Below are 70,998 nucleotides of genomic sequence, written 5' to 3'. Positions count from 1 at the left end.
GTAGATGAGATATATCCCTCCTATATGACGGGAGTGACATCGATATTCTTGATAGAGTGAGACCACGAAGTGCATGGTCATGCTCAAATGAGTCAATATCAGATATTGAGCTCATTTGATTTAGTGAGTCTACTTGGAGATCAAGATTTAGATTGGTTATAGGATGACACGATCTATGCCTCACATTGATCAATCTAGATGTCTAGGATAGAAGGACACTTATCATATATTGTGAGGAGTCACAATTAGTAGTCACAAGGTGATGTTGGATCTCAACATTCTTGTAACTTGGGTAGTAATGATGTGTTGCTATATACCGCTCATTACTTATGCTCCTAAATGGGTTTAGGGGCATTGCCAACATTACAAGAACATATAGGGTCACACACTAAGAACAATTAGATGGAAATTAGGTTCATATGATGAACCAAGAGGATTAGATTCATGTGATGAATCAAATTGGATTAAGAGTAATCCTAATTGGGCTAATTGAGTTGGACTCAAGTTGATTCATGTGTTCAATGAGTCTAATTTAGATTATGACTCATTGAATCAATTTAATTAAATGAATTAGATTCATTATATTAAATTGGCTTGAATTAGATGGTTGGATTAGATCAACCATGAGAGAGATTAAGTCAAGTTTGACTTGACTTGAGAGGAAGAGGAAGAGTCAAGTTTGACTTGACTATTTGTCACCTCATTTGTGAGTTGGCATTAAGTGGCCAATAATGATGTTACATATCATCATGTTTAGCACATGTGTGTGTCACCTCATGGAGGTTACAAATCTCTTTAATGGCCACATTAAATGAGAATGGGGGTTTCAATTCCCATTATGGTCGGCCACTTATGGTGTTGAATGAGATTGAATTTTCATTCAAGGCATTTTTCATTCCATCTTCTTCCTTGCTCTCTCTTCTTGCTCTCCCTCTCCTCCTCTTGCCGTGACTGATCAAGGGTGATAGCACACCTTTGTTTAGTTTTTCTCCACCCATTTGTTCGTGTGGATACTTCTAGAGGATCGTACGCTTGACGATCTCGAGATCTGACACTTCCTTGGACGAGCGGGATTCGTAAAGGGCACGCATCAAGGGTAAAAGGTTTTCTCCTTGTAAATCTAGTTTAGAACTAAGTCTAAGAAACTCGTACTCGTAAACTTTTGTTTTATTTTACTTCGCACGGATCTGGTGACGGGGCTTTCGGGGTTTTCGCGACGAGAAAAAGCGATTTTTGCGGCCCAAAAAACCCAACAGTGGTATCATAGCCATGTGCGAAGTCTTGTACGAGTTTAGTTTACGTTTTTATGAAAAGTGTAGGTTCTGTAATTTTCTGTAAAATTAGGTTTTTATGGTTTTTTATGGGTATTTTTCTCGTAGAAGCGAAGCACAAGTGTTTAGACACTTGTAGGCTTCGGCTACCGAGAAGTTTTTTCCAAAACGGCAAGGTTTCGCCCCAAATCCTTTTGGGACAGTGGGCTAAGGCATTGTAGGATCGCTAAGGAACACTCGCGATGGTTAGATCGAGGGTAGGGGCGCTGCCCCTGGCCCCACAAGGGGATTCGTTCCGCGATTGCGCCCGAAAACCCGCTAAACGGAACCGCCGAAAATTTTACTCATAAAAATTGTAAAAAATATAGTAAAAATTACAGAAAATTATAGAAAATACATAATTTAGAATTATGTATCATTTGTGATAGTCATGGCCCAAAAAGACCCAATTTGATTGGTATATTTGTGTTGTAATTCATATTACGGCCTGCGCGCCGTCATTTATGTTGTGTGTGCTGTATATTTAATACGCGACCTGCGTGTCGTGCCTTTCTCCATTTATTCTTGTTGTAAATTAGTTTAGACTCAAATATAACTCGAGTTTCAAAATTGTAATGTACAAAATTGGAGCGGTGGAAGGTCCACTCGAGACGGAGTTACGAGGAGGGCGCGAGCAACACAAGGTGGTCAAAGGGAGGAGCTTGAGAAGCTGTTGACCTTAGGTTGATCATCCGATCTTCTCATTGGCTTGAGAAGATCGTAGTAGGGTCATGACTAATCACAAATAATTTAATTAATTGCTTGTGTGTATGTGATGCATAATTAGTAATTAAGTAGTGTCTAACGATTAGATTAGATCTAAATCGTGTACAAGATGCACCCTCTCGATTAGATTAGATCTCAATCGTGTCAACTCAAATGACTACCGTGCCGTGATACCTATCACTACCTCAATCACATGTGTTGTTGAATCTGCCAAAGCATAGCAACACATATTATCTTGGTAGGGTACGGAGGGACAATCTTGGTCCCGCTTATCAACGCATGGGCGAGTACAAACTCAATTAGATTAAGTATTCCTAGTTAACTCGGTTGGATGGAGTACAACTATAGGCATTCTTCCAATGGTTGGAAAGATAAGACATAAATCACATTTATATTAATTCTTGGGCGTATTAGCCAAAGCTAACTCAAGTTTTAATATAACTGCGGATAATGATCCTATAAACAAGAGTTGCATAGAGATGTAATTGGTAAATCGTTACCTACCGATCATACTAAATCTTGGGTGTATTAGCCAAAGCTAACTCAAAGGTTAGTATGATGTGGATCTTGTCCCACATGAATTATAGAATTCAGTGGGAGCATCATTTAGTTAAAGGCATAATTAAATGATTTAAAAGAATATGATATTTATTTTCTACATTTTTCTGTTGTAGATAACCATGACGTCGAATACGAACTCTTTCTCCCTGCGTTCTGTCCTTGAGAAGGACAAGCTCAACGGAGCAAATTTCCTGGACTGGTACAGGAACTTGAGAATAGTTCTCACCCAGGAACGTAAACTGTACATTCTAGAGCAGCCCATTCCGGAGGCTCCTCCTGCCAATGCCACGCGAGCAGACAAAGTTGCTTACAAGAAGCATCAAGATGACACATTAGATGTGTCCTGTCTAATGCTCGCGACCATGAACTCTGAGCTTCAGAAGCAACACGAGTTGATGGGTGCTTACGATATGATTGAATATCTTCGTCAACTGTATCAAGGACAAGCGAGGCACGAAAGATTTGAGATCTCAAGGGCACTATTTCAGTGCAAGATGTCAGATGGGGCTCCCGTAGGCCCATATGTACTCAAAATGATTGGGTACATAGAAAACCTATAGAGGTTGGGATTCCCGCTTGGCCAAGAGCTGGCCACTGACCTGATCTTGCAATCCTTGTCGGATAGTTATAGTTAATTCGTTCTAAACTACAACATGAATGAAATTGACAAGTCACTGCCCGAGCTGCTTAGCATGTTAAGAAGGTTAAGCCCTACTCTGTTCTGATGGTTCAGAAACACAAGGGCAAGGGCAAGCCCAAAGGCAAAGGAAAGTCCCAAGCCAAGGGCAAAGGCAAGGCACTGAAGCCTGAAGGAGGGGTCGCCAAGGATGCTACCTACTTCCACTGTGGTCAGACCGGGCACTGGAAGAGGAACTGCAAGGTGTACCTGGAAAATCTTAAGAAGAAGCGAAGTGAGACTTCCACTTCAGGTATATATGTTATAGAAGTCAATCTATCTATTTCTTCATCATGGGTATTAGATACCGGATGTGCTTCTCACATTTGTACTAATGTGCAGGCGCTGAGAAATAGCAGGGCATTGGCGAAGGGCGAGGTGGACCTACGAGTAGGCAATGGAGCACGGGTTACTTCTGTTGTTGTAGGAACTTATCATCTATCTCTGCCCTCTGGGCTTGTATTAGAATTAGATGAATGTTGTTATGTGCCTACTTTAACTAAGAACATAATTTCAGTTTCTTGTTTGGACAAGAAAGGTTTCTCTTTTATAATTAAGGACAAATGTTGTTCTGTTCATTTAAAATATATGTTCTATTGTAGTGCACCTCTGATGAACAGACTCTACATTCTAGACCTTGAAAGCCCTATCTATAACATAAATACCAAGAGGTTCAAGTCAAATGACATGAACCAAATCTATCTCTGACACTGTCGCTTAGGTCATATAAATGACAAGTGTTTATCCCAGTTCCATAAGGATGGTTTGCTGGACTCATTTGATTTTGAATCTTATGAGACGTGCGAGTCATGCCTACTAGGCAAGATGACTAAGACTCCATTTAGTGGGTACAGCGAAAGAGCGACTGATTTGTTAGGACTTATATATAGTGATGTATGTGGCCCTTTCAATGTCGCTGCTAGAGGCAGTTATAGGTACTTCATCGCATTTACTGATGACTTCAGTAGATATGGTTATGTATACTTGATGACACATAAGTCTGAATCCTTTGAAAATTTCAAAGAATTCAAGAATGAAGTACAGAACCAGCTTGGCAAGAGTATTAAGATACTTCGATCAAATCGAGGTGGAGAATACCTTAGCCATGAGTTTCGTGACTATCTAGCTGAGTGTGGGATTCTATCCCAACTCACTCCTCCTGGAACACCACAGTGTAATGGTGTATCCGAAAGGAGGAATCGTGCCCTATTAGATATGGTACGATCTATGATGAGTCACACAGATCTTCCAACATTCCTTTGGGGCTATGCTCTAGATACGGCAGCTTTTGTACTCAACCGAGTTCCATCCAAAGCCGTGATAAAGACACCATATAGGATATGGACTGGGAGAGATGCCCAGGTGTCTTTTATGAGGATTTGGGGTTGTGAGGCTTACGTTCGACGTCAAGTCTCGGACAAATTAGGACCCAAATCCGGCAAGTGCTACTTTATTGAATATCCCAAGGAAACTAAGGGATATTACTTCTACATTCCTAGTTAGCACAAGATAGTTGTGGCAAAGACTGGGGTCTTTCTAGAAAGGGATTTTGTTTCTAAAAAGACTAGTGGGAGTACGTTCGATCTTGAAGAAGTTCAAGATGCGGACTATAGCACTGAAACCTCGATGGAAGTTGAACTGGAACCACAAAGTGTTATGGATGATGTTATTCCACAAGGAGTTGAGGAACAACAACCAGTTCAAGTAGGCATACCTCTTCGCAGGTCTGATAGGGTACGTTGTCAGCCTGAGAGATACTCATTTATCTTGTCTGACCATGATGACGTTGTGCTCATAGAGGATGAGCCTACCACCTATCAGGAAGCTGTGATGAGACCAGATTCCGAGAAATGGCTAGAGGCCATGAGATCCGAAATGGAATCCATGTACACCAACCAAGTATGGACTTTGGTTGATCCACCTGAAGGGGTAAATCTCATTGGGTGTAAGTGGGTCTTTAAGAGAAAGACTGACATGGATGGACTTATCTATAAGGGTCGCTTGGTAGCTAAAGGTTTCAAGCAGATTCATGGTATTTACTATGATGAAACCTTTTCTCTAGTAGCGATGTTTAAGTCCATTCGGATCATGCTTGCTATTGCAGCATACCATGACTATGAGATATGACAGATGTATGTCAAAACCGCGTTTTTGAATGGAAACCTGCTTGAGGATGTGTACATGACACAACCTGAGGGTTTTGTAGATCCATAACATACTAGCAGAGTATGCAAGCTGCATAGGTCCATTTATGGACTAAAGCAAGCTTCTCGGAGCTGAAATCTTCGATTCGATGATGTAATCAAATAGTTTGGTTTCATCAAGAATGAAGATGAACCTTGTGTCTACAAGAAGGTTGTAGGGGATATAGTTATCTTCCTCATATTGTATGTGGATGACATACTACTCATTGGGAAAGACATCCCTTTGCTACAATCTGTCAAGACTTGGCTAGGGACTTGTTTCTCAATAAAGGACTTAGGTGAGACATCCCGCATTCTAGGCATACATATCTATATAGATAGATCTAAAAGGATGCTTGGCCTAAGTCAGAGTACATACATTGACAAGGTACTCCTTCGATTTGCCATGCAGAACTCCAAGAAGGGATTTCTGCCGATGTCACATGGCGTGAGTTTTTCGAAGACTCAAGGTCCCTCTTCTAGAGAGGAGAGAGACCGCATGGATCAGATCCCTTATGCCTCAGCCATAGGATCTATCATGTACACCATGCTATGTACTCGTCCTGATGTCTCGTATGCTTTGAGTATGACGAGCAGATACCAGTTGATCCAGGTGAAAGTCACCGGATAGCGGTCAAGAATATTCTTAAGTACTTAAGAAGGACTAAAGAATATTTCTTGATATATGGAGGCAATGATGAGCTAGCTGTAAAAGGTTACAGTGATGCCAGCTTTCAGACCGATCAGGATGATTATCGATCGCAGTCAGGGTTCGTGTTTTGCATTAATGGTGATGCTGTGAGCTGGAAGAGTTCGAAGCAGGACACAGTCGTTGATTCTACGACAGAGGCCGAGTACATTGCTGCATCAGAGGCAGCAAAGGAGGCAGTTTGGATCCGCAAGTTCATTACTGAATTTGGGGTGGTTCCTAGCATCGCTGACCCTATTGAGCTCTATTGTGACAACAATGGAGCTATAGCACAGGCGAAGGAACCTCGCTCACACCAGCGGACCAAACACATACTACGGCGCTTCCATCTCATTCGAGAGATTATCGAGAGAGGAAATGTGAAGATTTTCAGAGTACCCACAGAGGCTAACATCGCAGATCCCTTGACCAAGGCTTTGGCACAGAGGAAGCATGATGGTCACACTAGGTCATTGGGGCTTAGAGCATACACTGATTGGCACTAGTGCTAGTGGGAGATTGTTAGTTAGAACCCTAGAGCCAATCATTTGATGATTGTATTATGGACTTGTTGTATCATATTCTTATATAAATAAAGGCATTTATTTTTGGTTATTATACTTACTTGTATTGGTGCCAAATAAACTAAGTATAATAGCGTCCTTGAGTAGAAGGTTCTTACCTATATCAATCGATTAGTTGAATCGATAGTGAGATGATATAAGGAACACTACTCTTAATCATTCCTAGTCGAGTATTAACATTCAGGGACAATGTTAATGCAATAAGACTAGCATGTAGGTCAACTCGATGACTTGATTGTTAGAGTGTATACTAAAAGCCTAGCTTTTGGTATAAATATTTATCTAGAAATAAGAATCACATTGGTCAAATGACTACATTTATGATAAATGTAGTTGTTCAATTAATTTATATTGTAGATAACATGGTGTGTGGTGTCACACACAGAAGATCATGTTATCAGTACCTTATAAATTATATACAGTAGCTCACGACCAAGATGGAAAGGAACAAACCATTGGAAGGTCGTAGTGTAATTATGTATTAGTTTATCTTAACTATATAATTACACTAGTACACTTAAAGTGTATTGAGTAGGACCATTTGAGGTCGTTCCTTTTATACTGACTTAATAAAGGAACAAAGACCTCAGTTATTATGGAAGCGTGTGCTCTTAATCCTAATATAATAACAAGCACATATATTTGATATTTATTTCTTTAATTTATCAATGGGTGAGATTTAGTTCGATAAATCAATAAGCCCGATAAGTTGGGAAATGATATCACTTTTAGTGTGTGTTGTTGATTATAGAAGGAAACTGTGTCCTAGTGATCTAGGTTGAGAATGTCCCCAAGAGGAGCTCATAAGGATTGTCATGTTAAACCCTGCAGGTGAACTTAGTCCGACATGACGATGAAGTTGAGTGGTACTACTCTTGGAGCTAGATATTAATTAAGCGAGTTGTCAGTAACTTACTTAATTAGTGGACATTTGTTATCTTAAACACAGGGAGACTAACACACTCATGATCAGAAGGAGCCCAAAATGTAATTTGGGATTGGTGCGGTAGTTCAATAATAGTTCTTTAGTGGAATGAATTATTATTGATGAAATTAAGTTGTGTGTTCGGGGCGAACACGGGATGCTTATTTTCATCGGGAGACCAAAACAAATTCCTCCTCTCGGTCCCTATCGTAGCCTCTTAATTATAGAGTACTATACCCACCTATACCCACCTTCTTACCCATCCTATAGGGGCCGGCCAAGCTAGCTTGGAGACCAAGCTAGGGCCGGCCATGGGTATGTTCATGGGTGAATTTTTAAACTCTCTTTTAAATTATATTATCCACATAAGAAAAATTTTAAAATTTAAAATTTCTTTTTATTAACCAATCATGAAGGGATTAAAATTATTGGAGAAATTTTTATAAATTTCTAGAAACAAATTAGGAAGTTCTAATTTTTGTTTTAATTAAAACTCTCCTTGTTTTGGGGAGAAGAGTGGCCGGCCATTATAATTTGAAAAGAGAAAATTATTTTAATTAAATAAATTTTCCTTTTCAATGGCAAAAGAATTAAGGAAGTTTTTATTAAATTTTCCTTATTTGCCAAGACCAAGGATTATAAAAGAGGGGGTAGAGGAGGCTTCAAGGTGAACGACTCTATTCTATTTTTCCTCTCTTTGGTGTGGCTGGCCCTTTCTTTCCTCTCCTCTCCTTTGTGTGACCGAAACCTTCTCATGGTGGAGATAGCTTTGGTGGCGGATCTAAGAAGGAGAGAAAAGAAGCCTCTTTTCTAACATCCCTTGGAGCATGGTGGTGGTGGCCGAACCTCTTCATCCTAGGAGAAGTTTTGATGGCCGAAACTTGTAAGGAAGAAGAAGGTGCTTGGTGGTTCTCATTTCGGAAGATCGTTGCCCACACAACGTCCGAGGTTAGAAGAGGAATACGGTAGAAGATCAAGAGGTCTTTCTAAAAGGTATAACTAGTAATTTTTCTTTCCGCATCATACTAGTTATTTTTGGAAATAATACCAAATACAAGAGGCTTACGATTCTAGAATTTCGAATATGTTTTTCGATGTTGTGTTCTTTTGTTTTTTCTTTTCCTTGTGATTTGATTATTCTTTTCGGTTAATCTAAAGTTATTTTAGGAAATTAAATATTAGCTTTCTATAAAAGGTTTTGTCTAGTCGGTGGTGGTTGCTCCCATATCCAAGAAGGTCGTGTGCCTCGCCATGTCAGTACTGGGAACCAATTATGAAAATTAATATTTAATGGAATTAATAACTTAAGGTGATTTGGGTCGAACGTGTTAAGTTCCGCAGGAGATCCAAGTCAAAACCTAAAAGAACAAATAGATTAAGTTTTGGATCAAACGTGTTAAGTTCCGCAGGCGATCCAAAATTTAATTTAAAAGAACACATGGTAGCTAGGAAAAGGTTCAGACCTTTGTATAAAATTTTTATACAGTGGAACCTCTAGGTTTTCCGAGTAGCAACCAACAATTGGTATCAGAGCTAGGGTTTTGCCTCTGTGTATTTGGTATTAGTTTAATTATGCACATGTCATACATAATTTAGGCAGGTTAATAGTAGGATGTGCTAACTTTGTGGATGCAGGATCCAACTATTATGGCTTATAGTTATTATGTGTGTGATTGGACCCTTGAACATGTCAAGGGCATTTATTGTGTGTGTGCATGATTGTATTATAAAATACAGCAGGAGCTGTATTTAGTTTTATTAGGATTTTATTTTTGATCTAGTTACATGTACATTCCTTCGAGGAATATAGGATCAAAATGTAAAATTCTATTTATGTCGCGGATCGAATCTTGCACAGCGTGGAACCTTCTAAGGACCAGAGGCGCAACGGAACTAGGAGCAAGATGGATGCGACAGCTAGACCCGGTGGCAGTGGCCAAATATGGCAGCAGCTTGGGATGACAACACACGGAGGACAACAAGAGATAAAAGCCATAATAGTTGAAAATTAGATTTTCTATTTATTGCTTTTATATTGTGCTGTGTGTGCATGTTAGTTTACATATTTAGTAGGCTAGCATAGTTAAAATTTCTCATTAATAAATAACTAAGTGGGAGAGGGATTTTTAAGTAAATCCCATAGTCTCCATTACTGGTTTGTAAGTGATGCAAACAAGCTTGCGCGTTGGCTCTGAGTGTCTTCCTCCATAACGGATGAGCTTGTTTGTGGATCACTAGAACAGACTTCCATTTTTGGATGACTATAGGAAGTTAATTAAGAGCGTGTGATCTTCCCCAACGGAAGGGGCATAATCTTATTAATGGACTTAGTGTCAAGTAATGGTATACACTTAGACACATCTAATAGTATTCTCCCCATCGGAGTCACTGCTATTATTTGTGTGACCAAATGATACCAACTATTAATTTTATTTGTCAAAAAGTTAGGTTGACAAGATAATAAAATTAATGGGTTAAAACCCTCCTTTTACAAATGTTGAATTTGTATACGTCCACACTAACGTGGCATGCAAAATTCACGGTGTTTGAGGTGTTGGTGAATTTAAATAATATTATTGGAGGAATCAATATTTTTTTTAAATTCAAAAGTTTTTGACCAAATATTTGATCAAAGACAGATCAACTATTAATTTTATTCGTCATAAAGTAAAGTTGACGAGATAATAAAATTAATGAATAAAATCTCCTCTTCGATTTTGTATACGTCCACACTATCGTGGCATACAAATTCATGGGGATTTTTAAGGAGTTGATCTTGACCAAATATTTTTGTGATTCTTAGGATTTAAATATTTGTCAATCCCCTAGTAGTCATACTATAGAAAAGGCTTAGTAGTCTCAATTGTAATGATTGGAAAAAGGACTTGGACATTAAGGTAGATTGTCTTCTTAGAACTAAGAACAATATAGGTGTATTTAATTTATTAGTTGAAACATGTTTAGTGGTGTTATCTACCAGAACCTGGAGTGTAGATACAGATGCCATTAATCATGTCCGCAATTCATTGCAGGGTTCCAGGAAACCCGACAACTAAATGAAAATTAAAACACCGTCTACATGGGCACTACTGTAAAAATGGTAGCTGTGGCAGTGAGAGATGTTTATCTTTTGATAAGAATAAAACATGGATTTTTGAGTAATTGTCTTTACGCACCAAGTTTAGAAAGAACTAGTTTTCAGTTTCTAAACTATTCAAAGAACTTGATATTCTGCCTCTTTTTAAATAACAAAGTTGTTATTAAATAAAAAGAGGGAAGTTATCTATTCTGGTACGTTGGTTGGCAATTTATAAATCAAATAACTCTCACGATGCAACAAATGGAAATTAGTAACACATCTTCTAACTTTAAGAGAAAGTAACCTTCGAATATGAACCAATTATATCTTTGGCTTCTAAGGCTAGGTTATATTAACTTGAGTAGGATTCATTGGTAGCTGATAAACTTTTGGGTTCATTAGTAGTGGAAATCTTTCCAACCTACGAGTCTTACTTGGAAGGAAAAATAACCAAGAAGCTTTTAAGTCTAAGGGGTATGGAGTCAAAGATATATTGGAATTGGTTCATTCTGATTTGTGTGATCCTATGAGCATCCAGGCAAGAGGTTGTTTCAAATATTTCATCTATTTTATAGACAACTATTTGAGATACGGATATATTTACTTGATGTGCCGCAAGTCTAAGTGCTTTGATTAGTTCAAAGAGTACGAGGCTGATGTGGAGAAACGACAAAGTAAAAATATCAAGACACTACGGTAAGATCGTAGTGGCAAGTACCTCTTGGGAGAATTTAGGAGTCATTTATCAGAAGTAGGGATTGAATCCCAACTAACTGCACCTGGTACACCCCAACAGAATAGTGTAGGAAAAGGAAGGTATAGGACTCTTATGGAAATAAGTAGATTGATGAGTTATTAAGAATATTATCAAAATCATTTTAAGGATATACTCTGGAAACGGGAGTGAATATAGTACCTTCTAAACTCAGAACTCTCTACTCATAGAATTGTTGAATAGGCGTAAGCCTATTTGAAGCGTATTCGGATTCGGGTAGTCCAGCATATGAGAGACAATGATAAGTTGGACAGGAATTCACTTGTTTGTGGGTTATCCTAGTGAAATGAAAGTAGGTTTATAGTTTTAAAATCAGAAGGTCATTATCAATGACCGATTTTTAGAAAATGACTATGTAATAAACCATGTGCCCATAAGAAAATTTGTTCTTAAGGAAATAATAAAAGGCATGTCTAATCTAGTACCAACTGTACAAGATGAGATACCACAAGGAAACTGCAACACGTATCACAAATGATACACAATTGCAGAAAGTGCCTTGTCGTAGTGGGAGGGTTGCTAGGTAACCTAAAAAGATTCATGTTTTGGGAGAGTTTTTGGACTCGATCCCTGGAGGACATGAACCTGATCTCCGGACATATGACGAAACACTCCAAGATAAAGATGCAATATCTTGGCAAAAAGTAATGAATAACAGAATTAGAATATATGTATTCTAATAAAATCTGGAAGCTTATAGAACCACCAAATGGTATAAAAGCCTTTGGGTGTAAAAAGGTCTATATTAGGAAAAGAGGGATAGACAGGAAGGTAGAAACTTTCAAAGCAAGGCTAGATGAAAAAGGAAACTTTTTCACTGGTAGCCATGCTTAAGTCTATCCGGATTCTTTTATCTATTTGGCAAGTGGATGTCAAGATAGCATTCCTTAATGGAAGTCTTGAAGAAAACATCCATATAAAGCAACCAGAAGGGTTTATTGCAAAGGGCTAAGAGCATCTTGTGTGCAAGCTCAATCAGTCTATGGACTGAGGCAAAGCTTTAAGGTCTTGGAACATCCGGTTTATCAAAGTAATCCAGATCTATGGATTTAGTAACTGGATAAGTCTTGTGTATACAAAAGATGTGATGAAAACGTGGTGGTATTTCTTGTACTATACTTAGATAACATTTTTGGTAGTTGGAAATAATATCAAAATGTTGTCAGAAGTAAGGGTATGGTTGTCCAAACAATTCGATATAAAGGACTTGGGAGAATGTATATATTCTTGAGATCAAAGTAATAAGGGATCGCAAGAAAAGAATATTTTACTTATCTCAAGCTTCATACATCGAAAAAATCCTTGCTCGTTTTAAGCATACAAAACTCCAAGAAAGGTTTCTTACCTTTTCAGGATGGAGTAACTTTATCTAAAGATATGTCTCTGTAGACATCAAAGGAGATAAAGGAAATAAAGGCAGTTCTTTATGCTACGGCTGTTGGAAGCCTAATGTATGCTATGCACGAGATCAGAAATCTGTTTTGCCAAGGGCATAGTTAGCAGATATCAAAGTAACCCTGGACAAGGACAGTGGACTGCAGTAAAGCATATATTGTAGTACCTTAGAGGCACTAGAGATTATATGCTAGCTTACAAGGCAGTTAATTTAGTCCTTGTGGGTTGCATGGATTTTGACTTCCAATCAGATAGGGACAATAATAAGTCAACCTCGGGGTTTTGTGTTTACTTTAGAGAGGTAAAGTCATAACTATGGAAGAGTGATAAGCATAGGTGTTTTTCTGGACTCCACCATAGAAGCTTAGTATATGGCAAGCCTCTGAGGTAGCCATAAAAGCTGAATGACTCAATAACCTCAAGATAGACTTAGATATGATTTCTGGTTTGTCCAAAAATTATTACAATTTATTGTAATAATGTTGGTGCAGTAGTAAACTCGAAGAAACCATAAGTCTATAAGGCAAGCAAACACAATAGAGCGCAAGTACCACCCAATACGAGGAATCGTATAAACGAGGAGAAGTTGTTGCTGCCTAGATTGCATCAGATGATGACCTATAGATCCTTTCACTAAGGTCCTTAAGGCAAGAGCTTTTGATGGGCATGTTGAAGGGATGGGAATCAGATGTATGGCAGCAGATATGACAGCTTAGTCTTTTAGTATAAGTGGGAGATTGTTAGAGTGTATACTAAAAGCCTAGCTTTTGGTATAAACATTTATCTAGAAATAAGAATCACATTGGTCAAATGACTATATTTATGATAAATGTAGTTGTTCAATTAATTTATATTGTAGATAACATGGTGTGTGGTGTCACACACAGAAGATCATGTTATCAGTACCTTATAAATTATAAACAGTAGCTCACGACCAAGATGGAAAGGATTTAACAAACCATTGGAAGGTCGTAGTGTAATTAGGTATTAGTTTATCTTAACTATATAATTACACTAGTACACTTAAAGTGTATTGAGTAGGACCATTTGAGGTCGTTCCTTTTATACTGACTTAATAAAGGAACAAAGACCTCAGTTATTATGGAAGCGTGTGCTCTTAATCCTAATATAATAACAAGCACATATATTTGATATTTATTTCTTTAATTTATCAATGGGTGAGATTTAGTTCGATAAATCAATAAGCCCGATAAGTTGGGAAATGATATCACTTATAGTGTGTGTTGTTGATTATAGAAGGAAACTGTGTCCTAGTGATCTAGGTTGAGAATGTCCCCAAGAGGAGCTCATAAGAATTGTCATGTTAAACCCTGCAGGTGGACTTAGTCCGACATGACGATGAAGTTGAGTGGTACTACTCTTGGAGCTAGATATTAATTAAGCGAGTTGTCAGTAACTTACTTAATTAGTGGACATTTGTTATCTTAAACATAGGGAGACTAACACACTCATGATCAGAAGGAGCCCAAAATGTAATTTGGGATTGGTGCGGTAGTTCAATAATAGTTCTTTAGTGGAATGAATTATTATTGATGAAATTAAGTTGTGTGTTCGGGGCGAACACGGGATGCTTATTTTCATCGGGAGACCAAAACCAATTCCTCCTCTCGGTCCCTATCGTAGCCTCTTAATTATAGAGTACTATACCCACCTTCTTACCCATCCTATAGGGGCCGGCCAAGCTAGCTTGGAGACCAAGCTAGGGCCGGCCATGGGTATGTTCATGGGTGAATTCATGTGGCCGGCCCTATTAAATAAAAAGGAATTTTAAATTTTAAAATTTTTCTTATGTGGATAATATAATTTAAAAGAGAGTTTAAAAATTTAAATCCTTCCTTTTATAAGATTCTACAAAAGATTAAGAGAAGAGTTAAAATCTCTTTCCTTATTTGTAGATTAAAATGTTGATTTTAATTTTGGTAAAAACTTTCCTTTTAATTATATTCATGATTTAAAAAAAGTTTAAAAATTAAAAATTCTCTTTTATTAGTTTCTACAAAAGATTAAGAAAAGATTTAATATCTTTCCTTATTTGTAGATTGAAAGGAGATTTTAATTTTTAGAGATAACTTTTCTTTTTGGAAATTATCCACATGTTTAAAAGAAAGATTTTAATTTATAAAATTTCTTTTATTAACCAATCATGAAGGGATTAAAATTATTGGAGAAATTTTATAAATTTCTAGAAACAAATTAGGAAGTTTTAATTTTGTTTTAATTAAAACTCTCCTTGTTTTGGGGAAAGAGTGGCGGCCATTATAATTTGAAAGAGAAAATTATTTTAATTAAATAAATTTTCCTTTTCAATGGCAAAAGAATTAAGGAAGTTTTTATTAAATTTTCCTTATTTGCCAAGACCAAGGATTATAAAAGAGGGGGTAGAGGAGGCTTCATGGTGAACGACTCTATTCTATTTTTCCTCTCTTTTCTCCTTGGGTGTGGCCGGCCCTTTCTTTCCTCTCCTCTCCTTTGTGTGGCCGAAACCTTCTCATGGTGGAGATAGCTTTGGTGGCCGGATCTAAGAAGGAGAAGAAGGAGAGAAAAGAAGCCTCTTTTCTAGCATCCCTTGGAGCATGGTGGTGGTGGCCGAACCTCTTCATCCTAGGAGAAGTTTTGATGGCCGAAACTTGTAAGGAAGAAGAAGGTGCTTGGTGGTTCTCATTTCGGAAGATCGTTGCCCACACAACGTCCGAGGTTAGAAGAGGAATACGGTAGAAGATCAAGAGGTCTTTCTAAAAGGTATAACTAGTAATTTTTCTTTCCGCATCATACTAGTTATTTTTGGAAATAATATCAAATACAAGAGGCTTACGATTCTAGAATTTCGAATATGTTTTTCGATGTTGTGTTCTTTTGTTTTTTCTTTTCCTTGTGATTTGATTGTTCTTTTCGGTTAATCTAAAGTTATTTTAGGAAATTAAATATTAGCTTTCTATAAAAGATTTTGTCTAGTCGGTGGTGGTTGCTCCCATATCCAAGAAGGTCGTGTGCCTCGCCATGTCAGTACTGGGAACCAATTATGGAAATTAATATTTAATGGAATTAATAACTTAAGGTGATTTGGGTCGAACGTGTTAAGTTCCGCAGGAGATCCAAGTCAAAACCTAAAAGAACAAATAGATTAAGTTTTGGATCAAACGTGTTAAGTTCTGCAGGCGATCCAAAATTTAATTTAAAAGAACACAAGGTAGCTAGGAAAAGGTTCAGACCTTTGTACAAAATTTTTGTACAGTGGAACCTCTAGGTTTTCCGAGTAGCAACCAACATTGATCTCACAAGTCATGGATATAGAGATATCAAGTTGACACATGGGTATGCATTGGAGAATGTATACTGAATGTCCCGCCATGAGAAAGTATCATGGATCGTTATATGAGTGTCATATACTTTCTCATGTGGCTATTAGTATGACTACTAGTCCTTGGACCTGAAGTCACCATGGATCCCTACATAAGGAGTTATGTACTTTAGTTTCGTTAAACGTCACCCGTAACTGGGTGGACTATAAAGGCGATTACTAAGTATGTAACGAATTATGCAGATGGATGTGAGTGGTGTAGATGAGATCTATCCCTCCTATATAACGGGAGCGACATCGATATTCTTGATAGAGTAAGACCACGAAGTGCATGGTCATGCCCAAATGAGTCAATATGAGATATTGAGCTCATTTGATTTAGTGAGTCTACTTGGAGATCAAGATTTAGATTGGTCATAGGATGACACGATCTATGCCTCACATTGATCAATCTAGATGTCTAGGATAGAAGGACACTTATCATATATTGTGAGGAGTCACAATTAGTAGTCACAAGGTGATGTTGGATCTCAACATTCTTGTAACTTGGGTAGTAATGATGTGTTGCTATATACCGCTCATTACTTATGCTCCTAAATGGGTTTAGGGGCATTGCCAACATTACAAGAACCTATAGGGTCACACACTAAGGACAATTAGATGGAAATTAGGTTCATATGATGAACCAAGAGGATTAGATTCATGTGATGAATCAAATTGGATTAAGAGTAATCCTAATTGGGCTAATTGAGTTGGACTTAAGTTGATTCATGTGTTCAATGAGTCTAATTTAGATTATGACTCATTGAATCAATTTAATTAAATGAATTAGATTCATTATATTAAATTGGCTTGAATTAGATGGTTGGATTAGATCAACCATGAGAGAGATTAAGTCAAGTTTGACTTGACTTGAGAGGAAGAGGAAGAGTCAAGTTTGACTTGACTATTTGCCACCTCATTTGTGAGTTGGCATTAAGTGGCCAATAATAGTGTTACACATCATCATGTTTAGCACATGTGTGTGCCACCTCATGGAGGTTACAAATCTCTTTAATGGCCACATTAAATGAGAATGGGGGTTTCAATTCCCATTGTGGCCGGCCACTTATGGTGTTGAATGAGATTGAATTTTCATTTAAGGCATTTTTCATTCCATCTTCTTCCTTGCTCTCTCTTCTTGCTCTCCCTCTCCTCCTCTTGTCGTGACTGATCAAGGGTGCTAGCACACCTTTGTTTAGTTTTTCTCCACCCATTTGTTCGTGTGGATACTTCTAGAGGATCGTACGCTTGACGATCTCGAGATCCGGCACTTCCTTGGACAAGCGGGATTCGTAAAGGGCACACATCAAGGGTAAAAGGTTTTCTCCTTGTAAATCTAGTTTAGAACTAAGTCTAAGAAACTCGTACTCGTAAACTTTTGTTTTATTTCACTTCTTACGGATCCGGTGACGGGGCTTTCGAGGTTTTCGCGGCCCGGAAAACCCAACAGGATTTAAGTGTCGTTTGATTCTCTCCTAGAAATCAGAATGAGAATGAGTATCATAGTATTATAGAATGGAAATGAGTATGAGCTTGGGTATCATTCTTAAAAATAATATTTGGTTAGTTGAATATTTTCAATCGAAATGAATCTAAATTTTCTTTTTTACCCGTAGAGGAAAATAATAGAAAAAATTAGATGGGAGGGAAAGTTGAATGTGAGAGAAACATATGATGAGAGAGAATGATAAGAGAGAAAGTGTGATGAGAGAGAATGTATGGTGGAAAAAATAAAGAGAGGGAAAGTATGAGGAGAGAGTGCATGATAGTAGAGATTGAGAAAAGAAAAAATATGATGAGAGAGAAAGTGTGTTGAGAGAGAAAAATGATGGGAAAAATGAAGAGAGAGAAATTATGATGAGAGAAAATGAAAAATTAAGGAGAGAGAAGTATGATGAGAGAGAAAGTGGGTTGAGAGAGAAAGAGCGATGGAAAAATAAAGAGAGAGAAAGTGTGATGAGAGAAAAATGAGAGATTGAAAAGAGAGAAAGTATGATGAGAGAGAAAGTGTGCTGAGAGAGAAAGTGTGATTAGAGAAAATGAGGAGAGAGAATATGATGGGAGAGAATGAAAAGAGAGGAAGTGTGATGAGAGAAAATGAGGAGAGAATGGTAAGTGAGATTGAGGAGAGAGAAAGTATGATGAAAAAAATGAGGAGAGAGTGTGTAATGGGAGGAAAAGTGTGATGGAAGAAAATGAAGAGAAAGAAAATGAGGAGAGAGAGTGTATGTGATGGGAAAAAATATAGAGAGAAAATAATAAAGAATGTGTGATGAGAGAGAATGAAGAGAGAGGAAGTATGTTGAGAGAGAAAGTGTGATGATAGAATAAGGAGAGAGAAAATCTGATGAGAGAGAACAAGGAGAGAGAGTGTGAGATGAAAGAAAAATTAAACAACTATACTAAGGGTATTTTTATCCAAAACTTAATTCACATTCCTATTCCATCAAAACACAAAGGAGAGGATGAATTTATCCATACCCAAGTTTTTGGGTTTCATTCCAAAATCTTGATTCCATTCCCATCAACCAAACATAAAGTTTGGGAATGAATCCATTCCCTCATTCCTAAACCCCTAAACCAAACGCCACCTTAGTAATAGTAGATTGCTATGATTAGACCTTGAGTTTGTCTCTTCATAAAAATGCATGAATCAATGACAAAGTATGTTAAGTTAGTTTCATTGTAATCTAATACTTTGACCAAGTGTGCAGAAGAAGCCCTGCTAGGTCGACGGACCGACCGCATAACTGGCACGAAGTCCAGACAAGTCGACGAGCTGACCGGATGTCTAGCACGAAGCCCAGCTAGGTCGACGGGTCGACCGGATAGTTGACACAAAATCCAGACGGGTCGATGGGTTGACATGACGTCTGTCATATCTAGCTAGGTCGACGGGCTGACCTGATAGCTGGCACGAAGTCCAGACGGGTCGAAGGGCTGACCGGACGTCTGACAGGTAAGTTGAGGTAAGTCACTGGAGGGGAGTGGCTGTGAGGACGCGTTCGCGGGAAGGGAACTTAGGCAACGATCCAACTTAGAACCATTTCGGAACTCTAAGTTGAGATCTTGACTAGATTCCGATCTCTGTGAGATGGAATCTAATTAATACTCCTGTTTAATTATAAAAATTGTGCTAACACTTTGTTTTACAGGATATATAATTTGCATTTATGCTTCGGAATAACGTTTTCTTGCAGGGAGTTGAAGCTGCTGGAAAACAGAGGTCCGAGCGCCCGGAATGCAAAAGTTATTCTCATCACGCTTCGCCACGTGGAGCTTCATGGTTGGCTGAGCTACGTCACACTCCAGGCGCCCGGAAGGGATCCGGGCGCCCGGAGCATCCTATATAAGGAGGGTGAGCCTTGGAGCAAAGAATAACTCACAACAAGATCTTCCAACGCTTGCTCTGTCGTGTTGTGCTCCTGCGACGCTGCGAAGCTACTCCGACAGCAAGCGACTCAAGTTTTTCTTTTCAGTGTTGTCAATATTTCTCTCTAATAATTCCTGTACTTAGTTTTTGTAATAACTTTACGAATTATTAGTGATTGTCCAACAAAAATACTCAACGAGTGTGGGTCTTGGAGTAGGAGTCGACCAAGGCTCCAAACCAAGTAAAACGGTTCGTGTTCGCATTGTGTTTTCATCTTTCCGCTGCGTACTTGCTTAAACGTTTTCGATCGATATTCACCCCCCTATCGATTTTCACGATCCAACAAGTGATATCAGAGTAGGTACCGCTCTGATTTGGTGCAACCACCAGTCAGACAGCGGTGATTTTTTTTTAATTTTCTTTCCAGTTTTCAGTTTTACGTTATAAATCCAAACTGTTATCGTTACCTTTTTGGAAATCTTTTTCATAGTAATTAAGCTGAATTGGTGCAACACCAATTCAATTTTAGATTCTTTCTAATTTTATACTGCAGTACTAATCCAAGACCAAGTCTTGGGATTCCTCGTTTCTTTATTTATTTGTGTGTAGGATAAAATGTCTCAAGTCGAAGGCTTCAGCACAGTTCATCCCCCCTATTCAAAGGGGATGACTTCCCCTACTAGAAGAAGTGAATGGAGGTCTACTTGAAGACCGACTTCGACCAGTGGTTCAGCGTCACCAGAGGATACAAGGTGCCGGTCAACAACTCCGGAAATCCACTAAGCCCGGAACAGTGGACTCCGGACATGAGAAAGAAATCCTTGACGGACTACAAAACTCTCAACATGCTGCAATGCAGGCTGACAAAGGAAGAGCTGAACCAAGTGGGACCGCACCAAAATGCGAAAGAATTATGAGACAAGCTGATCGAACTTCACAAAGGAATGAGCGAAGCCAAGGTAACGAAGCATGACCTTCTGTTAAATAAACTTTTTAATATTAAAATACAGGAAGGAGAAACAGCGAGTCAACTCCATGCGAGGATCAAAGACATCCTCAACAGACTCCACGTGATAGGCCACCAAATGGAAAAACAAGACTTAATAAGGTACGCTTTAAATGCTTTTCCACGAAATACATTGTGGGCATCTATCGTGGTTGCCTACAAAATTTCAAAAAATTTATCTAAATTGAAACTAGAAGAACTATTCTGTGAACTTGAATTACATGAGCAGACTAACGTCGGAACCGAGAAAGGTATTGTTTTGTTTGCAGGTCCGTCCAAGGAAAGGAAAAAGACCAAGCCTGGCCCTGAAGATGAGTCCGGCCAAGATTCTAAAGACGAAGAGTACCTGGTGAACCTGGTAAGGAAGATGTTCACCAAGAGGAAGAAGAGCTTCAGCAAAAAGGACCTGCAGGAGATCAACTCCCCATCTGAACCAAGGAACGTGACTTGCTTCAGGTGCAACAAGAAAGGCCACTACAAGAACAAGTGCCCGAGATTGAAGAATGACAAGTTGAAGACATCCAAAAAGAAGGCTCTCAAAGCGACCTGGGACGACTCATCCTCAGAAGAATCGGAGGCCGAAGATCAGAAGCACCAGAGTCACCTCACGTTGATGGTCCGTGAAGCAGAATCGGAGGATGAATCGGAAGACGAGTCCGAACCCGAATCGAGCTACGAGTCCGTACTCATTTCCAAAGGTTCCGAAGAGGTATATTTTAATTTGAATAAGAAATTTTTTAAAATTATTACTTGTTTAAATAAAAAGTTAACTGTAATAGAAAATGAAAATAAATTACTTTTTGAGGAAAATCAAAACCTCAAGGAACAAATCATAAATTCTAATCCAACTCAAGACCTAACACTTGAGGAGGAAAATTTAACACTAAAAACATAAAATAATAAATTTAAAAGTATTTTAGAAAAAATTATAACAAGATCTAAAAATTTAGATCTTATTTTTAACAGTCAAAAAGCTGTCTACAATAAAACTAGACTTGGCTACAAGTCAAGTTCAAATAAAATATTTAAATTATTAATAACCCAACATAAACAACAAAATAAAGTTTGGGTTTCGAAAGCGTGCTTAACCACGCAAGTAGAAATTAACCAATATTACATACCTAAAGATAAAATACACTATATAAAATCTGATAAACCAAATCAAAACACAAACCTAGACCAACAACATCAAAATTGAAAAATTTTAGAACCCATCAAAAATCTAATTATCATCAAGTTAAATATAATTATAAAAGTAACAGACATAAACCTAGAACTAAAACTTAAAAATATAAGGCCAATAATTCAGGGGGAGGCTCCAGAATAGCTGGCATCTCCAAAAATAATCTACCCGACAGGGTAACCAAAACTAACCTACCTGGCAGGATAATTAGGATTAGAGTAAAAAGGGGATAAAATTTAACTTGATCTACGGTACTAGTGAAGTTTTGGATGATAGTATGTTAGGGAAACTTAGTATATGCATGTCTAGGAAGATATGGCTTCAACCTGATGCATTTGGCTAAGTGGAACTAACTGAAGCTACCTCTTACGGATACTAACTAGTTAGACCAAGGTTTTGTACTAAGTTCAATGGATATGACTATTTGGAAAACCTCGAAATCATGATTACTCTAATGATATCCAAGTGACTCACCATATCCTAGAAGTTTATCCAAAGAATGTCTATTTGTTGAGCTCAAAACTAAACCTGAATCTAGCATAAAGTTAAACCAAACCCTAAAATTGAACCTAACTTCATCTCACACAAATTATAGTCTTCCCTGATTGAAAACATAGATCGGGTGAGATGACTAAAGACTTCAAAACGAATCGAACCAAATCGAATCGAATAGAACCAAATCGAATCAAATCGAACCAAATTGAATTAAAAATAAATTAAATTAAATTAAATTTAAATTAAATTAAAAACAAAATTAAATTAAATTAAATTAAAAATATATTAAAAATTCAATTAAATTAAAAAATCAATTAAAATAAAATTTCAATTAAATTAAATTAAAAATTTCTCTTAAAATTTTTTCAAATCTTTTTAACTTAAAATTTTTTCTTATTTTTTTAAAATTTATTTTTTTTAAAAAAAAAACACTTTTTAACTTAAAAATTTATCTTAAATTTTTCCTTAAATCGTTTTAACTTAAATTTTTTTAAAAAAAAAAACTCTTTTAAAAATTATTTAAAAATCATTTTAAAAATAATTTTAAAAATTATTTTAAAATAATTTTAAAAAATTATTTAAAAATTCTTTTAAAAATTCTTTTAAAAGTGATTTCAAAATCATTTTAATTTTTTTTAAAAAAAATACTTTTAAAAATTATTTTAAAATCATTTTTAAAAACGTTTTAAAAATTATTTTAAAATCTTTTTATAAAATTCTTTTAAAATCATTTTAATAAAACTTTTTATAAAATTCTTTTTAAAATTTTTTAAAAATCTTTTTGAAATTTTTTTTAAAAAATTATTTAAAAATTATTTTTTGAATTATTTAAAAATCATTTTAAACCTTTTTAAAAATTATTTAAATTTTATTATTTTAAAATAAAATTATTTTAAAATCCTTTAGAAAAATATTTTAAAAATTATTTTAAAAATCTTTTTAACTCAAAAATCTATTTTAAAAAATCATTTTAAAAATTAAGTTAAAAATTTATTTTGAAAATTATTTTAAAAAGTTAACTTAAAAATTTATTATAAACTATTTTAACTTTAAAAAATTATTTTAAAAAAATCTTTTTAACTTAAAAATTAGTTTAAAAAATTATTTTAACTTTAAAAGCATTTCAAGTAAACTTAAAGTTAAACTAAATCTAAATCCTAATGAAATTATTAACATTTGATTAACTTAAAACTGAATTAAATAATTAATAAGTAAATAATTGAAGTAAAAAACTTCAAAAATTAACTTTACTCTAAATGAGACTTGACCTTCAAACTTAACCCTAATTTAACTCAATCAATCTTAATTTTAACGTTAATCAAAATCTTAACTTCACTGTAATTAAATCATAATTTATCATTAATATATATGATTTAAATTGAATCTTAATAAATTAATACTAATTTTACATTTAGCTAATCCTAATTAAACGTAACTTAAGTTACTTAATCAAAACTTAAAGATTAAGTAAATGAAAAATAAAATATAAATTATAACTATTATTTTTAATCCATTGATATTAAGTAAATTAATACGAAATTTAATCAGATAAGTCAAGTAAATAAAAGTTAATCAATAAATTATTGATAATGATTAACTATTATTAAGTTTGTAACAAATTACTTATTACTTATTATTGAGAATAATTTATTATTGATTAATTTTAATAATCTTATTTTTTATCAAACAATTATACCAAGTATATAAAAATACTTATGTAAATAATATACTCGATAAACATAAGTGTTACTAACACTTAGGTAGAAAAATATGTTAAGGCTTTGAAGTTTAACCCAAACCTTAGTGTTAACTTAAAGGAGAGTAATAAATTCAAGAGAATATCAAATTTAGAGAGAGAATCAAATTTTTTTCTTAAAAAATTATCTCATAAAGTTGATTTAAATTTCTTAGATTACTTTTCTAAAATCCTACCTCAATTTTAAAAAAAATTTATACTTTGAAAATCTTACTTTAAATATTTTTCTTGTAAATATTTTCAAAAGTTTCATTTTAAAATTATGTGGTTCAGGGGAGGATAAATTGCTCTCATACTTATTTTCCCTTAGTTAAAAATATTTTGAAATTAGTTTTTAAAAAATATTTTAAATTTGTTTAAAAAAATCTGACTTATTTTTGCAAATCTAATTTGATAAACCTATTTTTGAAAACTAGTTTTTGAAAAAATTTCAATGTTTTCTAATTTAGACTCCCCCAAGTCAATCTGATTTTAATTCAATTTCTCGATTGCATTACTTCCTTATTTTTTTCTATGTTGTTTTTTATGAATGTCAAAGGAGGAGTGTTAAATGGTTTAAGTTAGTTAAACAACAAAATACCACAAATAAAACAAGACTAACTTAAAATAACCTTATAATTGCTTGTTTTACTTGCATATTTTTTTCACTAACTTAACTCAGGTTGTCATTACATCAAAAAGGGGGAGATTGTTTGTGCGGTTAGCACTAAACGGTCTAACTCAAGTTTTGATGAATGACAAAGTAGGTTAAGTTAGTTTTATTGTAATCTAACACTTTGACCAAGTGTGAAGAAGAAGCCCTGCTAGGTCGACGGGCCGACTATGAGGACGCGTTCGCGGGAAGGGAACTTAGGCGTTGATCCAACTTAGAACCATTTTGGAACTCTAAGTTGAGATCTTGACTAGAATCCGATCTCGATGAGATGGAATCTAATTAATACTCCTGTTTAATTATAAAAATTGTGCTAACACTTTATTTTGCAGCATATATAATTTGCATTTGTGCTTCGGGCTAATGTTTTCTTGTAGGGAGTTGAAGCTGCTGGAAAACAGAGGTTTGAGGACCCGGAAGCAATCCGGGAGCTCGAAATGTAAAAGTTATCCTCATCGTGCTTCTCCACGTGAAGTTTCATGGTTGACTGAGCTACGTCACACTCCAGGCGCCCGGAAAGGATCCGGGCGCCCGGAGCATCCTCTATAAGGAGGGTGAGCTTTGGAGCAAAGAATAACTCACAACAAGATCTTCCAACGCTTGCTCTGTCGTGTTGTGCTCCTGCGACACTGCGAAGCTACACCGACAACAAGCGACTCAAGTTTTTCTTTTCAGTGTTGTCAGTATTTCTTTCTAATAATTCCTATACTTAGTTTTTGTAATAACTTTGTGAATTATTAGTTATTACCCAACGAAAGCACTCAACAAGTACGGGCCTTGAAGTAGGAGTCGACCAAAGCTCCGAACCAAGTAAAACGGTTCATGTTAGCATTGTGTTTTCATCTTTCCGATGCGTACTTGCTTAAACATTTTCGATCGATATTCACCCCCCCCCCCTCCTCTATTGATTTTCATGATCCAACAAATTGTAGGATCGAAAAGAATTTAGATATCTCAACAATGATATTGTCCACTTTGGACCTAAGCCTTATGGTTTTGCTCTTGGACTCTATCTAAAAGGCCTCATGCCAATGAAGATATCTTTTCTCTTATAAACTTATGATCTTTCCCATGTATTTTCAATGTGGGACTATATTTGCAACCTTGCAACCCCAACAATTCTCCCCTCAAACAAAGGACCACGGGCTTCCCACGTCCGATCCTCGACCCACCAGGTCTTCCTGCCCCTCGGTCCACCTGACCTACTAGGACTTCCTTGCCTAGCCGCAACTAGGACTTCCTACCCCTCGGTTCACCCGATCTACCAGGACTTCCTTTCCTAGTCACAACTAGGACTTCCTGCCCCTCGGTCTACCCGACCTACTAGGACTTCCTTGCCTAGCTGCAACTAGGACTTCCTGTCTGGTGTCTGATTCTCTTGATCCGAACATAGGAGCCCCCACTTTCTTTGTCCGAGGTCAATATTATACGCACATAGCTCAATCAGACCATAGCTCTTGTGCACAATTGGCGGTTAAACCTTCTAGCAGTCCGAGTTCTGATACCAATTGTAGGATCAAAAAAAATTTAAACATCTCCATAATTGCATGATATTGTCCATTTTGGGCCTAAGTCCTCATGATTTTGCTCTTAGAATCTACCCAAAAGGCCTCATGCCAATGAAGATATCTTTTCTCTTATAAACTCATGATCTTTCCTATGTATTTTCAATGTGGGACTATGTTTGCAACCTTACAATCCCAACACGTACGACGGAAGCTTCCACTGTCACATCAGAGATATGCTCGAGTTGTTAAGGTATTGTGTCAGGGGCACGCTATAGGAGCTTTATATAAAGGGGATCCAAACATCGACGGAGATACGCGATACATTGTTTACGCTATAGTCTTTGTTCTTGTTACTCGGCCTTCTACTTCATCGCCAGTGGCTGACTTGAGCGTCGGAGGGCCAACGCCGAAGACCCCTTCCCTAGCTCGGCATTGACGTCATCTATTTTGCAGGGCAGAGCGAAGTCTACAAGCGGTCAACGGAACATCCACATCCCTAGCTTTCTATCTCATTGACTTTCGGACATGATCATGCATGATAACAACTTCTTCTGCAATTATCAAACTACAAGGTGTAGTTATCATAATAACTACACCATGCACTTCTTTCCACTAACATCTCTCACTCGTCCAAGTCAAGTCAAAAAGACTAAACAAAAACTAATTTATACTCAAGGAAAATTGGTTGGTATGACAACAACTATACTAAGTGATTAAAGCTAAAAAAAAGTTGTCACACTTTACATAACAAACATTGCCAAATGTGTTAGGTGTTCGAAATGAAAGATAAACAACAAGTTAGGACATACGATGGTTAAATCGTAGGAGTACTCATCCGCCATCACTACCGGGTGGGGTTCGTCCAGCTGACTCATAACTAGCTCCTAGGCCTCCATTAACTGACCTCTCAATAACATTCGACCACTAAGCGATGGGGGAGCTGAGGGGGATGCTATGGCCTAGGAGGATGATATATCGTAAGCGGTGGAGAAGTGGTAAAGCCTCTTTGGCTCGATGCTGGGAGTTGGAGCAAGCAGAGCGTCAACGAGAGGGATAACAAGAAGAGCGGTATGAAAATGCAAAGTGGTAACTAGAGAGCTGACCGACTGAGAGGTGGCCTCCTGGATTTGACTGCTTGAAGGGAGAGCGGATACCGAGGGACGAGCGGACAGAGTCCGTTTGAAAGATTGCACCAGGGTTTCTTCCCAGACAGACGTAAGATGAGGTGAAGGTACCATGATGGGGGACGATTGACCCAGAGGAACTAGGGTAGAGGGAATAAGCTGGCGCCTCTTGCGCCTCCTCTTCAATGGCCCCTCCACTTCGTCGGATGGAGAATCTTTAGAAGTGGGGAGAGGGGCAACCATCAATTATTCCTATGCGGTCGTATCACCGAATTCAGCAGCCTGACTACCGGACTCTCCGTAGAGGGGTCGGTCGGCTATTGAGCTCACTTGGCTAATAGTATTTGCTCTTGTCGGAGTAACTCATTTTCTTCGAGCTAGATACGCTCGGCAGCCATAGCCTCAAAGAAAGTGTTCACTGCCTGAAACAAGAAAGACTTTAGTTAGTGCCAACCTAATGGGAAGATTGATAAGACTTACCAAAGGAGCAAGGAAGTTTCGCTTGAATAGGACTTAGTCCGAACACATAAAGTAGGCCCTCGCGCAACATCTTGGGAGCCTTGATTTGAACACCACCCAACTTCTTCGAGTAGGAGATGAAGGTCGAGTTAAGCTTAAAATTCCCAAGGTCGGGAAGTGGGGGAAGGGCGGACCGCCATTCGGTTAGCCATGTAGCAGGCTCGAGAAATTCAATAAAAAAGAAACAAAATTTTCATCCTTTATTGGAAGAGGGCAGTTCTTTGAAGAACATTGCCTTAGGGCAAGATTGAAACAAAAAACCCCGACTTTGATTTCTTGGGATATAAAAACAAATGAAAATTATGATAAGTTGAAGGAATGTCATATAAGCGAAACAAAATGAACATCCCACATATACTGCGAAATGCATTCGGGGAAAACTATGAGAGCGTGATGTTGAAGTAAAGACTTATCTCGGAACGGAAACGCGGGATTGGAAAACACAAACCCGCTTTGAGTTGATCTTTAAAGAATGTAACACAGCCCGAAGGAGGGCGATGAGGGTGATTATGAGGGGTTAGAAGGTGAATGTGATAGTTTTTAGGGATTTTAAACGAAAGACAAAGAACTTCTCAATCACTGCAGTTGAAATCCAAGCGAGTGAAAGTGTACCAAGAAGCGACAGATTCTTAGGCCATGAGAGAATGTAAGAAAAGCAACAAAGAGTCTAAAAAAGAACTTACTGATTCAGATCGAGAGAATGACAAGTTTGCCGAAGGAAATCACCAAAGAGAGGATCGAAGAAGACGTAGCACAAAGTGGCTTGTCTCTGCGCCACTTAGGATTTAAACATGAGCCATGAGATAAAGCCCCACCACAACCATTTGATCAAAACAACATGCTCATTCGTAACCGTTATTTACAAAGGGAGAAGTGTCATTGCTCCATACAAAAAGGCATATGTCAGCTGTCGTTTTAAAGAATGTGTTAGTGGGACACATGACATTCACCCATAAAAATGCATTTATGATGGATGAAACAGTCGAATCATTACGCTGAAAAATACCTTCCCGCATATCAGTGATACACTACTGGATATATTAGCCCTCTGACATATAGTTCTTCAAAAAATATGACTAAATATAACCATAAGGGATGGACGGACACACGTCCATTCGGCCAAGCCAATAAGCTGGTTGGTCGAGCAGGTACAGGACTTGGATCTACTTAGTCAATCATAAGTCTCCTTCGACTAGACTTGAAGGAGAAGCTAGTAATACGGGATGTTATGAACGGATCCAAGTATGATGTGGTGATCAAAGTCAAGGTGAGGTAGCTGTCAAAGTCAAAGAGAGGTGACGGCCAGTGTGTCACTAACCCGCAGGGCTTAGCTCTTCACCCAATGCTAAGGGCCTCTATCCAAAGACGATCGGCCCATGAGTTAGCCGGACCCGAGGGGCCTAGTGTGTCACTCCTGTGCCAAAACACTTAACATATAATTGATCATTCCTGAGCCACTCAGGTTTAAAAGGGGACCGACCTGCCACAAGGTTGTCCAGGAGTATATTCAGCCCCTTCCCAGGGACCCAACTTTCCATTCTCAGAGCATGACTTAGTATATAGCCGGTGGATATAATGACCGGTCAAATATATGAGCCATCACTATTCATTCTCCCGTCTTCCTGCATATGGACGACTGGTTATAAAATTGAGTAGAGTTATAGGGCTCAGTATTCTTATCTCTGTAGAATAAACATACAAGGTAAATCTCAAACAAACCCCAATTGGATTTCTAGAGCTCGGGATATCACTTCCAGGACAAGTCTCCAGGTATAAGGACGATCGACTGAAAGCACCAGTCACGTATCTCCTGGCTCAGTTCCACATTCTTCAGAAGCAAGTCCTGCATAGGGTCTGTCTGTGATCATAAAACCGTTCAGACTTAGGGGACTTGGTTCTTCATTATTCTATAATTAGACCTTCAGCATTACACAACATATATTAAGGCAGCCTTAAAGGCCAAATGTCCTTACAAGACTCAGTATCTCCTTCATAAATCGATCTACTACTATAATATGTAGTCGGTCGGCTACAAATCTGACGGGGACATCTTTAGAGGAGACTATTGTCAGAGAATCACAACAGCCTATCAGAGAATAACAACCATTCGCCTTGTTAATGACGTAACTTATAAAAAGATGCACATGTGTAACTGAAGATTCTTTGGACGATGACTGTACACCTCCCCGACTGTACGTCTTCCTTTACTCGACAAATAATGACATCCGACATTTTTTGTCACTTCATGATTATAGAGGTTATGAGAGATGATATATAAAGGGGTTCCTCTTCATTGGCAAGGTAGGCTCACGCGATGCTAACATTCTCAATTACGCGCACGTATCTACTGTTCTTCTATCCGCTCGGCTAGCTACTGACTTGAGGTCCAGAAACCCTTCGCCAATGACCTTTGCTCTAGTTTTGGGTATTGACGTTTGTCTACTCTCTTTGTTGTGCGTAGGAAAGAAGGATCCCCTTTTTTCTACTAATATTCATAGTCTTTTCTTATCGCTCTTACTAGTTAAAAATCTTCGCTCAGTCAACATCATAGTCATCTATTAAACATGTCATTTTAACTTTAGGACAAAATCAATATTGTTCATTTTGCTTAGTATGAAACAAATATTTTCATGGTTCTGTAAACATGAAGATTATTGTTCATGGCATGTGATGATTAGTCTATAATCTATTAAATTTCTTTCGGCCTAAAGGTTGGTGTTAGGAATTAGCAAATGTAGCCAATAGCCTTTAAGTAAATTTCATTCGGCCTAAAGATTGTTGTTCATTTGCATGTGATAATATTCACAATAACTCGCATACAAACAGCAAAAACAAAAATTTTAGTCTCATTTAATTATTTTTTTTATTGTAACTATCCATCTCTCCTAAAATATTTTGGTCTCATCAATCCTAGATACTTGTCACATGAATTCTAGTCAGAGTACAAGTAACTATTGTTGGAGTCTCCAACAGCAACAGCAGGTGCAACATGATTATTCTGAAATGACATTTTTTTTCTTATTGTATAGGTGTGTAATTTGATGAGCGGTGGGAGGCTAAGGTGAGATGTGAAAATTCTATATACTAATGCATGTAGCCCTACAATAAAGTAGATCAAGGTTTTGGTAGCAGCTAGAGCAATTATAAAATTAGGACGGGTGTACTAGCTCAAAGGTATTATTGTACTAATCTAAAAAATAACTAAAACAAATCAAAAGGATTCCTTTTCAATCTAGACACATGACATATGTTGGAAGAGGCATTAAACTGGGGTGCATCCGCCCCTAGATACTTTTAATCTACTTATAAAATATTTGAGAGACAAAAATGAGTATTAAAACAATTAAAATTTTAATCTAATCCTTAAACAACCCATGTGAGAGGGCACATTTAGATTCCTGACATAAATATTTCTTTACTTTAGCTTTAATATATATATATATATATATATATATATATATATATATATATATATATATATATATATATATATTACTATTTTATTAAAAATCTCCCCTCTTTACTAACTAATTTTGGTGAAGTCTAAAATGAATTTACGTTACTATCCTTTTTTCTACATACTAAAATAATTCCAAGGTTTATTAGTAATTTCACAAGCGAAACAATCAGTGATCTAGAGTTCGAGACTCAGTTACGACATATTATTATGAATTTTTCTCATCATTAATTTTCTCTGATTGTTTTATATACAAAAAATATGTTCTCTTTAGTCCCATATCTTAGAATTGACAACACTATGATCAAAGAAACTTCTATAAATATTTTATGCCGACGATGTTAAAAATTATATTTTTCTTAGTTTCTTTTATTAAGATAAGTATAATATTAAATTAAAATAATTTTTTGCACAGGGAAGCCCGTTATAGTAGTTTATTGCTGGGATTCTCTAGCGTCACCCTTGCATTATTAGTTTATTGCGGGTCTGACGAATTTTCCTAGAAAATCCAAATAATTTGAATTTTCAAAGACCTAAATAATTTATATATTATTATATTACGCACGCAGCGTGTGCACGATCACATTAGTATATATTAAAAAATAGTATACATGTTATATTAAATTATTTATATTATATTAAAGTGAAAAACTAATATTATAATCATGCAAACGTAAATATAAAATTTTTAATTAATAAAATTTTATAACTTTTAATCTCTTTTTAAATTTCCCTTTTTTAAAATTTTCCCCCTTTTTTACTATTTAAATTTTGTTATTTTTATAACATTTTTAACATGGTGAGCTAAGCCCATGTTAAAAGGACAATCATAAATGAGAGAAAATTTTCTAATCATAATATTAATTTTGCATGTAATTTTCATGTCCAAAAAAATTTATTTCTATTCTCTCATGTAATATTTTATTTGCTTTAATTCCTTTATACAAATATTATTATCTAATTGCCCTTCAGATTTTTTAAAGTAAAAAAGTCAAAAAATAAGTATAATTCCTCTTAAATTTAACACTTTAAACTAGAATCAAATATATTTTCTATCAAAATTACCTCTTATATTTTTTAAGTACACAAAATTCAAAAATAGGTATAATTTCGGTTAAATTCAACACTTTAAACTAGAGTATATTTTCTATCAAATTGAACATGACTTTTTTTCCTACTTAATATAATTCCTTTTAAATTCAACATTATTTAAAGAAAATCTAGTATATTTTTCATCCAATTAAGCATCATTTAAAGAAAATTTAATATATTTTATATCCAATTGAGATAGAAAAAGAGTCGTGTTCAATTTGATAGAAAATATAATAGATTATAGTTTAATGTTCTAAATTTAAGAAGAATTTTATTTATTTTTAGATTTTTTATACTTAAAAATATCAAGAGTAATTAAGTAAATTAGTATCCCAGAGTGAAAATAGAAATTTTTATTAATGAAAATTGTATATAAAATTTTATTTCTGATTAGGTATTAGATATAAATTGAGAGCTGCTTTTCCCACCCCCGCTAACACCCTCCCCTCCCCGGGCCCATCATAAAACTCAATAATATTTACCATTCTATCATTTTCCTTATTCCTCTCCTTCACGTTTCTTTTATTTGACTTTTTTAAGTTTTGTTTTTTTAACTAATTTTAGTTTTTATCAGTTTTATTTTTTAATAATTTTTTTATTATTTATTGAGTGACAGTGTTTTTCCCACCTCCACGTTTTATTTTGTTTTGTTTTATTTTATTAATTTTTATTTTTTTTAATCAGTTTTTTTTATAATTTTAATTTTTTTTAATTTTTTTATTATATATTTATAATCTTTTATTTATTTTTTAATTGTAGATTTTCACACACACTCCCTTCCCAGTCCCATCATATTATTTACCTTTATATCATTTTTTTAAGTATTTTCTCGATAAAAAAATCATACTTTTTTTATATTCATAATATGAGATTGGATCTTTTGTCCCCAATTTTCTCTGTCCTCCTATCATATTCGTCGCCTCAAGCCCACTACCGGCGGCCTCTAGTCGTCGCCCCGACCAGAACTATACCCTAGGGGAAGGTGAACCCCCGGGGGTCGCTATCAGGGCGATCGACGTCAAAATTCGGCTGAATTTAAGCAGGGACTTATATCGCCGACAAAGGAAAGTTTATTCAAATCCGGCCGAATTTCGAGATTGATCGTGTCGATGGTGACCGTATTCACCTTCCCCCTAGGATATAGTTTTAATCGGGGTGGTGATCGAAGGCCGCCGACGGTGCCACCGATGATGGGCTGGGGTAATGAGTGGGACACCGGGACAGGTGATATTGAGATAGAGGATTTGATATCTTATAATCTTTGTTTTTTTAATAATAAATTTTAGGAGTTATTATTTATAAAAAATTTGAAAGTAAAATATGGATAAAAAATTTAAAAAATGATGAAAAAAATAATAAATAAAATTTATTTTAAAAAATAAAACTAAGGAAGTAAATAAAATTGAAAAAAATAAACGGTAAACTAAAGAAAGTAAATAAAATTGGAAAAAAATAAAATAGCTTGTTATTTTAAAGGAAGGGACAAAAAAGTCATTTAACAAGGGAGATAGAGGGGGGTGGGCTGTCAGAGGGGTGGGAAAAACAATTTAGATATAAATTTTACCAAAGAATAACAATGATGTCATGCCAAACCAACAATGATGATGGCACGGGTGCACCGGCCATAGCTGATGACCAAGAATGTCTTGACTTGCACGACGGCGTTTAGTTCAACTAAATTTATACTATACTTTGTTCGGCCCGAAAAAGCATGTCGTGCCCGGTTCGAAGCGTGCTTTAATATGAAGAATTGGTATTCCCCTTTTAAATAATTCATTTTAAATAAAAAATAATAATGTTTTTAAGATTAAGGCGCAGCGTATGCGAACAATTCACTCTGATCACGTGCAACCCACGTGCCATTTTATATCGAAATGGTAATCGTTCGGTTCACCTGCCAATGCTTCGGACCCATGACGTCGACATGAAACGGCCTGACCCGAGAGTCGTGCTGGCGACACGCGCCGTTTGTGACGTCGTGCGCCGTGCGTCACGCTGCGTCAAACCGACGTTAGAAATTCCCACAAATACGAGGTATCGAAGTGGGTGAGGAATGGCAGTGGCGTTACGGCGCGACTCTTTCTTTCTGCCTTGGCCGCCTGCTTCTTCAATATCAGGGAAGGCGACAAGCTGAGGCGGTTTTGATGGGGATGGATCCGAACCCCAGGAAGCGAGAGAGCGGCGGCACCGCCGCGGACGAGGAACAGCGGACGCGGCGGCGCGGCGAGGAGGACCCCACGGACGAGGAGGTGGAGGAGTTCTTCGCCATCCTGCGGCGGATCCGGGAGGCGGCGAGGCACTTGGGGGCGAGGGCGGGAGCGGCGGATCACGGAGTGGCCAGGCCCAAGGGGCGGGGCGAAGGGGGGCCGCCGAGGTGGCAGCCGGAGTTCGTGCCGGAGGACTTCGAGCATCCGGGAGCGGCGGAGAGCAGCGGGGATCGGAGGGAGAGAGCGGAGAAAGATGAGGGCGCGGGGAAGTGGAGAACGATGAGCCCCGGCGGCGAGCGGTGCTTCGATCTGAACGAGGAGCCCGCAGATACATAATATGCGAGGAGTCGCAGGTAAGTTCGCTTTATAATAATAATAATAATAATAATAATAATGTTAACATTTGCTACAATTTGATGTTTAATTCGCACCGTATAAAAATTTGCAGTGGGTTAGTTGATGCGTGTATGCGCCTCTAAGAGTTTATCAGTGTTTCAATACTTGATTCCTTCTAGATAAGTTGCTAAATCTGTTGAGCTTGGGTTTCATTGAAATGGCTTTACTTTTCTGTTTAAATTTTAGTCAAAAATTAATTCGATCGTTACATATAGAAATTCATCAGATGTATCATTTTTAGTCAATTTATTACTATTGCTTTTTAAAGCCACTCAATGGAACAATTTTTTTATATGTAAATACTTAATCCAGAGGTGAGAAGACAGTCTTAGCGTAATAATTAAGTTGTTATCATATGATTTTGGGTCACGAATTTGAGTTACGAAAATAATATTTTATAAAATGTAATTCAGATATGACTGCGTGAAATAAATCTAATATAATACGACTCTTCCTTGAGATCGGTACCGATAGAAACTTTGTGAGCCAAGCTACCCTTTAATACTTAGTATGATAAGATGTAGCTTTCCTCTCTATATGAAATGAATAGCTAAGATAATGGAGAACGAATAATTTATTTAGATTGCATACCCTTAGTTCTAAGTATTCTATAATCAAGGTTTGGATTGCTCTATTTTGTTCGCTTGACTAAAAATGATTAATTAATTGCTTGCAGCAGCTAATTATGACTGTCTCTACAATTAGTCTATTTTGGTCACTTAGACAAATTTAGTTATTGTGTAATCCTGTAACTAACTACTCTTTAACAATTAATTGAAAAAAAAACTACAGTTGAGTGATGATCATCCAATCAATTAGATAGAACATAAATATTTTATTTTTGAACACTTGCATTCAGTAAACAAAGTCAGATGAATTCTTGAATCGACTGAAATTTCATTTTTGTCAGATGAATTTGTTCGGATATTCTTCATTCGCTCTACTTAATTACCCCTTATAAGTCTATATGAAGTTCGATCTCAGAGATTGAGTTGAGCTATTGATATAAACTGAAACATGTATTGAAATCTAGGTCGAAAGCTTGGTACAAGTGACAAGTAGTTTAATCCCTATTTAACTATAAACGTCATTTCTGATAGTAGTTCAACCCCTGATATGTTATCCTTCAGCCATCTCCTTTGGGCGATAGCATACCTTGAGTAGAGGCATTTGGTCATCTCCAAGCTTCTCTATCTGTTATTTTCCTCTCTTTATTTTGTTTATAATTTAGGTATCTTTTAATCCCGAAGATAGAGGATTTTCCCTCTTATATTTGAAACTATCCTCCCCAATATTTTCCATATTGAAATGGTATTGGATTTTGAACCCAATAATTCAGTAGTAGTAAATGATAAATTTTGAAGGAAATTATAACCCGTCAAACTGTCAAAGCCGATCCCCCAAATTGGGAGAAATATAGACTTTTTTCCAAAAATAAATAAATAAATGGGAGTCCATCTCATAATTTATTCCATCCTTTTAATGGTGTAGAAGTTACTCGATAGTTATTAAATTTAAGATTTAAAATTATACCGTGCAAAAGTAATCAAATAGTTGCTACGTCTAGGTGAGTTTAAAATTTAAGATTTATAATGTGAAAAAGCTACATAGTAGTTACTGTTAATGTGTAGAAATTCCGCGATAACAATTACAACGTGTAGAAGTTACCTAGTAGTTGCTACAACATATTTAGTGTGAATTTAGGATTTAGAATATCTAAATATTATTATATTAAAATATTATTTACTAATTTAATCAAAATTATTTAAATTTTATTAAAAAAAATATTTAGATATCCTAAAATTTAAATCTTAAACTCTAAATTATAAAGATACACTAAACATAATGTAATAATTACGGGTAGTTTTTACATTTAGCCGCTAATAAATTTTACAGAGTATAAAATTTTAAATTTTAAACTTACTCTAAATACTTTGTAACAGTTAGTCAGTATCTACTAAAGTTATAAATAGTTAATGCTTTGTAACACTTAGTCAGTATCTACTGAAGTTATAAAAAAGTCTTTATTTGTAAAATCTGCGTTGCATTTTTCAAATAATAATAATAATAATAATAATAATAATAATAATAAACAAAACCAAGGTGGCAATAATAAACAAAACCAAGAATCAACAACTCGCAGTCAAAGAATTCAAATACCCGCACCGTAATCATCGTGCGTTACGTGCGGGCTTCTTCCCGTTTCACGTCAAGAGCTTCGTACGTCTACGACGCATATCAAGAACGTTGCTGCTTCTTTTTGTTGGCTATCCGATTGCGATCGATCTGAAGGCAATGGCAAACTCGTCGCAGCCACCGGCGATCGCGCCTACGCTGGCCCTCGCTGCCGTCTCGCCCTCCTTCCGCCTCCAGTCCCCGAGCTTGAACTCCATCCGCCTCCGCCGCGTCTTCGATCTCTTCGACCGCAACGGCGATGGCGAAATAACCGTCGCCGAGCTCCGCCTCGCGCTCGAGCGCCTGGGCCTGGCCGTCGATCACGAAGAGCTCGCCTCGACCGTGGCCGCCTACGTCCGCCCCGGCCGCGCCGGCCTTGACTTCGAGGACTTCGAGGCCTTCCACCGCGCGGTGGGGGACGCCCTCGTCGGCGGCGACGGCGGCATCGAGGAGGCGGAGCAGGTGGAGAGCGACATGAGGGAGGCATTCGGCGTGTTCGACCAGAACGGGGACGGTTTCATATCAGCGGCGGAGCTGCAGGCGGTGCTCCAGAAGCTAGGGCTGTTTGAGGGGCGCAGCATCGACGGCGTGCACCGCATGATCTCGGCCGTCGATCGCGACTTCGATGGACGGGTGAACTTCTCCGAGTTTAAGAACATGATGCGCAGCATTGAGCTATCCGCATCTTAATAATTACAGACATTCGGTCTTTCTTTTTCTTCTGATACACCGCAACTTGTTCATTTATTCATCTTCTTTGTGTCCTCATTTATTTTTTATATTGAATGTTTTGCAATAAGAAAGCAATCAAGTGAATCAAATGTTACTTAGTAAGTTTGATATTTAGCTTACTAAAAATTCATTTTTTATTTATATTCGTTCCACATATACCAGATTTAAATAACTTATTAAATGAAATGAAATAAGTCATTTACCCCCACCACATATCCACTAACCAATTAGTGTCTTCGAAAATCTTTTTATCGTCAGTTTTTCCCTCGGAGGGGGGCTCACATCCCTGGCGCGTGGACATATGGACAGGCAGACGTAGCTAGCTTGCGCCGGGGGACGCCTCAAGCTGTTGCCGCCCGCAGCCACACACCGCTTGGAACGATGAGCATTTACCTCACCACAGATCGCTTATCCTTTTCCCCCCCTTCTCTCTCCCTCCTCGTCAGCCAACCAAACACGCTTGATATCCCACCAACGCATATCGCCAGACTCTAGCTCATTGCCTCAGCCACAGCAGGCCAACCCCAATGGAGGCAACATGTGCAGCTCGCGGGGCGATTTCTCATGCCGTCTTCTCCCAATCGCGCTTGGCGGTGCCGTCCTCTGCCCCTTCCCTTCCGCGCTCCCACAGACCCCCCGTGAGTTTCTCCTAAACGATCATCTCTCGGACCGATCGACGCTGTTGGCAATCAGGTCTGTGGTGTTCTTGTTGCAGGGGCTCAAGTCCAGCTCGTTTCTCGGAGAACCTGTTAGGCTCACGGCGCCGACCAGGCCCGCTTCCAGAGCTCCATCCAGGGGAGGAGGCGGTTCGTCCCTCGCCGCCAAGTGCGAGATCGGAGACAGCCTGGTAATGCTTCGACTAAAATCGTCATCATCGATTCATCGTAGCCCTAATTAGTTAACCGTGAACTACTTACTTGCAGGAGGAGTTTCTGACCAAGGCAACGCCGGACAAGAATTTGATCAGGCTACTGACCTCCATGGGAGAGGCTCTGAGGACCATCTCCTTCAAAGTGAGGACCGCATCCTGCGGCGGGACTGCCTGCGTCAACTCCTTCGGCGACGAGCAGCTCGCCGTCGATTTGCTAGCTAATAACCTTCTCTTCGAGGCAAGCTCCCGTTTCTTCCGATGCTTCTTTTCCTTCTTCGCACCGCAGTCAGTTGATTTGATTTGATCTCCTCCTCAATGTAGGCTCTGCAATATTCCCATGTCTGCAAGTACGCCTGCTCGGAGGAAGTCCCCGAGTTGCAGGACATGGGCGGACCAGTTGAAGGTGGAGGAAAGCTGTTGTTTCTGGAGATCGAAAACAGATTCGAAAAACAATTAACCATCTGAAGCACCCGTGCAGGTGGTTTCAGCGTGGCATTCGATCCACTCGACGGATCGAGTATCGTCGACACGAACTTCACGGTGGGCACCATATTCGGCGTATGGCCCGGCGATAAGCTCACGGGCGTGACGGGGAGAGATCAGGTGGCGGCGGCCATGGGCATCTACGGACCTCGCACCACCTACATCGTGGCTCTCAAAGATTGCCCTGGAACCCACGAGTTCCTCCTCCTCGATGAAGGTGTATCTACTCTCTCTCTCTCTCTCTCCGTGCGTTTTCCTCTACGAACGAGATCATTTACCTTGTCTGTGCAGGAAAGTGGCAGCATGTTAAAGACACAACGACGATCGGCGAAGGGAAGATATTCTCTCCGGGAAACCTCAGGGCTACATTCGACAACCCTGCATACGATAAGGTTCCTAACTTTTCTGAGGCCATAAGAAGTTCCAACTGATCCATTGAATCGTCGTGCTTGCAGCTGATCAACTACTACGTGAGAGAGAAGTACACGCTGCGGTACACTGGAGGAATGGTGCCGGATGTTAACCAGGTAAATTCAGAGAATGCTGTTGGTTGTTCTTCAGGGGATTCGCTGAGCTTTCGTTGACATGTGCTGCATGGTAGATCATTGTGAAGGAAAAAGGGATTTTCACCAACGTGACGTCTCAGAGTTCGAAAGCGAAGCTGAGGTTGCTCTTTGAGGTGGCTCCGTTGGGGTTCCTGGTCGAGAAAGCTGGAGGGTACAGCAGCGACGGGACGAGGTCGGTGCTCGACAAAGTGATCGAGAACCTCGACGAGCGGACTCAGGTCGCGTACGGGTCGAAGAACGAGATCATCCGCTTCGAAGAGACGCTCTATGGTTCTTCCAGGTTGAAGACGGGCGAACCGGTTGGAATCGCTGCTTGAGTAGTAGGATCACCATGCTATTTAACATTAATGGCAAATGGGCAGACAAAATGCAATGTTTAAACTGTTTTTTCCCCTTTTATGGTAATCCTTTTGGAAATTAATTCAGCATAGAGGAGAATGGAATTAGTTTTTAAACAGTAAGCTAAAATAGATATAACTTCAACGTGAGACTACGAAAACAAACCTGATTTTGTTCATCCAAAATTCATTACACTGAATAAGATCCAGTGAAGTATTTATTGTTTGCGAATTTCACAATGATCTCTGCGAGTTTACTAGGTTTCGGTCGGGCCAATTTGAAGCTTTGAGATCCAAAAACTGACTTGTTCGGCAACGCATTTGGAACCTGTTGATCCATAGGAAGAGAATTTCTTAACTGAATTCTCAACTCCGAGAAAATCATAAACATCTTCTTCAAAGATAGGATTGACTCCCTTTAGCTGATCAAGAGGGAGTTCGCAAAGCTGACAGTTTCTTGTGACACATAATGCGACACACTTGCCAACTATCTCGTGAGAAGTCCTGAAAGGCATCCCCTGTTGAACCATGCAACACATGTTTTAAGAGAGGAATCATAAAACTTTTACTTGCCCTCCCCAAAAAACAAAAAAAAATAGTTTAACAAGTATCAATTTATCCCAAATAGCAGTAAGTCAACTTGTATCAGTGTAAGATCAATCATAAAGGATGAAATTAATGGGATTTGAAAACTCTTGGTGTACGTTGGATGTTGTTTTTAAACTATAGGAAGCAAATAATTTTTTTTGATAATCCTTCAATTATCAAAAAAAAACAAGGGAAAACAAATTGAATTTACCTTTTTGACAAGATAATCAGCAAGGGTTGTAGCATCAAGATGCCCTGCTGGTAAAGCCTTTTGTATTCTCTCACCATTTAATGTGATGTTGTGGGCAAATTCAGTTGTTACTTCCAGCATTCCTAGTACAGTTTTAACGCTGTCAAAGAGTGGTTCTTTGTCTTCCTGTTTCAGAAGAAAAAGTAGTTGCCATCATACATGAGCAATAAATGTAACAACCCACACGAAGGCAACCTAGATCTCAAAGAAAATAGCAACTAAACATTGTCTATCGAGAAGCACGTACTTGTAGATCACGGTTGTATGCTTGCGGAAGCCCTTTGCACAACACTAGAAGGCTCATAAGATCTCCTACAACTCTCGCAGATTTTCCACGGACTAATTCCATTGGATCTGGATTTTTCTTTTGTGGCATGATGCTGCTTCCAGTAGATACAGAATCACTCGGTGTTAGAAAACCAAACTCCTCCGATGCCCACAAAACCCATTCTTCACCAAGCCGAGAGAGATGAACAGCTAGTATTGAGTTGGCTGACAAAAACTCCAAGACAAAATCACGATCGGATACTGCATCAATGCTATATAAAGAGATTGTTAGGTCAAGAACAAATATTATCCAAATCATAGTTGGAATCAAGAGAAAGGACAGTGGAATAAATTAGCTAAGCTCAGTGTGACATTTCATTTATGTAGTTATCAATCATCAGATTTAGTCCAGAATATCACGCTATAAAGTTGCTAAATTGCTTTACCTTTTTACTTTTAACAAGTTAATAAATTGTTGCATAGCCATTATCTCTCATCATCTTTGTTAAATCTCTTCTAAATTTATTTCTTTTATTAATGGAATTTCTCTATGACTTGGCATGAGGGGAAGTATTAGAATTTGAGAGGTAAAATATGATATTATACTTCTAATTTCTAAAGGGATAGAGGGACAATGTGATGAAAAAATGACTTAGCTGATTTTAATATTATTAATGATTTAGTTTTAATGTTGAAATAATGACTCCCAAATAATCAAGGCTAACACACTAGATGATATGAGACTCAATTTCAATGCCCTATAACTAACCAATGTACGACCGCACACATTCAATGTATCATGAAAGCAATATAAATTTTTAACATAATTCTAACCGTATCCATTGCATTGCAATACAAGTAAAAATTACATCCAATTTATTATAAGCAAGAAAAAAAATCTTACAAATAAAAATTAAATTAAATAACAAAGAAACTTTATGATATTGAAGATGAAGACTATACTAGTGTAGTTGTTGAGAAGCTTAACCACCCAGCATCGAATATTGAGTTAGGGAGTTAATAAAGTGAGGGAAAATGAGTTAAAGCCTATTACTCTGACGAATGAGGATGTCAAAGAGGAGATTGTATACTTGAGAGATAGAAGAAATAAAAAACCAATATATCTTTTTGATGTGGCAACCAATAGGCACACAAAAGGAAAGTTAGCGTGCCATCAACTAGCTTATAGGCACACAGATTAGGGTTCCAATCATCTAGCTTAAGAGAGGTGAAATGTTGGACTATTAAACTTTCAATTATTTTATGAGAGAAATATCATAAGAGACACCAAACTAGAGAGGAGAATTTTGAAAGAAACAGATTAACAAGTGATACCAATTCTCATGAAATCTCATCCTAAATCATGCACAAAAGATGAATGAAAGATAATGATGGTAACATTTGAATCTATATATTGAGAAATGGAGAGAGAGAGAAAACATTGAACATTGCAAGAGTAAGTACTTTCGATATATTTTTAGATAGTTGCTAAGAGTGGCTGAAATGAAATATGTGGTAAATAGCAAAACTTCAAAGTTAACATACCTGTTTCTCATTGGAGCAGTAAATCCCAAAGCATCTGAAGTAAGAAATCGGTCAATAGGCAGGCCAGTACCAGCTAGAGCACAAGCTCCCAAGGGACAAAAGTTCAACCGATCCTTGCAATCAACTAGCCGACTAACATCGCGTTCAAGCTACAACAGATCACTCATGTTCATATGGTTATGTGGTGACTCAAAAAATTGAGTTGAATCTTCAATCAAAAGGGATTCAATCTAATTTTAGATCACAGTTTCTAACTTATCAAGAAAACCAGAATCGGCAAAATTATAACCAAGCATATCTTGACTGAAAGAAATGGATCATATATATGATACATTTGACAGTTCATCTCAACAGTAAGTAGTTGGTAGTCACATAATTCCTCTAAATAAACCTTAAATCTTCTTCCCTTGTGCTTCTTGCGAGAAGTTAAATGTAGGGATGATCATGTATTAGCCCTTTGTCCAAATTTAAATCTAAGATCATCTTTTGGAAATCCACTTGCTATTAACCAGGATCAAAATCCTAGAAGGCACAGGTGGAGTTAGCAGATAGAGGCAACTTTAAATCTCCTAGCATTTGCTGATATGAGAGAACAAATATATCACTAGCATGAAGATGAAAAAGAGGAAACAAGGACACCAGTTATGGAAGATGGCTAATTGATTGATTGATTCGAGTATTGCACTCATGAATATATTTACAGATCTAGAACATGGATGATGGAGTGAATGAGAAAACTACAGTTGTAACAATTCAGTTTCAAGTCAGTTACGCTAGTTGCTTTGATGACTCTTCATCTAATACCCTCTTCATGTGCAGTCTCTTGTGATAACTGTCTTGAGATCAGTCCATACCATATTATTTACCTTCTATTAGGTGAGCGTCTAACATTTGTGCTTTGTGTATCATCACAGTTAAACATTTATAAAAAGAGAGAAGTAAAAAAAATCTGAACTTACAACTCAATCAGAGGATTGGATTATCACAATTCAAAAGTAGGCAACAAAATTTTAGTTTTAGCATTATCCTCATTGAAGAAGTGAAACTGCATCCAGAGAGCTAATCTTGGATCAAGAATTTCCCATCTGTAGCAGGTTGACAACATTTAGTTATGTAAGTTTACTGCCAAATCTAGCAGGTTGATCACATGACTACTGTTGCAACTGTCAAAGAAAACAATTGTTGTCCACTGATAGTTGACATACACACTGGCTGGTGCTATCATGTTTACATTAGTGAAAAGACCTACACAATCTTCATTTGGTTTTAATGACTACTAGCTGCAGTTGACTGACAACATTCAAGCATTTCCCAATATATTTGGTTATTCCATTTACATTCCTTCACCATATAACTTTTATGCACTTCTATTCTTTATTACAAATGAAAGTTTACCTGTTCAACATATGACAACAGTAGATGTTGCAGTAAGACAGGTTGTGCCCTCTGCAGGTGAGTATAACCAGGAACTATTAATCCTTCATTTTTCAATCCTAATTTGATTAAAGCAACCTGAAACAGAAAGCATTTAGTCATCTTCCATAGAACAACACACATAAGGTACAAAAGCAGTCTGAGACTGCAAAATGGACTATCAAAACAATTGTCCGCACTTAATGTAACTGCATTCTTCAACTGACACTAATGGTAATGGATTTTTCTAAGGAGCACTCTTATGTCCAATTCAAAAGGATAGCCAAATCTGGCATGTTTAACAAGTCTTAGGGTGTTTTGTTTTGGAAGAAATTTCACAAATTTCAAGAAGTTTTCGAATGTGGCTGATAGCAATTTTATAAGATAAGTAAAGTTGAGATCCAAATAAAATTATTTATATATATACACAAAGGGCAATTGATTTTTGCTAGAAATGGTAAAAAAAATCATATACTCTTATTTTTATTATTCTTATCTTATTGTAAAATTACAATCAAACACAATTTCAGAAATGCATTTCCTTTAAAAAAATCAAAGAAAATGGAAAGTATGAATTTTACCCAGAAACTAGCCTAACCTAATATTCTAAATAAGACAAGGTATCGATATCAGAAATTTCAAAAGTTTAAATATCGGTTGTATCATATTGGTGGGATCTGTGTGACAAGAAACAGTGAAACTAGTAATAAAACTTGTTCATCTGTTTCATACATTGTTGTGTTGCATGGTGGTGTTGGCCATAGGTGCGCACACATCTAAACTATTGGGCCTTATTTGCATGTGTATATGTGCTTATATACTTGTCACTTATTATATGGATATATATTAAAAAAAAATGAAGATAGTCTACAAGATCATTAGCAAATGCTTCAACTATGCCTTCAATAGCTGGTTTGATTTAACAAGGTGAACATAGGCATCAACAAGTAGAAAAAGGACATTAGAAAGTCAAATTGTCAAGAAAATGCTTTCTTTCTTTCTAGGTCCTTTAGATTAGTATTTAGCATTTTAAGGAGAAACCATAGTCCAAAGATACTGATTCAGCTAGATCCATGCCCTTTTTTAGTGTGAGTTAAACAACCACATTTTCCAACAAAATCCACGAAGACATTGGATTGTACAATATTTATTTATTGGATTAATCCCCTTTTTTGGTTTATCCTGTTTCAGACCTCTAGAAAAGTATGAAACTATTCTATTATATTTAAAAATCCTGTTTCACTCTACCAACTTCCTTAAAGACATAGTAAAAGTTAACCATTTACAATTTCATGAGAAGTAATTTTCTGAAGTATACATTCATGTTCACACAAGATTATCAAAACTGAAGGCTATAATTATAATAATCATGAGAACAAGGAAAACTACGAATTTTAAAGTTAAGTATGAATTCACATCAACACAAGTTTACCAACAGTGAAAGCTATAGTTATCATAATCATGGCATCAGAACAAGCAAAGCAAGGGGTTGATGATGATGATGATGGCATGAGAACAAATGACCAGGGATAGGAAAAAAACAACAAGATTTGGGAAATGGCAAATTATGGTTCTTGTGTTGCCAAATAAAATATTATGATCAAACATCAGCAAACTCAAAAAGAATAGAATAATAAAAAAAAGTAATATAAGAATTATATGAACATACCTGCAGTTCTTTAATTGCTACCACAATTTTACTTATGGCTATCCTACACCATAAACGAAGATCTGTGACAACTTGATCGTTACGACTTCTTGCGGTATGGAGCTTTTTTGCAGGCTCTCCAATCATGTCTGTCAGTGCAGCCTCAATATTCATATGCACATCTTCCCTATCCTTTCTCCAAATGAACTCCCCCTCTTCAATGCTTCTTTCAAGCTCATCAAGACCGCGTAAAATGCTATCTCTATCACTATCAGTGATTAGACCCTGCATGACTTTGATTATTTAAAGCATTGCTTTGTAGGAGAAATAGTCTAACAGAAACTAATTCTGGATTATTTTTTTTTTTTAAGAAACACTATGCAACCTAATTACCATAGTAATATTCCACTATCAATCAACAATCCTGAACAAATATTAGTTAGTAGAATTAAGGATGTAAGAACTTAGTGTGTACTTAAAATGATTGATTGTCATATATAATTTGTACCCTAAAAATGCAAATTTCATGAACTCTAGATTTGTCTCTCTCTAGAATATATTTCTTCGAATGTTTCCAGTGTTCTTAATCAATAAACTCTGAATAAATGTCCATTAGATGTTCAGCACAAGGCTTAGATGTCTTTAAACTATAATTTATTGGAGTTACATCGATCATAAAGATCTCCACAAACCACATGAAGTAAAACTTAACTTAAACTTCATCTATTATTATCATGCTGGTTTGTTTGTGCCAAATGTTTGGGTCTGCTACATCATGAATCTTACGCACAATGCAAGGCTATATCACTAGCATTATTCAAACTTCATCAATTATACAGGATGATTTCTGTAACAAAAAAAGAAGAAAATAAAACAGTTTCATGTGTCTATAGATGTCTAGAAAAAATGCCATGTGAATTTTTCCTGCATCTCGCTGTACTTTCATTTATCTGGTAACAGATCTTCAATCCACAAGGAGGACATGTATGTGTAAAACAAGGCCAAAAAAAGTGCATTTATCATCAGCAAGTGAAGAAGAACAATGAAAACATGTGAAACAATCACATTTCATAACCAAACCAGAGTTTTTCAAACACTATTCTACTTCTCCTAACTCAAATGAAATTAAGGAGAAAAAACAACACATCAGCACTATGCGAATCTCGACGTGAAAAGGGATGAATTCTGGTAGATAAAAAGGAAGGCAATTTCACCGAAGTCTCGTATTCAAGAAGTGTCAATAAGGACGCTAAAAAAAAAATGAAAAACACGAACCTGGTGCGCGAGCATCTGAGCGTGGGCTCGGCTGCCCATTATGTCCTGCTTGTAGAGAACCTTGTCGAAGGAGACGGACTCGCTGAAGCGCTCAACGGCGTCAGTGACGCTGTCCTCGAATCGCCCGCCCCACAGCTTAGCCTCCTTCGAGGGACCCTGATCGTGCGCCGCCTTCAACTCGGAGGATACCATGGCGCTCGGCGGGGAGGAGAAGCTCCAGCGATCGGCGGGGAGGCTGTAGCGGGCTGCGGGAAATGGCTGGAGGCGGCGCAGGCCTTCGCCGTGAGCACAGGGGAAGTAGTGGTAGATCGCAGTGCCGAGGGAGCTCACGTGGTTCATGATTTCTTGCCACTGGGAGGAGATCAACGGCAGCGTGCAGACTAAGAAAACCTAGTGGCTCTGGCAAGTGGCTGCTGGAACGCGGCGCGACCCTCCGTCAGACAGACCCAGACGGTCCGACTCGGTGCGGACGCACCTCAACTTTTGGCCGACCGGTTGACAAAACCGGATTGGTCGAGGCATCCTCACGTGCGGAAAACGTGCCCACGATGCTACTCTGCCTTGGACAGCAAGACGAGCGCTCTGTAATACTTTCGTAGCGGGCGAACCCTCCTCTTCTGAGAACCCTTCCAAAGTCTCGACTTTCATCGCCGCCGGCTCCCGCATCCCCAGATCCCCCCTCAAATCGCTCGAAATGTTCCTCACCAGGTTGATATCCTCTCTCTCTCTCTATATATTGTTCTACCGTAAATGTTTCTCATAGATCGAGCTTAATTTCTTCCTTGGGTTTTGTGGGTGTTTATGATCTTAGGACCGAGTACGATCGTGGCGTCAACACTTTCTCCCCGGAGGGGAGGTTGTTCCAGGTCGAGTACGCCATCGAGGCCATCAAGGTTGGTGCTTTCGTTACTAGTTTATTCTACTGTTTTCCCCTTTTATTCATTTTGTGATCTTGGAGCCGGAAGGTACTCGGATGACAGGTGCTAGATCTGTGATGAATTGGTTTTATTCTGGTGACAGTTGGGCTCTACGGCCATTGGATTGAGGACGAAGGAAGGCGTTGTGCTTGCTGTAGAGAAGCGTGTGACCTCACCCTTACTGGTTTGCTGATTAAAACATTCTTTTATTTTCTTTCTATTGTAGATTATTAGTATGGCTGAGTGCAAGTTCGATTTTGTTGCTGAAGTTTGCAACATAACCAACAGTGAAGCAAGTATCACAATTTTAACTTAGAAATGAGTCCGCGTTGTTTATACTATGAGCTAGATCAGAGCCTCTGTATGCAGCATCGTACCTGTAAATCTGTTATTTACATTAAAATTTTTGGATATCCCTTTTTGATTATATTTTTCATCTTTATGTATAACTGTTAGGAGGATAGCAATTCTTTAGGTTTGGAATTCAGTTAGCTAAGTGGATGAGGTCCTTGTCTGAGATAGTGGCTCACACCTCAACTGAAGAGATCAAATAAAACAAGGATCTCATCCGATTATTTAATCCCTTCAGTTCCTTATCGGAGATTAATAAAACCTTGGCTTACAATTTTAAACATTTTCCCCTTGGTTTGCAATAAAACTTTAAACCTTGTTGAAAAAAAATAAAATAAAATAATGATCTGAAAACATTTTGTGGAGACATCCTTCAATTGGTGACTGGCATCCTGTTATGAGTGAATTTGATGGAAGAGGATGAGATGGGATAGGATAAAGGGGAGAGAGATTTGGGAAAGTTAACTGGAGGATCAGTATGAATAAATAAAATAATAACTAGACATTGAAATTGAACTTTTTTTACTGTTTGTATTATTTATGTAATGGAAACTAAAGCTTGATTTTTTTAAAAAAAAAAATTACCTTTTTCTCTCGATAGTTTTGGTTCTCATTCATAATACTTTGAATATAATACACAGTTAAATTTTTAGGTTGAACTAGATTGATCTCATAATTTGAAGAATCTCTCTTTTGACCATTAGGATCAAGAATAATGTGAAATAATGAAAAAGTGCATCGTTAAAATACCAAGAGAATGAATTGGTGTAAAACATTTGTTGTGGTGTGCACATTTACATGTCAAGACACCACATATATCACTGAATCATTAAACAAAAAAATGACGATGCAAGGAGAAGTAGCGGAAGGCCTAAGGGGGTAGTTGGTTTGTGGAAGAAAACATCCACAATGAATGTCATTTAAAGAAATGTGTTTCCTAAGAATGTAGTGGATGGAGATTGGCATGTTTGATTAGCAATTCCATTGATAACCTGATAATCTCTAACAAGGTTTAAAGTATCATTCTAAGCCAAGGGTTTGGCTTTGACAGAAATGATGCCTTGCTATTGTTGTGTTGAAATGCTATCACATGGTGCTGGTGGTCAATCAGGATTAGCAGGGAGAAAGAAGAAGAAGATCAAAGGCTCCTTATCCAGGGTAGTTCTTCTCATGTCTACACTTAGCTTATGGAACATGATGAAGTAAAAGTTAGGTGAATCAAAATCCTAGTATTTTAGCAGATTGTTGGACTTGGATGACCTTTGTGATTATGGAAGAAGACTTCGTCGCCAATACAACATTCATAACCTATCAGTTGCCTCTTGCGCCTTGGTGCCTGTGAGTTCGCTTCGCTTGTGATACCCGCCACTCATGCAGATGAAAGATAGTGAGAGGAGCCAAAGACAGGAAGACGTGTGTGGAAGAAGATGAAGACATGTCTTGTGTCTTAGACTCAGACCTATTATGTATACTTGTTCATGGCTTGAGTGATGTGTTTCACCCATGCTAATCAACAAAGAACAGATTTTAAAACTGCAATCTCTAATAAAATTCAATAATATTCCAGAAAAAATTATCATTTAAAGTCATGTATGCCCAACTGTAGTTGTGTTATAACCATGTTTCTTAGTCAAATGATAATTCATTCACTACCTCTTTCTGCATCAATTGGCCAGTGATTAATTATAATTTTGCAAGTTCTTCTATAGGTTGTTAAACTTGTAGCAGTGTGTCGATATCATACTATACCATATTTCCTTGAAATACTTTTCAACTTGATGTGCTACAAAGAGCTTATGTTTTGAAAAAGGTTGAAATTCATCAGGATTTATTGAAGCATCACTCTCTACATCAGTTGATCTGTCTTTAAAAAGTCCTAATAGCTACATAGTGCTTAGTCCATTTTGTTGATTTTTGACATGATCATTTTCATGGCTTCTTAGTATTCTAGTCATTTTACTTTTACAGGAACCCAGCAGTGTGGAAAAGATTATGGAGATTGACGAGCACATAGGCTGTGCAATGAGTGGATTGATAGCTGATGCACGAACTCTTGTAGAACATGGTCGTGTTGAAACTCAGGTTCTGTTCTACAGCTTTGGTCATATTGAAACTTTTATCATGTCTATGAATTCTGTAGGTCTTTGGTAAGACAGCTGGTATTCTGTTTTTTTTTAATTGATTAAATCAATTTGTCTACCAGAATCACAGGTTTTCATATGGTGAAGCAATGACTGTTGAGTCAGCTACCCAAGCACTATGTGATCTGGCTCTTCAATTTGGTGAAGGAGATGAAGAATCTATGGTTAGCACTATAGATTAATTATAGGGGGGACATAATTTGTGTATCTTCTCTTTGTAGAATTCGTGGTTACCACTGTAGATTCTTTTTGAAAATCTCCCAAGAATAAATTTCAAAAGGAAACATTTTTTTACCTTCTCTTATTTGTTTAACACGATGGAAAGTTTCGCAAGTAGCATAGCCATGTTGACTCACTATTTGAGTGAAATTCCAATTATGATTCTCGTATAATGAATACTCTGGAATCTCTTCAAATTAATATTAAATTTTAATGCTATTGCTAAGATCTGTCTCTTTGGTTTTGATTTTACATCCACATCAAAGATTCTGCTAAGAATAATTTAAATCATGCATTGTCTTTCTTTGTAGGATTATAAACTGTGATGAGTCATAAGCAGTATATATATATATATATATCCATGGTTAATTACTGAATATTATTGGAGATGTTCTGTCTAGGATTAATTATTGATGATTTAGCAAACTTATTCAAGCACATCTGCCACATATTTATACTTGCACCTCAAACTTTCGAATTGTCATATGAATTATGAAGGTTACTACTAATTAGTATTGGTGCAGTCACGACCATTTGGAGTATCTCTTCTGATTGCTGGTTATGATGAGAATGGACCTAGCTTGTAAGTACTTGTTACTTTTTAATGTTTAGTGCAGCAACTGATTACTGATGTTGATTGGCATGTAATGTTTGTAGATTTATTTTGTTACTAACGGTGTTTGCTTTTATAGTTCACATATACCATTATGGAAATATAGCAACAAAAACTTTTCATGAGTTTTATTTAACTATTTCGTAATGGTAATGTTGTTTCTTGTAAGATAATATTTTATTTCCTCAATGGCCTAAAGTGGCCAAAGTACCAAAAAACATAAAATTCTCATGACAATCATGCCTAGAAGGGATCTGACTTTGTTGTCTTGTGGGATTGTTACTACTGTTAAGATGATCTTTCCATGGCCCAAAATATTCTTCAGAGAGTAAATGACAAATGTTCTAATGCATGGGTATTATTGGAACTCATCTTTCTGTACATTAAGGTTTCTGCTTGATATTTACTAATGTCAAAAGTTATCTGGTAAAATCTGAAGCATCTCATATATTGTTATGTAGTCCTGAATTGTAAGGTTTTGTTCACATGCTATAAATTGAAGGTACTATACTGATCCATCTGGCACATTCTGGCAATGCAATGCGAAAGCAATAGGGTCAGGATCTGAAGGAGCTGATAGTTCTCTTCAAGAACAATACAACAAGGTGAGCCAATTTTAGATAAAAGGAGCTGATGTGAGACAAAGATGCTTCGGCAGCAGCATGTGGTCATTTAGATCCATAGTTACTTTCTATTTGCAAGCATAAGTGGCGAAGTAATGCATCAAGTTTGTGCATGCTTTGACCTCACGAGTTGTGTGACATCTGGATAGTGGGGATGACAATAATTTCATGAGAGCCTTGTTTATGCAGGACCTAACCCTTCAGGAAGCTGAAACTATAGCTCTTTCAATCCTGAAACAAGTCATGGAGGAAAAGGTATCCTTCTTGTGGTTCTTCTGTATCTAGTTGCTTTATATAACTAAAATATCTGTGTCGTCAAACCTAGATCCGTAATGGTGCATTGAAGCTCCCTTATGTATGGATTATAACTTGGTCAATTGGTTGGACATAGATGATCTTTTAAATGTGAATAAACAATGCATTATAAACTAAGGCTTAAGGATCAAATTCTAGGTTTTCTATTTTGTGTTACATATTCGTCTGAGTATTACATTTTTCCCATTGCTAAGCTAGTAATTTGCATGAACAGGTGACCCCTAATAATGTCGACATTGCAAAGGTTGCTCCTACTTACCATCTATACACACCTGATGAGGTCAAAGCTGTCATCACTCGTCTCTGATTGGCTTGGCTATTTATCTTTTATTTGTGTTTTTGTGTACTTGGTACTAATGGCTAGATTACTCTAAAATGTGCTGGATGTTGTGGCCTTATTACTTGTTGGTTGCTTATCCACTGAACCAATTTAAGCTTTCGAAGGAGTACTAAAGATAGTTCTTCTTTCTTGTGATATGATAAGTTCTCATAGGTCATTTTTCACATTTCCAGTGAAACAAATTAATGGCCAACACAAAATTTCGGTTAAGTTTTAGCTTGCAAGCCCGTGATACTTTATCTAGGCATTGTATACTTTCAGGACGTTGTATTGTGTTTGTGTATTTTTATTATGGGGATGTCTGAAGAGTCTGGAAATCTAACCTGGCAGGGATGTTTGTGGGCTCACTGGGTGGTTCACTATTTGTTATCTTCACAAATCCTTTGTGCGGACAGTTTTCTCGGAGGCCTTGGTGAATGTTTTACCTCAAGTTTACTTGGACCGTAGTTCCTCAATATACAAGAGACTCAAAAAGAGTCTTTCTTTGTTTTCTTGCGGTGTGGCTAGCTCGTCCGTCTTTTACTACCATAAAAGCGAATTAGGGCAGAGGCAGAAGGCCTACCACTTTTGGGATTCAAGATACATCGGTAAAATGGAACGAAGAAACGATTTAAACAAATGACCAAACTTTTATCCCCCAGAGGGAGACACGTGCTTTGAAAGAGAGACTGGAATAAATTTTTAGGCTCTAGGGATGGGAATAGAAAGGGGATGTAAGATTAAGAAACTCTTGAATTTTGGCAATTGATTGTTTTATTGGCCTTCACATAATAGACGGGATGTCCACTAGCTACGTTGATGCACTTTTCAAGCGAGGATATGGATTAAGATGCATTCTCGTGGATTGATGCGCAGATCACCTGAGTCGATCCCATGAGCGTTGGATCCTACGACGATCCTACGAGCATGGGAGCCAACGACGCCTTTCAGGAGGACGGATCGTCCGGAATTTATGGACCAGAGAATGATCTATTATATGAATTGATCCATTTTGATGGATCTTATCTATTAAACAGACGGACTCTATCATAATCTATCAATCAAAGGTAATGTATCATCCATCCCGCCGGACCTTTTAGGTGGTGACATGATGAAATTGTTTCATGTTGTATTTTCCTTGACTACAATTGACCTCATGCTTCTTCATTTTGTTTTAGAGAAAAATATCTTTAACCCTTTCTATTTTCTATTAAGAAGCATTTTGTCCCCCTTATTTAAAAAATAATACTTAACTCCTCACCAATCACCATAATCAAATGTGAAAAAAATTATAAAAGATATAATTGTATTTTGGAGAAAAAAAATAAATTGAATAGATATGGAAAATAATTACATGTCTTCGGGGTCGGCTCTTTATTTATTGATTAGTTTAATTGATGATGTATATAGAGAGAAAAATATATATATAAAGACAAAAATATATATATATATAGAAGTATTCAGTGATGATGCATTTTGTCACTTGCTCGGATATGTGATTAATGTCGGTGTGTCCGCTCTCGATATCCTGTAAAGTAAAGTTTGTCAGCTGAGGATTGGCACGTGAGGTTTGCGTGCATGTATGAGAAAGTAAAAGAATTTGAAGAAGACGAAGAAAATTTATCTTCGCATAAGAAAAGAAATTATACTTTCACCTATTGTCATGGAACCTTATGTGATCATGGATAGAAACAGATCTAAAATTTTAACTTTAGGAGGAACTTAAGAAAATAATTATTATACATTGTATTCGAAGATTACGCAGCCGTGGCGACTAAATTATACATTTTAAACTACTTAATTTTATTTAATTTATTTAATTAAGTATTAATCTTTAGATATATTTTTGGAGGTTATATAAAATTTATTGATTTTAATTAGTAAATCCGTAGTCATTGAAAATATTAATTAGGACATTGAATAGAATTAGTTTATAATATCAATAAGGAAATAGAAGTGGTTGTAAATTATCAATAAATTTAGTATGATTATTTTCCTCTTAAGATTATCCAAAAAAATATCAATAAGATAAGGACATAATTATTTTTTAATTTATTTTTTATATTTGACTTTGGAGGTTAAATATTATTTTTAAAATAAGAGGAGAGGTAAAATACTACTTGATAGAAAATAGAAAGGAGTTAGGGATACTTTTCCCATTTTTTATTTAAATTGCAAATGTTTTCAGAATTCATGCTTCCTAAATTGTTCCATACGGATTCGACTTTTCTTTATTTTGTTAGCTATTCAACTTGGACAGCGTTAACACTTGAGCTGTTGATGCAGATTGTGGGTAATTTGACTCGCTATAATTTTTTCTTTTTTAGTTAGCATCATATATTTAATTTTTTTGGTCGATTAATTTTAAAATTGATCAATCTAATTTCATAAAAAAAATTTATCGATCACCCAAATAAATTCAGAAGTACATATTATAATTAATTTTTTTATTTAGCATCAAGTATTCAGTTCTTTGGGCCGATTAATTCTAGGAATGATCAATCCAACTTTATAAAATTTTTATTTATCGATCATCAAAATAAATAAAAGTTTTTTTTATCGATCATCAAAATAAATTCAGAAAAAAAATTTATCGATCATCAAAATAAATTCAAAAGTACTCGTAATGAATAGTCCAACAATTTAACATAATTTTATCATCAACTATGTCACTAGGAAAATATTCTGCAGTATACCATAGTGTAGCTGAGAACGAAATATGAATACTTCAAAGACTGCATAGACGTCTTGTTGTTTTACCATAAGCTGGGGGCATACCATAGCTGCTGTTGGTTGGCCAGCACTTAGAAACATTCGAAACACCCAATGAGATGAACAGATGAAGAGAGTTCAAATGGATGCCTTTTTTCTGTTTTTCATCATTTTCTCGATTCTCAATCTTATCTTTGCTCCAAAGAGACAAGATAGAATCAGGATTTCTGTACAATCCAAATAAATTCCCAGGCTGAGCGGGCACATTGAAGGCAATACAGTGGAGTGTTAACCCAAAACTGTTTCACTATCACAAATTAAGGTGGCACTCATAACAAATTCTATCTGTTATCTTTACAAAGTGGTATTTCAAAAACAAAAACAAAAAAAAGAACAAAGAACAAAGAACAGTGTACATGTATAATCAGCCAGATGTTAGAATCCAAATCATGACTAGACCAGAACAGAAGATGAAATTTCAACAACCCAGGCACAGGGAAAACCCCAAAAAATAAAAATAAAAATAACATTTATAATCAGCTAGCTAGATGTCAGGATCCACGACATGACTAGAGCAGATGCTGAGACAAACATCCATGTGATAAAGGCCATAGCGGTAGAGACTTGTAATTTACCACATGAAAGCTGAGGAAATGATTTGCAGAAGTCCGTGTCCCTCACAAACAAAACAGTCACACCTGCTGAGGAGCATGCTGCTGCCAGGGACAGAGTTCCTGTTACCTGCATTATACCACATGAATATTAGTTGCCACAACACCTGAAATATCACTATTTACTTATTTCCTTTCATATTCTTTTCCTTCCACCTTAATTGTGAGAGATGGACAACTCTCTCCAGAATAGCTAAACTAATGACGAGGCTTTCCCTCCTCATAGACGAGAGTTGACGCCATTGAAAAAATATATTCAAAGGAAGTACATCTAGATAGGGAAAACCAGTTAATTTTATTTCCATTATATTGACTAATGCTCGACCTATTTTAAGTAGAATGATACTAACAAGCTGTCAGCAGTTTAAGAAGATGCTAAAATCAAACTATATTTCATTTTGCAACCAACAGTTAAGATAGTGAGACAAATTCAAAATAAAGTCATATAATTGACATTGCACTGATGTACTGTTAGGGGAAAAGAGCATAGTTTATTTGAAGTCCTAGACGACATACGGTATGCCCAATGGAGGTATACGCTTAAATAAAGTCAAACAACTATAAGAACATTATCCATCCTTGGCTAAAAATTCATACACGTCCGGATGTGCCTGATTGTTTTGTGTTTCCATGATGCCTCACTGATGTTTCATCTCAACATGACAAAATTGTCCTTGTTATCAGTTGAAAATTAAACTTGATTTTGTAGGCTTTACAATGGCCCGACTAAAGGGTTGAATAGACAATACACCCAAATTGTCAATTTCTCATATAAATACAAAAAACAATCCACACATTAGTAGTGCAAGTGCTTGTATGTGATTAATTGGATGTGTTAAGCATATATGCAAGTGCTAAATGTGGCACTTAAATGAAGATGTGACATGGTTGGAGATCCAATTCCACTGAACCATCTCTTCACAAAAGGTAATGAGATAAATTTTTACAAAAAAAGATAACATGTTGACCTAACCTTTGGGATTTCCCAAGTTGTTACAAGCTTGTACCCTAACAGGGATTTCCCTTACAATTAACCTCACTTCACCATAAGTAATATAAATGAAAGTTAAGGAGAAAGCAAATTGCCAGTCAACAAAAGATGACTTGGAAGTGCGTCCCACAATCAAAGGCTTCACAACCATCAAACCCTTGGTAGCTCACCTACTATCTGGGCAATCACAATATTGTTTTAATAATGTTACATGCTCAAGAGAAGCCCAAGATTAAAATTTCATAAACACTCACGGCTATCACATCTTTAGGTCTTTAGCTCCTTGAGTCCACAAACTCCTCCCAACAACTCAATCCGAGCGACACCTCGATTTGAGCTTCCAACTCAAGTGCATTAAACTCCACCTTCAACTTCGGTGCAACAACCCAACCCAAGCAAAAGCCTTGAGCACATGATCTTCACAATTGCCGTGTTACAACTCAATATCATTGAGTCTATAAGCTCCACTAGGTCCAAGCCTTTAACCTTCGAGCACACAATCTCCATAATCGCCATGTGCACTAAGTATTGAATATTTGATGCACATATCAATAAAAAAAAAAAACATACCTATCTTAATCCATATTGTCAAGACATTAAAATTAAGCCCAACCATAAGGCAGGAGTCATTTTCCTATAAATTTTATACTAAACTATGCCTCAACATCAAAATTCTTTCTAGACATGCACAAATGGATCAACCAAAGTCCAACTTAGAGTGATGCCTGTATTTATTTTTTATCCACAAATATTTTATTTTAGAATTTAAGATCCATTTTCCTTCCCAATCTCCTACACAGAGGATGCTACTTTTGTGGCTAAATCATTTCCATGCTACCATAATTTCCTGTTCAAAGAATCATTTCAAACATGTTGCAATCGTCAAGGGTATCTTGGTCCAAGCATCTACAATATACCATATCCCCCAAGATATATGTTGCAGTAGCCTTTCTGTCTCTTGCTTCAAGAACTTATTGCATTCCCTTGCCTCCTTGAAATACAGATTTATGGTATGGCTCATGCTGATAACTGATGGAATAGAAAGAGTTTCCTTTATCCAACCCAGAATCCCTTGCACAGTTACAGCTTACAACCAAATGACCTCGACTCATCTACTGTTTATATCTTCCTATGTGCACCATGGGTTGTCTAAAATAATGCAATCAGACAACAAACTGCCTATCTTGTCTCAATGAACCTAAACACATCTTTTTCACTTATGCATCATGGAACCATAAATAAATAAATAGATGCTTTAGTTAAATTCGTTGGAAACTGAACAATTGCATCTTGAAAAATGAAGCCAGAATAGCTATGTTGCCTTCACATGGTTTATGGCTGAGTCGACTGTTAGAAATTTCATCTATCAAAGCTGATAGTTATGATCATTTTAACTGTACTTCTATCCTCCCGAATTGGATTTTCTCAAAACTGGAACACTGATTTGATACTACCAGTCTACCACCATTGACACACCTTATCACACACACACACCTTCCCTCTCCAACTTCGTCGAAATAGAAAATTTCTTTCAATATGCATCTTGGCAATCGTAGCATCCCATACTTTCATGTAAGGTATCCATATTATTTATGCTTGAATCACATTTAAACAACAGAAAAGTGTGAGTATAGATCAGTGATTTATTCTTAAAGAGGCATTAAGTACACATTTATTACATGTAACATTTAAAGTTCAGTAACATATTACCAAAAGAAGAGAAATACACGATTAATGTAGTTGAAATGATATAACATAGGGATGACTAATTTAATAGCTTCCCAGCTGGCAACAAGATTCATGTTAACTAGCCATGACCTTAACATCTAAAAAGAAAATCAAACATAGTCAAATATAAAATAACTAAGACATACTTACCCAGTCACCAACTACGAACAAGCTCACTAGCAAATGGTTATGTAGATCTCTTTTGACCTTTATAGCATATATGTCAAGGCATGCTAGGCCCAAACTCCACAGAGCTTGCAGTCCCATAGAAGCAACCAAGTAACTGGATGCAAAACCAACAGTCTTAAAGTTACGAGCAAGATCACCCTATAATCTAATTGATTCTTTTAAAAATAAGTTGCAGTAACATATTGTTCCTACCAAAATTGAATCTAAAGCACACTATTTTATAAATAGAACAATGAACAGTCTAACAGAGTATACCATGATATAAACGTTAATAGAAAGAACAATGTTGCTACAATTGTGGACATCTTATTTTATCAGATAGAAAGTTCATGGCTTTCTTTAAATATACATATGAACGATGAGAAAAACTTATTAGTGGGAAACCTTTGATGAACCAAAGGATAATTTTATGTAAGTTCTAAAGAATTTTCTTTTTCACTCTATGATAGGTGACCAACGTGGACAACATAGCAATTAATATTATTTGTTCAATCTATTTACTAACAGGCTCTGAAAAAGTCAACCTAGGAGATCCAATCATGCAATGCTCTTTGAGTAGCTTAAGAATGACTATATGCATTCGGAGGGATCATTCTCACCAGAGCACTAGTTGTACTGCCCTTCAATTCTAACAAGAAGTGCATCCACCATGGTATTCATTCATTTTGAGCTTGGATGTTTACACTTCTGACTGCCAGAATTAGCATAACCAGGCAGGATGACTTGTGCAGCTTGTTTTTCTGGTGGCATGACTCTGTTCAGATGGATTGTTCAGACAATTTAGATCAATGTAATCTGCACTTGTTTTTCACTACTATAGCTAAGAAGATGGTGGCATGACTATGGTTTATTAAATTTTACTATTTAAAAGGAACTGGATTTCTTAGACTCCGTCTCTTGGAGAAATAATCACTTTCATTTTCTAAAAAGGGGATATCCTCTTTCATGGAAAGAATTTTTCAATTGTGAGAAACGTTTCCTCTTCGAGTTTTCAATATGTGAAAATTGTTTATGTGAGATAATGAACCCCTATTCCTTGCCAATTTCAGTAAAAACTCTGAGTGAGTTTCAATTCAATTTTGTTGTTGCATCAATAAATGCTTAAGAAAATTTATGCCACAAAGAAAACATAATTATCATGAGATTGAATACAAATAGATTGCAAATGCACATTAACAAGAAAAAATGGTCGTCGGTGTAATTAATCCACATCTTCCAATCAAAAGGTTGTTTAAGATATCAAACTGATGGAGGCTGAAATTCATTTACTTATTAAAAATTAGGACTCCAATTGTTAAGATTTAACAAGTAATGATATAGGATGGATTATTCAAGAAGTCTTGTGATGGCCATTTATAGACACAAACATTGTTGATTATTAAACTCTCCTCTGAGAGTTTATATAAATGAATCCTTTGAAAACACTAGAATTCTCGTAATCCATTAACTGAATTTAGTAAGGAAAATAAATCACCATGCCCCTCCAATCTATCTAGACATTCCGAAGTCAATTATCTCGGCTGACATCAGTAAACACTATTTTCCTAATAACCTTCAAAACTTCACCGATTAGGATTCGGACATGTGTTGCCCAAAACACACCAAAGATACGAGCTTTACTATCACCCTCACAATTTGGATTCACCCAAACGATCAAAAGATTCAGAACATCGCAGCTCCAGAAAAGAAACAAGCATACAGAAAATCTCAGAATCAATACCAGAAAGCGGTGTAATTGGCAAACCCGAAGGCAGAGAGCATGACGGCGATTGAAACCCCGGCGAAGGCAAGCTGGCCAGTCCTCAGAAAAAGCCCGCTCCGGGTCCCAGGGCTTCCAAGCACCATCTTCATCTCCTCCTCCGCCGCCTTCCTCCTCGAAGAACCCTAGATTAATCTCTCCAAAACACTCCAAATGTTCAATTTCTTATGCGAACCTCTAGGCCTCCTCCCCCAATTACAGAAATCCCAAATTCGAAGATCGCTATTTCTTGCTCATATTGCCGGCCGATTGATCACTGCATGTGGGAAACGACATAGTAATCATCCAAATGAGAGAGAAGCAAGCGCTTAATCAATTCGCGAGCTCAGAAGAAGCGGTACGAATCTGGTGGCCGATGCCATTGGTCGTTTGCCTGCGTCTGCGTGATTTGCTTAACAACCATTTACAATACTATTAAGCGTGCACACCACGTCTCCAACCGCTATGGAAAAATCTACTTCGCCCTAAAAACTAACTAATATTTTTAAAATACCCTTCAAATTTTAAAAGTACCATCAATGAGTCACTGACGGATTCTTCACTAATTATTTGGCGCTGATTGAATTTGAGTGAAAATCTAACAATGCACATTATTCGAGGTGTGAAATAGCAAATGTGCAATGAAGAATATATGTCTGTTTTTTTTTCAAAAAAAAAAATGTCATCATCATTTAATATAACACATTAAAACTCTGATTGGAATTAACATTTTAATTTGGGCAAAAATTAAAAGGTGCAACTCTCCACGTAAAATGTAGTTCGGATCCTCTGTTCCTATTTCTCTATGTCCCTGTGTTCCATTGTCGATCGGACGAATCAAATTAAATCTCAAGGCATCATGACATTTTTAAAATATATACAGTATTCTCGTGATATGTAATGATGTCTTGAGATTTAATCTGATCCGTCCGATCGATAATGAAACACAAGGACAGAGGAAAATAGGGACAGAAGATCCGAACTACGTAAAATGAGTCATCCTCAGTAACTACCATAAACATTAAATACAATATTCAACAATATTTATGTTAGAATATCTACGAAATAAATACAGTATCAAATAGATTTAACATATTCAATAATATTTAGATTGTAGTATTAGGAAATAAATATAATCAAACGGATTTGATATATTTAACATCACATGAATAACATCTATAATTTTATTTATATATATTTATATATATATATATTGTAACAGTTATGATTTTTTAATTACTACAATGCCTATCTAATTTGATAAAAATATTTACATTATAGCATGTATGATTTTATAATTATTACAATGTAAATTCAATCATATTCTCATACACACTCTCTTTATAACAATTACAATTTCGTGTCATTATAATCCTAATTTAACTTATTCATCTAAACACTCATATTATAATAGTTATGACATAACTATTTTAAATGTTACAATATTTATAGTAGTTACGATTTCATAGTTGTTATAATACATCTAATTGATTGATAATGTGGTGGGAGTATAGTTGCTACAATTCAAATTCAACCATGTTCAAGTACATATTTATGTTATAACAGTTATGAAACTATAGTTGTTACAATACATATTTAATCTGTTCATGTAACATTTATGTTATAGTAACTACGAAATTATAGTTATTATAAATGATATAATATTTATAGTAGGCAACTGTGTAATTTTTAAAAGGGAGACCAGTAGAATGGGGCGGGAAATGATTCCAATAGAAGGGATGCTTTTTGATGATTCCAATAGGCATTTTTATAATTGCGAGGCATTTTTGAACCATCTAAAATTATACATGTCTTGTGTGCATCATGTTTTTATATCACATTAAATACTGTAGAAGGAAAAAATATTTTTTAGAGAATATTATTCCGGAAAACAAATGGAGCTTAATGCAAAAAATATAGGTATCGTTGTACTGTTGCACAGGTGTTTGATAATGTCAGGCATAGTCATAGAGCTAATCCAATCCACTAGATAAGGCCTTGAATTAACTGCTAACATTTTGTTAATTTTTTTTTTTTTTTTTTGTTGTAGGAAAACAAATTTTCACTCAATCCGATTCCTGCAGCCCGCCGAGGAAAAGAGAGCCGACGAAGAGGCCGGCGGCTCCGACGCCCAGGGCAGCGGCGATGAAGGCCTGCACGGCCACGAGCACGGCGGAGTCGTCCGGAATGATGACGATGGCGACGACGGCGGCGACGAAGAGGGGGAGAGAGACGGAGGCGAGGGCGGAAGGGGAGGAGCCGGCGGTGCGTTCAAGGAGGCTGAGCAGCCCGAGTTCCTCGGCCTTGGACAGGAAACCGAGGCGCTCGATGGAGGAGAGGGTGAGACCGAGGTCCTCCGCCTTGGAGAGGAGTCCGGCCTTCTCGACGCCGGACAGCACCTTCTTCGTCTCCAGCTTCTTGAACACGTCCACCGGCACCTCCTCGCTGGCCTCCACGAACAGCCCCGCGCCGTACCACTCCTTCTTCCACTTCTCGTCTAACCGGTTCACCTGCGACGACAGATCACCGTCAGGCGGACGTAGGTACGTTAATAGCTAAGGGCCGGAAACAGGGCAGAGGAGGAGCGACGGAATTGAAAGCGTTGCCTTCTTCTTGGGCGCCATGGCCAGGATCTTCAAGCAAGGTCTCCGGTTGGAGGTTCGGGGAGATGGCGAAGAGAAGAAAGCGGAGGCGATCGTGGACGCCGCCATGGCTGCTGGCTTCCGAAGCTTCGCCTGTTCTTTTTATTGGCTCCTGATTGATGATGGGTGGTTGGCTTGGATTTTGGGGCTTTATGTCATGGTTATTATTATTCCTTTGTATTTAAATAATTTAAATATTTATTCTGTCTTGTGGAGAATTTTTTATTAGTTGATTTGAGAAATCTAATATGGACCAATGGAGGAGGAGCAGGCTTATCCATTGGAGTGATGGTGAGTAAATTATATGTTCAATAGCTCTGTTTGGAAGATATGTGCGGTGCAGTTAATATTGTAGGAGTGTTTGGTGATTTTGAAATTAATTTTCAGCCTGTATAAAATATTTTATTAGGGTTTTATCTTTTCATAGGGTTATTATGTCAAAGTAAAATGTCCCTAAAATTTATAATTTATTTGCCTGTATTATCCTACTGTGGGGCTAATAATTCTAATAGGAAATGATATGATGTATACAGGTGGAATATGGTAGAATTAGACAGTCGAAAATTAAGAGGGTATGACAGTTAAAAGTCAAGGGGACATGACAATCAAAAGTCAAAAGAACGTGGTAGTCAACAATTAAGAAAAGAAGAAGTTGGACCGCCTAACATCATCAGCCGCATAATTCCTGATCGGGTGCTTACAGATCAGGTTCTCAAATCAGAGACATAAGATGTAATCTGGAGTAAGGCTTGACCTTCCTCTATTGGCCTGATTCCCTCAACCCGATCTGCATAGACAGGCTTGGTACTTTCAGTAAGACAGCTCCCGCCTGACCTTCCAGTACTCCAAGCGTAAAGAGGGGACCCTAGTCGCAGCTTGTCTCCCTCATCAAGATTGGAGCTAGGCGCCACATCCTAACAGCCATCCCAAGCTGCCCGTAGCTAAACCCGGGCAGGACAGAAGACACTAGGCGACAACAATGTCAGGGAATAGTAACCGCCTGTCAGAGAATAACTACTATATGTCAGGGAATATTCCAATGATCTGTTGTCATCTACGAATGGAACCTTCTTTCAGTCCATAGGAGGGTATCACGCGTCCTCCATCACCCGACATACCCCTGACACCCGACATTCTCTGACATCGGTCAGACTCCAGAGGTACGCATGGTCATATAAAAAGAAAAGTCCTCTCCCTTGAGCAGGGGCGCGTGCATTCGCACTTGTCTTCTATAAGTCTTTTCCTTCATACACTGTTCTTCTGGGGAAAAGTACCTGACTTGAGCATCAGAGGATCTGCGCCGGGGACTTTTTCTTGGTTTCTGGTCTTTAATATTCTATGTGCTTCTCTGAGTGTGCGCAGAGCTTAAGTACCACCGATTTTGTCATCGTCGTCCTTCAGTCCCACGTGGGGGTCCGTTTTCCTGGGCACATACGCAAGGGTATCCAAGTCTCCTCTTTGTCAACGCCAGTAACATCTCAGCAGGTTAACTCGCAAAACTTGGCTCTGATACCAAATAAATTGTCACGCCCCAGAGGAGTCCCTGCTAGAGAAAAATAAGGCAGCATCTACCATGTACCGGTGACAATCTGAATACATAAATACACAGCCCTCAGGGCCTCTCAATCCTCAGTCAACATGGTCAAAACATAAACAATAATTTAAATAAACATTCAACGCAATTATATATATATATATATATATATATATATATATATATATATATATATATATATATATATATATATTAAACCTATTCCACTACAGTGAGGAAAACACAACCCACAACAAAAAATCATCGCAGCGGAAAACATGGGCAACATACCAAAAATCTTGATATAAGATTTACAAGTGCCAGCAACACACATCACAAGTATGTATATCACATAATAAGAAACAAAAGACCAAAAATAGAAAACCATCACGACACAGAATGGGGACTAGCAACTGGAATCTCCTGACGGCTTAAACCTGAAATAGGAATATAATCAACAGAATGAGTTCAAGAACTCAACGGGTATCGAGCAGACATACATAGAAAGATATAGCTATCAGCAACAATCATGTAGTACAGTCTTCTGAATGATAACAGTAAATGCAAAACTGAACAACAGAAGAAGTTGTACTCACCAGGACCTCCTATCCGAATACAAGGGTCGTCAGACCAAATACCTCATGTCTCCTGTATGTGTGTCAATCATGCAACCATCAAAATGCAACATCCAAAATGCAGCAATCATAAGCAATAAATGCAATCCATACATATGATGCAAATGACATGGTCACCCCTGACGCTAGTCAACCACTTCACACGCGATGGTGAGGTCGAGTGGGTAAGGCTATGACAACTGTGCATTCTATCATCACTACTCCTGAGTGGCCGAGTGGACAGGATGTTGTCGGAGTACACCTATCCTCCTACCCCAAATATAGTGGGGGAGTCTAAGCTCTATCTCCCTGTGCCATAGTCAAGAGAGGGATCCCTACATGCTACCACGCTGCAATCACACTACCCATGAGCGGACCAGCGGAACCCTGACAGAGTAAACTGAACCCTGACAAAGTAAACTACACACACCATGTCTGATGTATCACTAACTCATGAGTGGTTGTGTGTGTAGATCATGTTACTGGCGATGTACTCAACTATAAAGGAACCGACAATCGCTCAGCATGCAATCATGCAAAATGATATATGATACTAAAACATGTAACTCCCGAAAATATCAACCTTCATATAATATGTACTAAAAGAAAAACTGAGTCCATAACAAGGATCTAGGTATACATGCTAGATAATAAAACTAGGTACATATGCCAGATAATAAATCTAGGTACACATGTCACATATATCTAGTAGCTAGGCCTATACCCGGTAATGCATTGTATATCACTACTTCTATGAATATAAATACACATGGCAAGAATCAAGAGGCATAAACATAAATGCATAACAGATAACAATATGAGCATACTACGAGTATCAAGTAGTGGCATATCAAGTAAATATAAACATAATCATTATTACTAACTATAACCTATTACACATATCGGAATGACAATATCAAAAGAGATAAGTCAAAGGTACCCGCCTTAATTGTAGATCGAGGTAAACAATCCCCACGTTGAAGTACTCGTCTCGAATCACCGTCCTGTAATAAATTATGTAGTTTAGCTAATTCCATTATGCATCAATTAGCTAACTAAGAACCCCAAATCCAATTAGGTTTAACTCAATCCATTTCACAACTATATTGGACTAGGTAACCCTAAACAATCCACATTCAAAATTGGATTAGATTGACATATGAACTAGCACAAAAACTCACTTAAATCAGCGACACATTTGTTGACTCTCAATAAAAGATGGTGTTGCTGGAGGGTACAACCGAAGTTAGGCAAATCTATTACTCCCTATGTCAAGTATCCCCAATCAACACTTACTGGTCGAAATTCTATAGGGTTGTAGTTCCATAGATTGGATTGTAAATCAATATGCACATCGGATGAGTACCAGGGTCGAAAATTAGATGGGGAAAAGAACAGAGGTAGGGATGCTCATCGTAACCTCTTGTGGATAGAGAAAAGAGCCTAGTGGCTGCGATTCAAATCCAGTGAAGGGAAAATGACGCGACAGTGGATAGATTATTAGGATTCTGTCACCGCTAAGCCTTCAACCACTACTCTGATTTAGTACTCAAGTCGGAGGGAGAGTAGCTCCAACCCCTTATGCATCAATTCCCCTTTCCAGCACCGGTGGCACCTCGAGATTGCCCGATGATGAGATCGGAAGAGGGGTGGTAGTGTTCGACGGATTGGAGTGGAGATGGCGGCAACGCCTAGTTGGCCTCACGCGATCAACTGCGGTGGCACTGGACAAATTGCGATAGAGAAGATAGGGGCAGCTTCAGGCAACAACGACCGATCGTGGATTCGTGGTGGTCAGCAGCGGCGCATAGAGAGATTGGAAAAGAGAAAGAGGGGTTCCGACAAAGGTAGCGACGATCAGAGTGACCCCCATCGGTCAAAGACGTCAAAGATCGGGAGAGGAGAGGGCGCTCTACCCCACAAGAGGGAGAGGAAGGGGATCGAGAGGAGAGGAAGAGAAGTGGCTAGGACACGGTGAAGAGAGGAATTGGGAGTTTGCGGCACAGAGAGGGGAGTCGGCGCTGCTCGGGTGGATGAGTGGAAGAGAAGGGGTGACGGCGTTGGGAGCAAGGGTTCGGCGGGGATTAGGGCACAGTTGCTCACATTTATACTTAGGGTTTATTTAATTAAATTTTAAGTTTATTTCTTAATCAACTTCCACTTAAATGGGTATTCCAAATTGGCTTCCTTCAAGCCCAATAAACTCATCCCAGTAAAATATGTCATATAAGTTCGGAAAAATTTCCAGAAAAAATCTAAAAATTCCTAAAAATTTTGGTAAGCTTATTCATCCATTAAACCTTATTATGATTATTATTTATCCTAAAAATCTCGCTCTGGTATCAAATCTTGGTTTTGTGAGTTAATTTGGATATTTTCAGATTTATACGGATTTCTGACGATTTTTATGTTTCGAAATTCCGAGATATTCTTAGACGAGGTCATATTTGGGGACTTGGCGGCGACGGAATATCTCCAGACGGTAAATAGGTAAGATGATTAATTTTATCATTTTGGTGCCCGTAGTAATATTTGTGAATAATTTAACAGATATGAAGTGATATACACGTGTTCCCGCGTCGAGACATAGTGTAGGGCGGCCACGCAAGAGGGCGTTGGAATCTCTGGTGACAGAGTCGCCAGAGAGGTCCACTAGGATTGAGCCTGTCGGTTAAGGACAGATTCCTCATAGTACTCCGGGCACGTCGGGCTCTTAGATTCCGACGGTTCCTTCTCCAGAGGTACTCACCTCGATCGTACTTGTCAGACCCGCCCCTACAGTGTTCATTGTACCACCAACGACACCACCTGCAGCATACCCGGTCCCTCCACCAGCAGTGCTTGCTACTACATACTCGGCACCCTCATCATCAGTACAGTTACTCCTTATCTGGTATCATCATCTACCGTACCTCTAGCCGCTCCTACCTATATTGACCCTGTAGTGCCACCAGCGGTATCTGCCCTAGCTTATGCAGCACCAGGAGTACCTTCCCCAACCTGTACAGCGGTACCACCCGTAGTATCAACTCTAGAGGTTCCGCAAGTTCTCGCAGCAATTCCTACTCACCCTACTAATATGTCTGCGGCACGAGCTCAGATCCTAGCTTTGGCAGAGTCGGTGAAAAGCCAATTCACGCTATTCCGTGGGGAGACCGATCCAAGCATGGCTCAGTCTTAGATAGAGACTATAGAGCGGACTTTTTTTATATATCTTGCTCCGAGTGGGAGAAAATAGAGTCGGTTGCTTTCTATTTACGGGACGAGGTCGATATCTGGTGGAATACGCAGCGCTCGATCATAGGTGAGTAGCACATCACTTAGGCAAGATTTAGAGAGGTCTTTGAGAGTCAGTACTTTCCACGGTCATATCAAATGACACGTCGTCAGGATTTTCTGAGTCTTCGGCAGAACAACCGTACAGTGACGAAATACAATACTGAATTTAATCGGTTAGCCAGATTTTGTCCAAAGTTAGTTGCTGAGGACAGGTCACATATGTTGGAGTGTATACTGAAAGCCTAAGCTTTGTAAACATTCATTTTGAATAAAGAATCACATTTGGTTAAATTGTCTACATTTAGTTGTAGTTGTTCAATTAATTTATACTGTAGATAACATAGTATGTGGTGTCACATACAGAAGATAATGTTATTAGTACCTTATAAATTATAAACAGTAGCTCACGACCAAAATGGAAAGGAACAAACCATTAGAAGGTCGTAGTGTAATTAGGTATCAGTTTATCTTGACTGTATAATTACACTAGTACACTTAGAGTGTATTGAGTAGGATCATTTGAGGTCGTTTCTTTTATACTGACTTTATAAAGAAACAAAGACCTCGGTTATTATGGAAGTGTGTGCTCTTAATCCTGATATAATAACAAGCACATATATTTGATATTTATTTCTTTAATTTATCAATGGGTGAGATTTAGTTCGATGAATCAATAAGCCCGATAAGTTGGGAAATGATATCACTTATAGTGTGTGTTGTTGATTATAGAAGGAAACTGTGTCCTAGAGACACTACGGTCAGATCGTGGTGGCGAATACCTCTTAGGAGAGTTTAGGAATTACTTATCAGAGGCCAGGATTCAATCCCAATTGTCTGCACCTGGAACACCCCAACAGAATGGTGTAGCAGAACGAAGGAATAGGACTCTTATGGAGATGGTTAGATCAATGATGAGTTATTCAGAATTACCAAATTCGTTTTAGGGATATGCTCTGGAAACAGCAGTATATGTTCTGAACTTAGTACCTTCTAAATCAGTTTCTTCTACTCCCACAGAATTGTGGAATGGGCGAAAGCCCAGTCTAAGACATATTTGGATTTGGGGTAGTCCAGCACATGTGCTGAAACCAGATGCTGATAAGTTAGAATCCCGTACAGAAGTTCGCGTGTTTGTAGGATATCCCAAAGGAACGAAAGGTGGTTTATTTTATAGTCTTAAAGACCAGAAGGTCATTGTTAGCACCAATGCCCGTTTTAGAAGAAGACTATATAATGGATCACAAGCCCGAGCAAAGTTGTTTTAGAAGAACTTAGAGGACATGTCTACTTCAGTCAACAGGACAAGATGAAGTACCACAAGAGACCGCAACACGTGTCACACATGATACACAACCACGGATGTGCCTCGTCGTAGTGGGAGGGTTGTCGAGCGACTGAAGATTCATGTTTTGGGAGAGTCTTGGACTTGATCCGGGTAAACATGAACCCGATCCACGAACATCTGACGAAGCACTCCAAGATATAGATGCGTCTTGGCAAAAGGCAATGAATTCAAATAGAGTCTATGTACTCTAATAAAGTCTAGGAGCTTGTAGAACCACAGATGGTATAAAAGCCATTGGATGCAAGTGGATCTACAAAAGGAAAAGAGGGATGACGGGAATGTAGAGACCTTCAAAGCTAGGCTTGTTGCGAAAGGGTACACTCAGAAAGAGGGAATCGATTATGAGGAAACCTTTTCACCGGTAGCCATGCTTAAGTCTATCCGGATACTCTTATCCATTGCTGCTCATATGGATTATGAGATTTGGCAAATGGATGTCAAGACAGCTTTCCTTAATGGAAGTCTTGAAGAGAACATTCATATGAAGCAACCAGAAGGGTTCATTGAAAAAGGCAAAGAGCATCTAGTGTGCAAGCTCAATCGGTCCATTTATGGACTGAAGCAAGCTTCAAGGTCTTGGAACATCCGGTTTAATGAAGTAATCCAGTCGTATGGATTTATTCAGTGTCCGGATGAGTCATATGTATACAAGAAGTGTAACGGAAACGTGGTGGTATTTCTTGTACTATACGTAGATGATATTTTGTTAATTGGCAACAATGTCAAGGTATTATCAGACGTAAGGGTATGGTTGTCCAAACAATTTGATATGAAGGACTTAGGAGAGTGTGCACACATTCTTGGGATCAAAGTGATAAGGGATCGCAAGAAAAGAATGTTGTGTCTGTCCCAAGCTTCATATATAGACACAATCC

At 37.5% G+C, this 70,998-nt stretch overlaps 7 protein-coding genes across 8 annotated transcripts; 4 read left to right on the top strand and 3 right to left on the bottom strand.

The window, feature by feature from the left end:
• Positions 1 to 33,537: 33,537 nt before the first annotated feature.
• LOC121995113 lies at positions 33,538 to 35,211 on the top strand. The gene is made up of 2 exons (XM_042548940.1): positions 33,538 to 33,652; positions 34,472 to 35,211. The coding sequence occupies exons 1-2, from the start codon at positions 33,538 to 33,540 to the stop codon at positions 34,969 to 34,971; spliced, it is 615 nt and encodes a 204-aa protein (XP_042404874.1). The 3' UTR covers positions 34,972 to 35,211.
• Positions 35,212 to 37,130: 1,919 nt separating this feature from the next.
• LOC121994279 (probable calcium-binding protein CML32) lies at positions 37,131 to 37,960 on the top strand. Its single transcript, XM_042548371.1, has one exon. It carries the CDS (start codon positions 37,327 to 37,329, stop codon positions 37,894 to 37,896), a length of 570 nt encoding a protein of 189 aa, XP_042404305.1. The 5' UTR covers positions 37,131 to 37,326; the 3' UTR covers positions 37,897 to 37,960.
• A 373-nt stretch (positions 37,961 to 38,333) lies between these two features.
• Positions 38,334 to 40,283, top strand: LOC121997253 (sedoheptulose-1,7-bisphosphatase, chloroplastic-like). Its single transcript, XM_042551576.1, has 8 exons — positions 38,334 to 38,576; positions 38,654 to 38,785; positions 38,862 to 39,047; positions 39,131 to 39,212; positions 39,288 to 39,509; positions 39,584 to 39,684; positions 39,748 to 39,819; positions 39,894 to 40,283. The coding sequence occupies exons 1-8, from the start codon at positions 38,466 to 38,468 to the stop codon at positions 40,173 to 40,175; spliced, it is 1,188 nt and encodes a 395-aa protein (XP_042407510.1). The 5' UTR covers positions 38,334 to 38,465; the 3' UTR covers positions 40,176 to 40,283.
• A 63-nt stretch (positions 40,284 to 40,346) lies between these two features.
• On the bottom strand, positions 40,347 to 47,599 carry LOC121997252 (argininosuccinate lyase, chloroplastic-like). The gene is made up of 7 exons (XM_042551575.1): positions 47,183 to 47,599; positions 45,929 to 46,192; positions 44,242 to 44,358; positions 42,847 to 42,995; positions 41,282 to 41,573; positions 40,996 to 41,160; positions 40,347 to 40,714 (listed from the first exon to the last, which is right to left on the bottom strand). The coding sequence occupies exons 1-7, from the start codon at positions 47,519 to 47,521 to the stop codon at positions 40,454 to 40,456; spliced, it is 1,587 nt and encodes a 528-aa protein (XP_042407509.1). The 5' UTR covers positions 47,522 to 47,599; the 3' UTR covers positions 40,347 to 40,453.
• A 126-nt stretch (positions 47,600 to 47,725) lies between these two features.
• On the top strand, positions 47,726 to 52,838 carry LOC121997254 (proteasome subunit alpha type-5). The gene is made up of 9 exons (XM_042551577.1): positions 47,726 to 47,890; positions 47,994 to 48,075; positions 48,203 to 48,283; positions 50,419 to 50,532; positions 50,654 to 50,755; positions 51,335 to 51,393; positions 51,926 to 52,028; positions 52,236 to 52,301; positions 52,576 to 52,838. Exons 1-9 carry the CDS (start codon positions 47,877 to 47,879, stop codon positions 52,666 to 52,668), a joined length of 714 nt encoding a protein of 237 aa, XP_042407511.1. The 5' UTR covers positions 47,726 to 47,876; the 3' UTR covers positions 52,669 to 52,838.
• A 2,835-nt stretch (positions 52,839 to 55,673) lies between these two features.
• Positions 55,674 to 61,109, bottom strand: LOC121997250 (CASP-like protein 5B3). 2 transcript variants are annotated; one of them, XM_042551574.1, is made up of 4 exons: positions 61,072 to 61,102; positions 60,692 to 60,986; positions 58,933 to 59,065; positions 55,674 to 56,133 (listed from the first exon to the last, which is right to left on the bottom strand). In XM_042551574.1, exons 2-4 carry the CDS (start codon positions 60,820 to 60,822, stop codon positions 55,933 to 55,935), a joined length of 465 nt encoding a protein of 154 aa, XP_042407508.1. In that variant the 5' UTR covers positions 60,823 to 60,986; positions 61,072 to 61,102; the 3' UTR covers positions 55,674 to 55,932. The 2 variants fall into 2 exon arrangements, with proteins under 2 accessions (XP_042407508.1, XP_042407507.1); XM_042551573.1 differs by having other exon boundaries at positions 60,692 to 61,109.
• Positions 61,110 to 62,591: 1,482 nt separating this feature from the next.
• LOC121994278 lies at positions 62,592 to 63,518 on the bottom strand. Its single transcript, XM_042548370.1, has 2 exons — positions 63,316 to 63,518; positions 62,592 to 63,219 (listed from the first exon to the last, which is right to left on the bottom strand). Exons 1-2 carry the CDS (start codon positions 63,418 to 63,420, stop codon positions 62,776 to 62,778), a joined length of 549 nt encoding a protein of 182 aa, XP_042404304.1. The 5' UTR covers positions 63,421 to 63,518; the 3' UTR covers positions 62,592 to 62,775.
• Positions 63,519 to 70,998: the final 7,480 nt, after the last annotated feature.

The sequence above is a fragment of the Zingiber officinale genome, chromosome 6A (assembly GCF_018446385.1).
Source record: "Zingiber officinale cultivar Zhangliang chromosome 6A, Zo_v1.1, whole genome shotgun sequence".
Taxonomy (NCBI): Eukaryota; Viridiplantae; Streptophyta; class Magnoliopsida; order Zingiberales; family Zingiberaceae; genus Zingiber; species Zingiber officinale.
The sequence above is the reverse complement of the archived record's forward strand: the minus strand, read 5'-3'. Positions and strand labels throughout refer to the sequence as shown.

What these genes read in the sequence shown, in the direction of transcription:
- LOC121995113 (XM_042548940.1), top strand. Translation starts at nt 33,538, where the DNA reads ATGGTGACCGTATTCACCTTCCCCCTAGGATATAGTTTTAATCGGGGT. An exon ending in TGAGTGGGACACCGGGACAG is followed by an intron (nt 33,653 to 34,471) that starts GTGATATTGAGA and finishes GAGGTATCGAAG; the next exon opens with TGGGTGAGGAATGGCAGTGG.
- LOC121994279 (XM_042548371.1), top strand. Translation starts at nt 37,327, where the DNA reads ATGGCAAACTCGTCGCAGCCACCGGCGATCGCGCCTACGCTGGCCCTC.
- LOC121997253 (XM_042551576.1), top strand. Translation starts at nt 38,466, where the DNA reads ATGGAGGCAACATGTGCAGCTCGCGGGGCGATTTCTCATGCCGTCTTC. An exon ending in CTAATAACCTTCTCTTCGAG is followed by an intron (nt 39,048 to 39,130) that starts GCAAGCTCCCGT and finishes TCCTCAATGTAG; the next exon opens with GCTCTGCAATATTCCCATGT. An exon ending in ACAACCCTGCATACGATAAG is followed by an intron (nt 39,685 to 39,747) that starts GTTCCTAACTTT and finishes TCGTGCTTGCAG; the next exon opens with CTGATCAACTACTACGTGAG.
- LOC121997252 (XM_042551575.1), bottom strand. Translation starts at nt 47,521, where the DNA reads ATGAACCACGTGAGCTCCCTCGGCACTGCGATCTACCACTACTTCCCC. An exon ending in CTCAGATGCTCGCGCACCAG is followed by an intron (nt 46,193 to 47,182) that starts GTTCGTGTTTTT and finishes AAAGTCATGCAG; the next exon opens with GGTCTAATCACTGATAGTGA. An exon ending in TAGCAATTAAAGAACTGCAG is followed by an intron (nt 44,359 to 45,928) that starts GTATGTTCATAT and finishes TTTCTGTTTCAG; the next exon opens with GTTGCTTTAATCAAATTAGG.
- LOC121997254 (XM_042551577.1), top strand. An exon ending in ACGCCATCGAGGCCATCAAG is followed by an intron (nt 48,076 to 48,202) that starts GTTGGTGCTTTC and finishes TTCTGGTGACAG; the next exon opens with TTGGGCTCTACGGCCATTGG. An exon ending in TTCAAGAACAATACAACAAG is followed by an intron (nt 52,029 to 52,235) that starts GTGAGCCAATTT and finishes TTGTTTATGCAG; the next exon opens with GACCTAACCCTTCAGGAAGC.
- LOC121997250 (XM_042551573.1), bottom strand. Translation starts at nt 60,822, where the DNA reads ATGAAGATGGTGCTTGGAAGCCCTGGGACCCGGAGCGGGCTTTTTCTG. An exon ending in GCCAATTACACCGCTTTCTG is followed by an intron (nt 59,066 to 60,691) that starts GTATTGATTCTG and finishes TTTTGCATCCAG; the next exon opens with TTACTTGGTTGCTTCTATGG. An exon ending in TGTTCGTAGTTGGTGACTGG is followed by an intron (nt 56,134 to 58,932) that starts GTAAGTATGTCT and finishes GGTATAATGCAG; the next exon opens with GTAACAGGAACTCTGTCCCT.
- LOC121994278 (XM_042548370.1), bottom strand. Translation starts at nt 63,420, where the DNA reads ATGGCGGCGTCCACGATCGCCTCCGCTTTCTTCTCTTCGCCATCTCCC. An exon ending in CCATGGCGCCCAAGAAGAAG is followed by an intron (nt 63,220 to 63,315) that starts GCAACGCTTTCA and finishes CTGTCGTCGCAG; the next exon opens with GTGAACCGGTTAGACGAGAA.